Raw genomic sequence first — 72,089 nt, forward strand, 5'->3', positions numbered from 1 at the left:
GGAAAGAGCAGTTCCTGCCATACCACCCAAGAGCGCACCCACTTGTTTCCATGAAGCACCCGTGAGAATTGTTAGGAAGCTCATCAATAAGGACAAAATGTTTTGCCATTGCCTCTCTCCCTCCGTCTCACCTAGATCCCTTCTTGTGTCTATCTCAGGTGTGAAGCAGACAGGTCAGGGATAAATGGGTCTTTCTGAAGCAAGGTGTGGATGCCAGAAGCTTCCGTTACAACTGAGCTCAAAGAGACTTGGAAGGTTTCTGTGCCTGGAAATAGGACCTGGGCACTGACTCCCTGCCATTGTTTATTTTGAAAGAGGGCGAGATTTCTTCCTTTTTCCCCAACTCTGCCAATTTTGGTGGCAAGCAAATGGAGTCAGCAAATCCAAGGCACTTCTCCTTGGGATAGGTGGTGAAGGCCACAGCCCGCTCCCCTGGCTGCCCCGTCTGTCTGGGTGACAGCTCCCCGCCATGCTCTCTGCAGAGGTCAAGCTGGCCTGTCCTCCCCATGCTCTAAGGGGGCCTGGATCACTAGATTCGAGAAGGCAAGCCGAGGCCTCCATGGTGATTCATGGTCTCAGGTTGTTTTCCCGGGAGTGGGGGAGGGTTTGCCATGGGCCACCCCCATCCTTTTAGTCAACAACAGTGCATTGTTTTGAGAAGTACTGTGGGCTTAAAGGACGTAAATGTGACCACAGAGGAGAGGTTCTTCTTTAATATCTTTAAGAAATTGAGTCAGTAAGCAAATCTGATATATGTGTATTAAACATGAAAAGAATAACAGAATAAGATAAATAGCTGGAGTTTATTGTTCTGGAGGTTCTTTCTCAATAAAAGAAACGACTACGTTTAAAAACAACATTGTGAATAACAATGTGTTGCTAAATGGGTTAGTAACCGGACCATTTGTGCGTCTGTGATTCAAGTTACTGCTCACCTTACGGTCATAGTGCACGAGAACAAAGGCATTTTTTGTTTTCTACAATATTATTCTGCTCTTGTCTATTGCATATTACTCAATAGTCCACGTGAATATGGGCATCTGAATAGTTGGCATGTCTAGTCATACCTCTATTTCTGGAAAAGCCACCTATGAATAAACTATTATTAGATAACCATGTAACTACCTACAGCTGACAGATTTATTGAGCTTTGACTTACCTGCAGGGAAATGCACAGATCTTCAGCGTACAGTTCCACGAGGCTGAACAAACGTGTGTACTCATTAACCCACGTTCCAGTCAAGAGAGAGAACATTTCCGACACCTCATAAAGTCCTCTCATGCCCCGTTGCCAGTCGATCCTTACGTTCACCTCCTTCTGACCTCACATCCACTGTTCTGGGTTCTATCTCCTTCGGATTTGTTTTGTCATTTCTAAAATTTCATATAAATGGGATCACAAAGTATGAACCCTTTTGTGTCTGGCTTTTTTCACTCGACACAGCATTTTTGAGATTAATTCATGTTGCGCGTGTCTGTTGTTCATTCTTCTTTGCTGTTGGGTTGTGTCCCATTGGATGAATAAACCGTGATTTCTTTATCCATTTTCCTGTTGCTAGACATTTGGATTATTTCCAGGTTGGAGAAGTAAAGCTTCTTATAATAATTGTAATAAATAATTTAAATAAATAAATAACAAATTTACAACTTAGAAATAAAGGAACTGACAGGTGTGTCTGAGCATGTGCCTGACCTAGCACAGAAACGTGCTGGTCGAAGACGGAGAGTTGGCTGAAGCTCAGAGGTGGCAAATGCACCACTGGAACCCCGCTTTGGGCGGATAAGGGGAGGAGGAAGGAATTTATAGAAGTTGGTAGGATGAAGCAAAAAATGACCAATTCACGTAGTTTTTAAACGCTGTGATTTACCAACTTCAGTCAAATGAAGAAAATAGGATTGGTTGAAAAAGCATGTTTGTCATTTAAAGATGAGTCACTCCCGATGGGTATTAAGTTCTGCACTTTACAGGGGAGAAAGTTCTTGGACTCATAGTTTCCTTATGCATAAAATGGAGGCACTAATTCCTATCTTGCCTACCTCATGGGGTTGTCGTGAGAAGCAAAGGAGAGAAGGCACGGAAAGCATCTGTCAGCGTAAAGCTCTGTGTGAGTGCAGGGTGGGCGCGTTATCTCTGACGAGTTTTCGCTTGCGAGACTGCAGTGAACCATTGCGCATGTCTTGCACGCTTTGCTTATTAACTCATTTACAGCCCTAAGAAGTCAGTAGTGTTGCTATCATTCCCATTTTACAGATGAAGAACTTGACGCCTGGACGGGTTTCCCTCCCAGAGGCCACACAGGTGTAAATGGCATACCTGGGATTGGAACCCAGGTAGAACTGACTTGAATCTGAGCTGTCACTCTTGTGCCATCTGCCTAAGAAGATGTCATTATACCTCCTCTTAGCAGCCCACTTTACAGGAACTGTCTTCACCCACAGCCTTTATTTCCCCGTGGGAGGGTTGCTGTATTCAAATTCTCTGGCATGTTATCTACTAGCCGTAACAGAAGGAAGCTGAAAGTTTGCCTAAAATCTGAGTGACTTCTCATTTTGCTTCTCCTGGAGGTTTGCAGGGAGGCTGCTGGGTCAGCCAGAATCTTAGTGCGAGCTTTGTATTTACGAGACAACAGAACCACCAACTGCTGGAGCAGACCCCAGGAGCTCCTAAGTCTGGTCGTCTTTCCCAGGACACATGGCACAGTGTCACCCCAACGTGGGAAAGCCCTGTGGCATTGAGTGCTAAGAAGGGTGCATCCCCATATCCAAGGCCATTTGGTCATTTACTTGAACGTCTCTGTCCTCCCCCCCGGACAGTTTGGCCTTGCTTCTTATAGACTCCCCCAGCACCTCGGGCTCCTCCTTCTGTCTGAGAGGCCTTGGATCACTGAATCGAGAGGCACCTTGTATGACTGGTGGGGCGGGTGGGTGCACAGCACAGCAGTTCTTTTTCTTTTCCATTTTAAAGTTACTATGGACCACTAATTCACGCCTGTAGATTGACCTGAAAGTAAAGCACAGTTTTTAAGCAAGATTATCGTGATTGTCAAAAAATTACGTGTCCCTAACACTGAGGTTTCAGAGCACAAGCTGTGGAAATTCTAAAGTTAGATGAAACTCAGCAACTCCTGAAACTACTGAATATTCAGCTCAAGAAGGACCCACTGAGAAAGCCACCTGCGCTACTATCTTTAGCATTTTCTAGAGAACAATTAGAAGTAGACGTCCCGGCCCCAAAGACCGCGTCACTGGAGACTGGCCAGCTCTGTCTCCAGTGGTGACTAAAACAGAACAGGAAATTACCAGTTTTACTTAAATGGAACCAATAAAAAGGAGAACCTCCTACGACGTGATAGCCACCTGGAAAAAACGCCCAGAACCAAGGAACCGATGCGGGTCTGTTTTCTGTTGGTGATGAGGTAGGTTAGCCTGGGGAGCCCAACGCTTCCCCAGATGGGACAGTCACGATTCTGTGAGATGCGTAAGACAAACCTGGGGTGCCGACGTTCGCGGACTGCCGTCCTCCACAAACCTGAGATTTATGTCCACAGCCCAGCTGCCCGCATGTTCTCCTGGTGGGATGGCAGGCTATGGAGAAAGATTCAGTGCAATTTCAGGAACCCCTGGGGAAAGCCTACCCCTAACCCTCAGAGGGCGGAAGGTGGACACAAATCTACAAAAATTATTAGTTTCACTGAGTCTTAAGCTCTCCAGGGTTTTCTCTCTCCTTAAAGCAAAGAACCAAGTCATTGAGAAAATGGAGATAAATAAATACACTCTGAGGCTTGCTGTTTTGTTTTTATTTTTTGACAGATTCAAAGAGAGAATAGGGGGTCGGCCCCGTGGCCTAGTGGTTAGGTTCACCTGCTCCGCTTCAGCAGCCTGGGTTTTCCTGGTTCAGATCCTGGGTGTGGACCTGTACACAGTTCATCAAGCCATGCTATGGCAGCGTCCCACAGCAAAGAACCAGAAGGACTCCCAAGTAGGATATACAACTACGTACTGGGGCTTTGGGGAGATTGGCAACAGATGTCAGCTCAGGGCCAGTCTTCCTCACCAAAAAAAAAGAAAGAAAGAGGGAGAGAAAGAATGGAATTTAAGTTAACTGATTTTAAGGAATTACATACAACCAAGGTTAATCTGTGAGTCAACAGTCACATGCTAAAAGAAGTAACATAGTCATACCTTAAATTGCACAATGGTATGTCCTTCTTTTCTGCTATACATTTACCCATGAGTTCAGTTTAAGCCTGCTGTTTATTTTATTGTAAAATTAAATTACATTTTTTCTTTTCTTTGAGAGTTCCACAGTTCCCAGTGTAGCTTCTCATTCAAAGAATTCATTCTTACCATTGCCAAAAAATCTCTATTTAATTCAAATGAATCTGTTCCTCTAATTAGCAGAAAATAATCTGGAATTAATTAACTAAAAAATCTGAGCTGTCATCAGAATGTCTTGGGCAACATATTAAGTAAGAGAACTGTGTGACAAAATCGTTTTACAGAGCAGCCATTTCAGGAGGGGGCGGAGTCTAGCATCAATGGAAGAACACGAACCCTGGGATCAAAAGCACAAATTTTCCTAATTATTAACCGCTTGACTTGGGAAAATAACTTAATGTCTTGGGCCTCAGCTTCCTCATCAACGAAGTGGCGGTAGTAACTTGCTATGCTGACTTCCAGGGCTGGTTCTTGGGGCCAAAAGGAATCACGGTGGGAAAAATGTGTTTTGTAAATGCCAAAGGACCATCCAATTGTGCACTGCAATTATTCAGCAGCTGGGCTGCTTTGGGGACAACAAGAGAAGTCCCTGCATTTTGTATTCAGCCCTCAGACCACATAATGCTGCCAAGGGCACCCCACAGCCACAGCTCTCTTCCCTGCCCGCAGATCCCACCAAGGGCTCCACACTGCGGAGCTCTGTGGTCACTGTGGCTTCAGGCCCAGATTGATCACGAGATATTTCCTCTTCTTCTCCACAAGGACTGCCCTGGAGCCATGACAAGCATATCAGACTCCAACAACAAGAAACGAGGGGACTCTTGGTGAAGTTATACTTGAACCCAGAAGCCTATGTGTTTCAGTTAAAAAGTAGACTTGGAGAGCCGCTGGTGGCGCAGTGGTTAAGTTCCCACGTTCCGCTTCGGTGGCCTGGGGTTGGCTGATTGGGATCTCAGGTGTGGACATGGCACCACTTGGCAAGCCATGCTGTGGTCGGCGTCCCACATATAAAGTAGAGGAAGATGGGCACAGATGTTAGCTCAGGGCCAGTCTTCCTTAGCAAAAAGAGGAGGATTGGCAGCAGATGTTAGCTCAGGGCTAATCTTCCTCAAAAAAAAAGACTTGGAAATGAATAGAAAGTTGCCTTATGATTCCAGCAGAGGGAGACAGGGCTGTGCTGACTCTCCTACAGAATCTGCAATTTAAGTCAACAGTTTCCAACACAAAGAGCTCTTCCTTCCTTCTTTCCTTTCTAATCAGATGATGGTGCTCATCACTATAACGTCTCTGCGTGGGGAATATGCACGACTAAAGGTATATTATGAATTCAGTTGCACTTCCAAAACGGGTTTGCATCTTATTGGTCACAGGAGTCCCTGCGCCAACTGGGAACAGCAGCAAAGGCTGTTCTCCAGAGGCTTTGTTATGCATTGTCTCCAGAGGCTTCCTGCTGGTGATGGGCACCATTAGTGGCTGAGCCAGCATCCGCTCTGTTTTTCCCCTTCCTGAATCAGAACCCCGGTGTTCTTCAAGCACCTGCCCCAGTCCCAGTCCAGAGGGGGATCCTGATTAGTCTAAGCCAATCAGAGCACGTTTTTCCCTGGGAAGGGTGACTGGTCCAGGGGTGGACTTCTGACCTCACTTGGCCCAGTCAGACTGAAGGCAGGGGCTTACCTCCATGCTCTGGGAAGAGGTTTCCCCTCTGTCTCTCCTACTGGATGTGAATGAGGAAACTTGCTGCTGTCGGTGGCCATATTGCAACCATGAGTAAGACAGCCAGAGGAAAAAGAGGACACATGAAAGAATGAGGGAAGGAAAGAACTTGTTGTTGTTTTTTTAAAAAATTTACTTATTATTATTTTTTAGGAAGACCAGCCCTGAGCTAACATCCACCACCAATCCTCCTCTTTTTGCTCAGGAAGACTGGCCCTGAGCTAACATCCATGCCCATCTTCCTCTACTTTATACGTGGGACGCCTGCCACAGCATGGCTTGATGAGTGATGCATAGGTCTGTGCCCTGGATCCAAACTAGCAAACCTGGGGCCACCAAAGCAGAGTGCACAAACTTAACCACTATGCCACCTGGCACCTGGGTTTTTGATGACACCACTATATCAAACAACCCTGTAGGCTGGACTTCTTGTTTTGTGAGATAATAGATTTCTGCTTAAGCCAGGTTAAGTCAACCTCTATTTTTTCACAGATACCGTACCCATATGGATTGGTGGACTCCCTTCAGTTTCCCTAAGGCCACACAGTGGTCTCCAGTCTGCTGGGTGGGCTGAAACAGTGGGTGAGAACCACTACTTTGTGTGTGTGTGTGTGTATGTGTGTGTGTGAGGAAGATTGGCCCTGAGCTAACCTCTGTGCCAATCTTCCTCTATTTTGTATGTGGGATGCTGACAGCACGGCTTGATGAGTGGTGTGTTGGTCCGTGCCCGGGGTCTGAACCCATGAACCCTGGGCTGCTGAAGCCGAGCACGTGAACTTAACCACCATGCCACCCGGCTGGCCCTGAGAACCACTGCTTTTGACTGCTTTTCATTTTAAACTATCTATTGGTTTTGTGTGGACGTTGTTGTGTATTATTTCTGTAATACTATTCTTTTCGTTGACACAGCACCTTATAGACATGTTTTATTTATCCCTAGCCCTTGGTAGATCTGAAACTTAGCGGGATTGTCTCCAAGTCAGAGACTGCAGTACAGCAAGTCATGCGTCCAAAGTCCCCCAAGATCTTGATGACCGAGTGGAAAATACCGTGTACTTTCATAACTACTTCTAGCCTGACAGAGGGAAAAATTCAAGTCATCTAAAAATAGAAAACCATGGTAGTTTTAAAAATTAGAAATCTTTAGTGCTGCCTGCCTTTGTTCTCTTTTTCAGTACACCACTGGGCCAGCCCCTAAAAGTCATATTTTAAGAATCAGTTGTGGGGGCCAGCCAGGTAGTGTAGTGGTTAAGTTCGTGCACTCCACTTTGGCCACCTGGGGTTTGCAGGTTTGGATCCAGGGCACAGACTTACACACCATTCATTAAGCCATGCTGTGGTGGCATCCCACATATAAAGACAGAGGAAGATTAGCACAGATGTTAGCTCAGAGCTGATCTTCCTTAAGCAAAAAGAGGAAGATTGGCAACAGATGTTAGCTCAGGGCCAATCTTCCTCACCAAAAAAAAAGCTCTTAAAAAATATAAAAACCAGTTATGGCTCCTGGTGGAAAGAGCTTGCCAAAGCAGGAAGTTGGGGTTGCCTCACAGGAAGGAGACCAAGGTGCCCAACGTCTCAAGGATTTTAACCAAATGTTTGAGCGATTGTTCAGAGAATCACCAGATAATTGGTCTAACATTCACAAAATATGTCTTATTTGACCATAATTATGAGAAATAAAGAATCAAAAAGGAATTTAATTTTTTAGCCGACAGTGCACAAAGTCTTGTGCTGGGTGCTGGTGTGATAAAAAGATGAGCAAGATACAGAGATGACATTTCTGTTGTCCTTAGAGAAAGAAGGCTAATACAGCATATGTGAAACCAGCAGCCAGTCATTTTAGGCAGCAGATAATTAAATGCTAAAACTGCGTGGTACAGAATAAGCGCTGTCAGTGCACGGAGAGATTGAGCTCCAGATGAGCTGCTGTGGCCAGGAGAGGTCATTTTATGCAGGAGACGAGCTACACAGAATGGTTTGGATTCGTATGAACTTTCAAGGAGAGAAAATTGGGGCAATTATGATACTGTGTTTAAAAATTAAATCAATGCTAATCAGAAATAATTTTTATTTCAAACGTTGTTGAAATTTTTCCTAAAATGTATTAATACATGAGTATCTGAAATTGTTTCCTATATTTTAGAATGCTTCAAAATTAGACAAAAGTTTAAAGGTGTTTGTACATTTTCTTCCTTAGGAAATAAAAGCATTGGGCATTTGATAGGTTCATCTATTCATTCACTAAACATTTATTGAGCACCGACTGTGAGCCAGCTAAGGTTCTAAGTAATAAGCAAAACAGATATGCCTCATTGATAGTTAAAATCCTAGTAGGGAAGATCAACAATAAACAAGTAGTCAGAAATGCTTTAAGGGAGAAGAACAGATACAAAATCAATTCAGGTAGAGTGCCAGGGAGGGCTTCCCTGAAAAGGTAGTGTTCAGTTAGACAAAGAATGAGAGGAGCCAGCCCCATGAGGTGGGGAGAGAGCTCCAGGAAGGGCCCCAGGCTGAGTGTGAGGAACCCAGGAGTACCAGCCAGGATTCTCCAGAAACAGAACCAGTAGGATACAGATCGATCGATCGATCTATCATCTATCTACTATCTATCTATCATCTATCTACCTATCTATCTATCTATCTATCTATCTATCTATCTATCTATCTATCTACTTATCTATCTATCTATCTATCTATCTGCTATCTATCTATCTATCATCCATCTCTGTCTATCTATCATCTATCTGTCTATCTATCTATCATCTATCTACTATCTATCTATCCATCCATCCGTCTAGCTAGCTATCATCTACCTATCTATCTAGCTATCTACCTATCTATCTACTATCTATCTATCTATCTATCTATCTATCTATCTATCTCTGTCTATCATCTATCTGTCTATCTATCTATCAATCATCTATCTACTATCTATCTATCCATCCATCCATCTAGCTAGCTATCATCTATCTCCTACTTTATTTCAAGGGACTACTTTATATGATCGTGGGAGCTGGAAAGCCCAAAATCTACAGGGCAGGCTGGTAAACTGGAACTCTCAGGCAGGAGCTGGTGCTGTAGACTTACGGCAGAATTTCTTCTTCTGGGAATCTTCGGTTTTGCTCCTAAGGCCTTTAACTGACTGGAGGAGGCCCACTCACATTATAGAAGGTCATCTCCTTTACTTAAAATCAACTGATTATAGAAGTGAACCACATCTACAAAGTACCTTCCCAGCAAGACCTAGATTAGTGTTTAATTAAATAAGTGGGTACTATGATCTTGCCAAAATGTCACGTAATACTGACCATCGTAGCAGGAAACCATCACATCTAGCAGAATGTCTGGAGCATGGTGAGAGGGGGAAGGAAACCAGGTAAACTTGGGAAGCTGGGCAGGGGTTTCAAGGTCAGGATACAGGGTTTAGCTTTATTGAAAGGGCACTGGGAAACTACAGAAGTGTATTAGCAGGGGTGGAGAGTTCATTCACCTTGTAGGCGAAAATCTGTATTTTATTCTGTTTTTTATACCCATTGACAAACAATGGGCCAAATTTAAAAAGTAAATCACTCTGGCTGTTCTCTGGAGAATAACACAGGGAGTGTGTCAGTCAGGGTCCAGTCAAGATGCAGAAACACACCAGCAATTTGAACAGGGAACATTTAATATGGGGAGTTGTTGACCAGGTGCCAGGTGGTTAACTGTTAAGAAGAGTAGAAGACTCTAAGGTGGACAGGGAGCAGCCCCTCGAGGCGGGGAAAGGTAAGCAAGGAAGGAACTTAGAAACTTGGAGGAGGTTCCGCAAGGTCTGACATTCAGGCTCTGGTGAGAAGGTGTGGCTGCTGCAGGAACAAGATGCCTGCCACCGTGGGCAAGAAGAAACTTGCTGGGGGCTGCTCACTGGAACTGTGAGAACCTCAACTATTTGGAGAACACTGCAGAGACCAGCTGCACACTGCACCCCTCACTGCCATCTTAAAAAACAAAAACAAGAAGAACATTCTCTTCTCCCTCCTCTAGTCTTGCAGACTCTGACCAGCACCCTCTTCTGGCAGAGCCTAGCATCATGTTGGCTGGCCAAGAAGAAATGTGGTTTGCAGAGTACAGCTCTAATGTCACAAAGCAGGTCAAAGAGAGGTGAGCTTGGGGCTGAGAGGCAGTAAATTGATAACTGGCAGGAGGACAAGGATGGACTGGGGGAGATGGTTAGGAAGCTGTTGCAGAGGTCCAGGGAAGAATTGATGGGGCCTAGACGAGGGCGGTGGCAGTGCAGTTGGAGAAGTGGACTTATTCAAGCTATCTGTTGGGCATAGGTATTCAAAACAATGTTAGCTTGCCTCCTGAATCATTCATAAGAAGAGAATATTGAAAATAAGAAAATTCTATGGTATAGATCAGGTTCTTGACATTCCAGAAATAATTCCAAACATGAAGTCTCAGTGGCAGTATTTATTAATCCATTTATTTATGTAGTGAAAGAAATCAAGAAGACATAATAAATGGAGAGATATTCCATGTTGATGGATAGGAAGGCTCAATATTGTTATGATGTCAGTTATTTCCAACTTGATCTGTAGATTCAATGTAATCTCAATCAAAATCTGAGCAATTATTATACGGATATTGACAAACTGATTCTAAAGCTTATATGGAAAGGCAAAAGACCAGAATATCCAACACAATATTGAAAGAGAACAAGAAAATTGGAGGACTGACACTACCTGACTTTAAAACTTACCGTAAAGTTACAGTAATGAAGACAGTATGGGATTGGTGAAAAAGTAGACAGTAGATGAATGGAACAGAATAGAGAGCCCAGAAATAGACCCACACAAATATAATCAACTGATCTTTGACAAAAGGGCAAAGGCTATTTAATGGAGAAAAGATAGTCTTTTCAACAAATGGTGCTGCGACAATTGGACATCCACGTGCAAAAAAAAGAAAAAAGAATCTAGACATGGACATCTATGCGTGCAGCAAATATTTACTGATTTCTACTACTCCATAAGTACAGCCAAGCTTTGTTCTTTAAAATGGCTTGTTATACCTAGTTAAATGAGCATCAGTCTCAACTCTGACATTCCAGACAAGGCCTTGGTTGCGTAATTGATTCTTCCAACTGAAGTGGAGCAGAATATGCCACTCTAAAATGTGGCACATTGGCATATTGATTATTTTGAAGTAAATTTACTTGAGAAACAGCCAGTGCAAGAAGGACACTCTGACCCTCTGTCCCACTTAAAGCAGGAAATGAATCTCTCATGTGAAAGGTACTCTCCCTGTTCTAGGAGCGTAGAAGGCACTCTTACCATGAGAGAGAGGGAATTTAGCACTGAGAAGACTGTGTAAACAAACCTTGTTATTTCTTCACTAATTTACTACCCTAAGCCAAAACCTCTTTGTCTTTTCAGTTCTTCACAAATTTATTGTTTCTTTGTCTAAACGATATAAAAGCCTCCTGCTTTGGTCACCTCTCTGAGTCTCATGTTTTTATGGGGATCCCATACATACAAAATTAAATTTATTTTTCTCCTGTTAATCTGTCTTATGTCAATTTAATTATTAGACCAGCCAAAGAATCTAGAAGGGAAGAAGGGAAATTGTTTCCACCCCTTTACAGGGGTCCTGTCGGGCAGATTGCCGAGCGAGTGCTGATTAGGCAACTTCTGATCGAGTGGTTTAAGATTCCATTTCTGGGATAGCCAAAACTATAAGTCTAGGTTTGGAGAAGTGAGGCTTAGCCTAAGTGGCTCCATTTGGGTCCTATTGTCTTCTTTTTAACAACGGATAACACAGACTTAATGGTTATTGTTATTTTATTACTGATATTTTTCAAACATGAAAAGTCTAATGAAGTTCATAATATGAATAACACAACTGACAAGGAAATTTAGCTCTTTCTGTGCACAAAGACAAAAATAGCCTGTTCCCCCAGCTCCCCCAACCTCAGCCATATAGACAACCCACCCAGGAACGAGGCCCTGAGGTTCCATGGATTCAGCCACAAGAAGGAGAGGGGGCGGGAAGATGTCCAAATCCAGCCCCCAGCTAAAGCAAATAATAATAGCTTGAAGCTTAAAACAGATCCAGGGAGGAGCTCATTAACGTGGCATTCGACACAGTTCAGCACCTCTGGCGTTTCTTATTTTGAAAATTGCTTTAGTCCATTTGTACTTCCTTCTATTCATCAGACAACAAAATGCAAACCTTTACTAATATATTTACATCTGACAATGAACTCATTTAGACTGGCCAAAATAATTGTTCGACAGGAACACAGGACTTCAACCTCAGTTCAGAAAATCCCTGCATCTGACGTAGGAGGATTTATAGGTTTAGTGGAAATTGCTTTCTCCTGCTCTCCAGATTACATACTGTGGGTTGATTTTTTTTGCACGAGTAAACATCCTTCTAATAATGAACAGTCCAATAATGGCTTAAGAGAGAAAAAGAACATCCTTTCCTCTTTGCTGTTTCTTGAGTGAACAGTTTGGGTTTGGAAACCCATGTTGGCTGTCCGGAATATGAAAGTTGGCATCTTCCTTTTGTGGTGGGGATGGGTTTCGGCCACTGAAAGCAGAGTGCACTGGAAAGAAAGAGAAGCACCCGAGATGCCTAAGAAAGGCAGGTGAGTGGACTCTTAGGGATGGAGGATTTAAGGAAAGAGGGTATGCAAGCAAGCTTGTGGTGGTGTTCTGGAATCATTTCCAGTGTGTGGTGTTTTCTGTGGATGCCTTTTTCCTCCTTTCCCTTTGTTCTCCTGGCTCTGCTCTTTTAGGAAGTTAAAACTATGTTTTCTTTTTAAATGATGCTACATCAGTTACAATGTTACCATTGCATATTCTTAAATCTCTTATGAATTGTCCTGGGTGAAAGATAGATTCTGGAAAACAGAATGTACGCACTTTTTAAAAATAATTAAGGGCATTTGTTTGATATCTGCATCCTAGTTTGGAACAAATCTGCGAATTCTCAAGCAATCAATGGGACCTTTAATGAGTGAGAATGATTCTGTTAGTTCTAATTATTTCTGCTTTATTTGTGGATCCCTTTTAAAATCTTTTAAAAGAAAACAAAGCAGCTTTCTTCAGGCTGTGTGGCTAGAAGGATCATTAGATTGTCCCCTACTAGTAAATCGGGAGGGGGCAGGGATGGCCCCGCCTGCAGACCAGCCACTTGCCCGTTGTCAATGCAGTACGTGCCGCCCTGGCCGTACCAGCCTGTAAAGAGGGGGCTTAGACAGAACCAGACTGTCCCTTCGGCACTCAGGCTCGCTCAGGCGGCTCTGATGACAGCACTGGTAATGTAAGTGCACACCTGCACCCTTGTTGCCCGACATTCATCAATAAAATAGGACATTTGGAGAAAACCTAATCCAGCTGTCCCTCTTCACTGACGAGGAAACGCAGGCAGTGAGGGCATTCTTGACTCTCTGTTCTTCATCAGTCCTAGGTCCCAACTGAGCTTCAGCTTTCTTTATCTGTGGATGTAAATATGAACAGAGGTCAGAAATATCAATTAATATGAAAAGAAATCCAGCTTTCTGGAGTTTGGGACTGGTGAGGGGGCTGGGTGTCTGGCTCCTCCATGCCCCCTCCTGGGTTTGAGAAAGCCCTCCCCACATAGGCTCCTGAACAGCCAGCTATGGCTCTCCGCACTCATTTCAAGCTTTTTTTGCAACATCAGAAAGCTGGGAGCTGAAATAGCCAGTGGCTGTGGTGAGTCCTGGGCACCGAGAGAGGCTGCTGTGCGCACGCCATATGCCCTGTTTCTGTCAGAATCACAAGTTGCTTGGGCAGACAATGGAATTCGGAGCTGTGCAGCCATAGAGATGATCTGAACCAAAGATGCTCATGAGGATTAAAAGCAACAACAGCAACAAACTCTATTGGTTTTCATCAAAAACTTCTCAGTTTCCCTCCTAAGCCAGAGTTAAGAGTGGCAACCTATAGGTAAACACGAATGATGAAGAGAAGTCCCAGGTAGCGGAATCGATTTTCCTTAAAAAAATTACTTAAAAGAATTTTCATTTTTTTGCTATGAAAGACATGTATGACCATTATTTAAACTTTTAAAAAATGGGAAAAAAGTTTAAAAAACACGCAAAAATCACCCATAATCCCCAAACCCAGAAATAACCTTATTAACATTTTCATGTATTTTCTTCCAGTCTTTTTTTTCTAAGCATATATTGAATATTAATGAGTTTGAGATTATTCTATGCGTATAGTTTTGTCACCTTATTGTATTTAATATGATTTTGTCTGCTTGTATACTTACTTAAAGTCTGTATCGTTGTCATTTGAATGGCTCTGTTATAGTGCATAATATGCATAATCATGCACAATGTACCACCAGTTATGTAGTTTCCTTTATTTTATGGACATTTAGTTGCTTCCTTTATTATTATAAACATTATGCATTAATATCTTTGTACATAAGAATAGTTGTCTAAATACACTATTATTTAATTGGGATACAGTCCTGGACATGTGCTGGGTCAAATGGCACAGGTGCACTTAAACCTCCAGATGTATTTGACCAAATCACTTTCCAGAATGGTGGACCCAACTTAGACCCCCATCAGCCACCTTGTTTCATTTTTATGTCACCTGAACTTTTAAAGTGCTCACTTAATTTCATTCAGACTCTAAAGTTATAAGCTGCTGGTGATTTGTATCCAGGCTTCTGTTCATGGTTTATACGCATAAAATGGGAAGCAAGGTGAATACATGCAGGCGGGGGGGCGAGGCACGAGCCTGAAGGTGAGCGCCTTCAAGTTTGCCCTTCACCTGCCTGCCTCTAGTCTCTGTCCTGGCAAGTAACTCATATGTTTCTCCCAAGATCTCCTTGGGGGGCACATCCAGGTGGGACCCCCCCTTCACAAATCATGCTGAGTAAAGATCAGAATGCCAGGGCATTCGGCAATGTCTCTAGAACGAATCAATATTTATGGTCTCTACCTCCACCCTAGAAGAATGGATTTATAACCTGTCTACACCACAGGCCCCTGGACAAATGCCAGCTCATGCTCTGGGATGGCAAACTGAACCTACCAGAAGCTGCAAGTGCCATTATCATGCTTGCTTTGTCATGCTAAAGAATTCAAATTTATTCTGAAAGCAAAGAGGATGTGAATAGTTTCATCTGATTTTCGCTTTGGGGAGATCACACTGGTGGCAGTATGGTGGAAGAATGGGAAGGGTGTAGAGGGGAGACAGAGAAGGTAATCCACAGTCGAAACCTTACACCAGATGAGAGACAGTGAGAGCCTGAACTGGGATGCTGGTGGCACGAACAGGGATAGCAGAAGTGGGTCTGAGAGCTTTAAGGAGATAGAATTGTCAGAACTAGATTGGGCGAAGTCTAGCAGGTGTTTGAATTGCACGACTGGGTGGAGGGTGGTGCCAGGGAAAGGAGAGCAGGAGGAGGAGCAGGTTTGGGGGAAAAGATAGTGAGTTGAGTATGAGCATGTGGACCTGGATGTGTTTGCAAGATACCAAGAGATACTAGTTGTCTGGTCAGCAGGAAGGCCTATAGGTCTGCAACTCAGGAGGGAAATTTGGCCTGGAGATGTAGCTTTAAAGGGAATCCTTATAGATGGTAGTGAATAAGATGACCCAAAGTCAGCAGGTAGCATGAAACAAGAATAGGATCAAGGACAGAAGCTTGCGGAAGAGCAACATTTAAGGAGAGGATAGAGGAAGAGAGTGGGGAGAGGGAAGCTAGAAATGAGAGACCAGAGTAATGGGTGTACAACTGGAATAGAGAAGTGTCAAAGATGCTAAGACAGCCTTTGTTGGACTGTTATCAAATGCATGTTATAGGGCCAGCACCACACTGGGCAACGAGTGCTTCATCAATGACTGAATCAGATACAGGCTCTGCCCTCAAGAGGCTCACAGAATAGAGAGGAACTCCAGTGAGGTTCAAGCGTTTCCAGAAGGAAGGAGTCATCAGTAGGGTCAGATCATACACAGGTCTAAATCACTTAGGCAGAGGGCTGAGAAGTGAGCCCTAGATACAGCAGAGAAGAGCCATTAACACGCTCAGCAAGAAGAGACAAGTGGCAGTGGGTTGAAGAGGAGAGGAGAAATGGAGTGACTATCGCTAACTCTTAAAAGAAACTTGGCAGTGAATTGAAAGACTGAGAGAGAGGGACAGGCAAGAGCTTTTAGGCTGGAGGAAACTTCAGCAGGTTCAAATGATGACAGCTGGAAGCCGGGAGAAAGGCAGTCATGATGCCTGAGACGTTGCTGTCGATCCTTGTCCTGACAAAGCGGGAGCTGTTGGATGATGGACTGGCTCTCTGCCTGCCCTCACCACCTTGGAATTAGATTTCCCCTTAAGTTAGTAGTTCTCTTTTCATCTTGTCCCTCATTCTCCAGCAGTTTCCTGGAACTTTCGAGTCTCCACTCTGTGCTTCTTGTTCTCGTCTAATTGTGACCTGCCACTCATCCTTATGATTTCCTGAGGTCTCTGCCTGTGCTGCTCCCTGTGCTCGTGACATCCTTCTCTTTTCTCTTTCTCTGGCTTAGTTCTTGTCCTCCTCCAATATGTAGCAGAGATGTCACCCTCTCTGAGGAGCATTCCTTGGCTCTCCTCCACTCCCTGCCTCTCAAGTCTCAAGCAGGCGACTTACCTCTGAGCTTCCACAGCCCAGCCCCGATCTATCCTTCCCAGAGGACAGCTCCTTCAGCATTATCTCCTCTTCCCCATCCATCTCAGCTTCTAGACCATGAGCCCCTTGAGGGCTGTTTAGTCTGCTTGGGCTGCCATGACAAAAAACTGGGTGGCTTAAACAAGAGATATTTATTTTCTCACAGGTCTGGAGACTAGAAGTCCGTGATGAAGGTGCTGGCAAATTTGGTTTTTGGTGAAGACTCTTTTCTTGGCTTGTAGGCAGCCCCCTTCTCACTGTGTCCTCAAATGGCCTTTCCTCTGTGCTCATGGGCAAGGGTGGGAGGGAGGTCTGATGTCTCATCTTCTTATGAGGACACTAGTCTTATTGGATCAGGGCCCCACCCTCATGACCTCATTTAACCTTATTACCTCCCTACAGGCCCTGTCTCCAAATATAGTAGCACTGGGGGTCAGGGCTTCAACACACCAATTCAGGGGGACATACTTCAGCCTAAAACAAGGGTTCAACATTTATCCTTATCTCCCCAAGTTCAAGTACAATATCTGATACATGGTAGATGCTCACTATGTGCCTATGAACATTTTAGACTCTCAATAAATGTCTTTTGAGTGGAATTCCCATTGCTAATTAAATATATCAGCTGTTACAAAAACAAAACTGAAACATATAAGCAAACAAAGCATATGTTCGTCCAGGAGACAGCCTGCAGTGCATTTGGAATGTGAAGTTGCCTAGTGAAGTTAAAGTTCCCCAGCTCCCACCTCTGGCCTCTCACCTGGGAAATGGAGCAGGAGACCAGGCCTGGAACAGGGGGTCGAAAGGCTCACAAGGGGATGGAATGTCACAGTAATCACCACTTACAGCCCCTTGTTTGCAGTAGATTTCTTTACTGAAGTGGTTTACGGGATTGGAGGGGGCTCAGATTGGGTGCCAGTCAGACCTCACTGTGAATCCCAGGGTGGCCACAAACCAGCTGTAAACCTTGGGTAGGCTTCTTGATCTTTCTGTGCTTCAGTTTCCTATAAAGTGAGGGAATAATACTAACTTTACAGGATCGCTATTAGGATTAAGCAAGAAGGTGTTAGTGTGAACCACATGAAATGACTGACCTTCAACAGTTTTTGACCTACAAAAACATCTTCATATGGTTCAGCCTGAATTTTGTATTCATCAATATGACTTTCTGTTTTCATTTTATGATGGTGAGAGGAGAGCACAGAAAGTCGAGAAATGAGGGATGTGGAACTCTGAGGGTATGTTGCATGACCCTGGCACAAGTTTTGTACCTTTTGGGGCCTTTCTCTTCTCATCTTTAAAATGAGAGGATCTCTGGGGCTGGCCCAGTGGTGTAGCAGTTAAGTTTGCACGCTCCATTTTGGTGGCCTGGGGTTCGCCGGTTCGGATCCCGGGTGTGGACCTATGCACTGCTTATCGAGCCCTGCTGTGGCAGGCGTCCCACATATAAAGTAGAGGAAGGTGGGCACGGATGTTAGCTCAGGGCCAGTCTTCTTCAGCAAAAAAAGAGGAGAATTGGCAGCAGATGTTAGCTCAGCGCTAATCTTCCTCAAAAACGAAAGAAAGAAAGACAATGAGAGGTTTCTAAGGTCCTTGAAATTCTGATATTCTGTAGAAATTATTTGATTAGCATCTGTCACCTGCACTGAACTGTCAGCATCTCAAGGGAAGGAGGGAGATCTACTCCCCTCACCATTGCCTTCCCAGCCCTGAGCACAGTGCCTGGAGCATAGCGTGGTCAATACATATTTGTTGGATGAAAGAATGAAGTACAGAAATAGCAAGGGTTAGGATTCACTCATTTATTCACGCCCAACATTTCTTGAGCATCTACCATCTGGTCGCTAAACAAAGGTTGCTCATAAAGGGGGTGGTGTTGGAATCAGAGACCGATAGATATCTACAAGTTAGAAAGGAATATGTTCTAATCATAAATGAGAAAGATACAACCGGAGAATTCTGATCAAAAGAATAGGTGGGGTTTAGGAGAACTTTAAATTTTAAAAAGTAACCCAGTGCCTACAAAAGAGAAGGCACGGGGAATTTATGCTCCGACAAATGCACAAGAAAAAACGAATGATCTGGGTGGAGATGTTACCTGAGATGCAGGAGGACAGATACGCTCTTGCTGTGCCCTTTTGTCCACCGGGGAGACGAGGAGCAGGCCAGGTCCGTGTGTTAGGGACCCACCAGGTTGGTGGGAACAGGAGTCAGTCATGGTGGCAAGAGGAAGCTTTGATCAGATGACCCTGAGGTAGGTCCCACCCACACCACACACAGCCCCTGCTGTCTTTTAGTTCAGGCATCTCGGGTCTCCCACAGGTGTACGGACCTCAGGCATTATGGAGTGTTCACACTCTGCGTTAGTCAGGGTTCTCCAGAGAGATAGAACCAATAAGATGTGTTTAATATGTGTCTGTCTACCTATATGATGCTACATGTATATGGCATAACATATCATAGTATAATAAACATTGTGCTTTTATACAGAGAGAGAAACAAGGAGAGAGTCGGAGATAAGGGGCTCACGGGAATTGGCTCATGTGATTATGGGGGCTACCAAGTCTGAAACCGACAGGACAGGACAGGCCTGCAGGCCAGAACTTCCAGCAGGAGCTGAGGTTGCCGCTCAGGTCTGAAGGCAGTCTGGGAGCAGAATTCCCTCTTGCTCAGAGGACTTCAGTCTTTTCTCTTAAGGCCTTCAACTGACTGGATGAGACTTACCCACATTATGAAGCGTAATCTGCTTTATTTAAAGTCTTCTGGTTTGTCAATCGCATTAAAAAAAAAATACCTTCACAGGGGTCCGGCCTGGTTGTGTAGTGGTTAAGTTTGCACACTGCTTTGGCGGACCAGGGCGTTCACACATTTGGATCTGGGGCGTGGACCTAGCACTGCTTGTCAAGCCATGCTGTGGTGGTGTCCCACATAAAATAGAGGAAGATTGGCACAGATGTTAGCCCAGGGCCAATCTTCCTCACATGCATGAAAATAAATTGAAAAAAAAAAAAAAACCTTCACAGCAACGTCTAGGCTGGTGTTTAACCAAAAATTGGGTACCATGGCCTAGTGAAGTTGACATATAAAATTATGCATCACACGTTCTTAGAAGCAGTAGTTTGAAAAGCAGATTATTGGTTACCCCAAAATGCACTTAGTAAGGAATCAAAGGTAATGAACTGTTTATTCCCGAGGAAAAATACAGAACACTTACTCATTATGTGGAAAAATGCACAGCCTCTATAGCAATTCAAGAAATGTAATATAAATAACATTATGGTAACATCCTTATGAAAAATTAAAATAAAAAGTAAGCACACACACACACTCACTCACACACCCCAGTGCTGGTGGATCTGTGTGGAAACCAAAACCATCTTTGTGGGGCTCTGTCAGTGGACTGACCCTTTCCACACCATCCGCCAACAGGACTGGAGCTATAAAGTACCTCCAGCATCTTAGGGATGATACCTTCTGGAATAGACTTGAAAGATCTCAAAGGTACCCCGTGGCCCAAACCTTTATTTCAAAGCAGAAGAAACAGACTTGGAGAGAGGAGAAATGTGCCCGGTTCTCTCATCTGTCAGGAAAGCTGGGGCTTGAGGCAGCGTGCCGGCTTCTTAAACCACTGGGGGTCTTCCCCGCTGCACCAGGTCATTGTCTGAAAGAACTGTACAGAAGAACAGTGTGCACAAATGCACAGCAGCATCACTCATGGCAGAAAACCTAGAGACTGGCCCGGTGTTCAGACTTAGGTAAGCAGCAGAGCAAACTCGGCTGGTCTGGCCCGGGCCTCCTCTCCAGCCTCCCTTCATTCATCTCACCCCCTCGGCCACACTGGCTCTTGCTGCTTGTTGAACACACTGAGCAAGTCCCACTTCATGGCCTTCGTCCTTGCAGTGCCTCTACCTGGAGCACTGTTTTCCGGCTTGTTCTCTCATTTTCTTCAGGCCTCTGCTTGACTGTCACCCTCTCAGGGAAGCGTTCCCTGGCCACCTATATAGAACAACAACCTCAGCACCCACTCCGTAATCCCTTACGCTGCTTGCCATCAACGCCCTGAATTTCTGTTCCCATAGGGTAAGATGGGGCCCTGATGTGTGTCCGTGAGGATTTCCTCTGGAGTTCTGGCTTGGGCACGAGCAGTTACAGGCATCACCAAGAATCCATCACCAAAGCTCCTAAGCCAGAGGGCACAGTGGTGGGAAGACAGGCTCCAAATAGCAAGAAGGCCTGGCTTTGGGACTGGGCATTACCACTTTCTCATTCCATGACTTTGGACAAGTCACTGGGCGTCCTCAAGTCTGTTTCTTCTGGAGGGTGGAGTCAACTATGTCTGTCGCCTCAGGGTTACTGTAAGAATTGTGTGAACAAGTGTGTGTCAAAGTGCTTTGACTACTGTAAAGCTCAGTAAACCCATAAAGATTCTGGGCCTCCCTTATGCCATTCTATGATGGGCACAGATAGGAAATGCCTGTGCAGACCCTCATCCACCAGGAGCCCCTTAGGGCTTGTCTCTGCTTTGAGGAAGCTACACAGGGCGCACCACCTGGCCACACTCCCCTGATCTGCCAACCTGGAGGCCCCACCCAGGGAGAGGAGATCAGTTGAGGACGTCTTGCTCCACCTCAGCTAACACTCGTTTAATGCTATTGACATGATGGGACGCGGTAATGTTCCTAAGTTGTCTTTGTAATGAAAGTTCTAGAACATGCCAGGAATCAACCTGGAGCTTAACTTCAGCAGTTTCCACGATACTCTTTTTTTTTCTTCTTTGTGAATATCAAGGAAGCGTTTTCCCATCTCCAGTTTTCTGGCCTCACTCCTATTGTCCAAGTTTTCTCTGCTGTGAGATCCTTAAGTTTCTTGAGCCATAATTCATCTGGGGCTGGAGGTTTGAGTTCCATTAAAAAAATGAAAACAGAGATTCTCAACATTGACTGAGAAAGGCTGAAAGCTGTTGACAGCTGGGTCCCACCCTTGGTCTGGGGTGTGGCCAGTGAGTTTTTAACCTCCTTGGGTGAGCCCAATGTGCAGTCAATGCTCAGAAACACAAGTAAGATTATCTCATGCTATCATTTTCACTATGCTGGGCAGCAACTAATTCTTTTCACTCTTCGCTTCCCAGTTTGAAGGCCATTCTCTCTAATGGAGAATATCAAAGTAAAATTGTATTCTGTTAGCAGAATCTCAGCCTTATTGTAACTGTTTGTTAACATTGCCCCGTGTTCTCCAGTATATTTCCTTCTACTGACTCTCCTGGCTCAGAGCACAACTTTAAAGAACTCTGCTTGTCTTGAGCACCTTTCCTGAGTCTCATCTCTTGGCATCTATGGCACATTTCCTATGGGCCCATTCAACTCTTGGGAATACACCCTTGGGTTTGTGCTTCTCCATCTGTATTTTGTACATGTTTTTGTAAAATCTGAGCTCTGCACGTTGCTAGGAGCTGGGGGTGCAGAGATGTACAAGATAGAGTCGCTCCTTCACAGAGCTAGCAGTGAAGTGAGAGAGATGGTCAGAAAGCTGCTGCTGCATAGGATGGTGCCCATTCTGATGAAGACATGTGAAGAAGAGAAGCATTGACTTCAGAGGGAAGGAGGGAAGCCCAGGACTTCTTCCAGGAGGGGTTGATATTTGATCTGGGAGTACAAGGTGTTGTCTGGGTAGGAAGGGGTGTGAAGGATGGTGGAAAGGACCTTCTACACAGATGAGACAGCTGGAGCAAAGGCATAGAGGTGTCATTGGCAGCTGCAAGAAGTAGGGGACAGAGTGGGAGGTGAGGCCGGGAGGAGCTTTACTGGGGGCCTCATGTGCCCAGCTTCTACGATTTTACTTTGAGGGGAAGGGGTTTCTGAGGAGAAGTGGCATGATTGTGGTTTTCATCCCAGGGTGTTGATGTGATGGTTGGATTGGAGAAGGGTGAGACCAGAGGCAAGGAAGCCTAGGGACCCCCTTGTGAGAAATGATGATACGTAAGGCAGCAGGAGTGGGGATGGAGGGGCCGGGATGGGGGGAGAAATTTAGAAGGGCAGGCTCATCCAGGACTGGCTGACTGACTGGTGTGGGCAGGGCCCCAGCTGGCCTATTCAGGGTCTTTCTGTGCGTTAGAAAAGTACACCCCAATGAGCAGGTACACTTCCAAGCAGCGGAGCGAGGGCTAGACACTGCCCCTGCTGACCATCGATTGTGATGGCCTGTAGCCCAAAGAGAAGCTCTCTCTCCAGTCTTAGCTCTTCCGCACTTCTGGGACCCACTCCTACAGAGCTCAAACCTGCCTCCACTCCACTTTGCTGCAGATGACATAATCCCTATGCATCAGTCCTGATGTGTCCCTGTGCATCAGTCAAGTTCCTGGTAGAAAATAGCATTGCACTCAAAAGGGCTTAACCAATAATTGAATAAAAGGCCTCCTTGCAGAGCAGGGTAGGATTCAGGGAACCAACCAGGCATGCTGATGCCCCCTAAAACTAGGCGGAACAGGAAGTCATGACTACCCATAGGGTTGAAGGGAAAATCGTGTTATTGGGGCTGATTGAAGATACTGGGATTATCCGTAATCACAGAGCAATGCAGGCATTGCTAGTCCCTGGCATCGAAGCAGGGAGAGAAGGATGATAAACACCTGCTCTTTCAGCTCCTGCCAGGGCCCATTTGGCTGAAGCCATAAGCCAGAGGGCAGGGATGCCCAAGTGATACAGTCTACCTGGCAGTGCATTACTCCACTAGCAACAATTTCACGGTAGATCCAAGGTAAGACTGGCACCAATTTCAGGCCTCGGTCGACTAGTAGGGGCGATATTTTAGGTCAGATCTCTTCAAAGCAGGCCTTCTAAGTAATTAATCCTCCAATCCCTGCTTCTGTGCGTAATGGGAGAATGCTCATCAAAGGGCTAAATTAATGCATTGAAGTTTCACAGATTTTCTTTTATTTCATAATTTTTCTTTCGCATTTTATTCTGGTTAGATTTGAAGCAAATCTGGCAGATGAGTTGCTTTGTTGATTTGAGTAGCTGGATCGTTAGTGCTGTGGAGCGGATTCTGACTCCTAGGACCCTGTGTACAGCAGAGCAGAACCCTGCCCATCTTTTTGAGCTATCCTCTTGCCTTCCGGCGCTGTATCAGACAATGCTCCACTGCTACTCATAGGGTTTTCTTGGACAATTTTTTCAGGAGTGGGTGGCCAGGTCCTTCTTCCCGGTCTGTCTAATCTGGAAGTTCCTCTGAAACCTGTCCACCACGGGTGACCCTGCTGGTATTTGAAATACCAGTGGCATAGCTTTCAGTATCACAGCAACAAGCAGCCACCACTGTTTGACAACTGACAGATGAGTGGTGGGGATCCCTGACCAGAAACGAACCTGGGCCAGGGTGGTGAGAGCACCGAATCTTAACCACTGGGCCACCAGGGCTGGTTAAATAGACTGTTTCTAGAACATCTTCAGTTTTAAAATTTTTTATTTTGGTGAGGAAGATTTGCCCTGAGCTAACATCTGTTGCCACTCCTCCTCTTCTTTTTGTTTGAGGAAGATTGTCCCTCAGCTAACATCTCTGCCAATCTTCCTCTTGCTTTTTGTGTGTGGGATGCCTCCACAGGATGGCTGATGAGTAGAGTATGTCTGTGCCTAGGATCCGAACCCATGAACCCGGGCCACCGAGCAGAGCATGAGAACTTTAACCACTTGGCCATGGAGCCGGCTGGAACATCTTCATTTTTAATTTTCAAAGTAGGTATCAAAGACAGACCAAAAGTACACAAAGATGTCCACCAGCAAGGCAAGCATGGCTATAGGCGCATGCACACCATTCTAAAGCTGGCTCTTCCCCACGACTCAGCTGTAGTGATTTTCACCAGTGCCCCCAGCCCTGGCCAAGGAGCAGGAAGCAAAGGGTTGGGGACAAGAGAAAGGAGGAGCTGAGAAGGAGAAGATGCAGGGGGCTCCCAGCTCCGCTCGATGAGACAGAGGATGCAGGCACCACCAGACCATCTTTCCTCCTCTTAAAGTCCCCGGCTTCTTCCTCACTTACATCCTAAGCGGCGCAGCTTGGTGCTGATTCAGGGTTCAAATTCTTTCTCTGGGCCGCTTCCTTTGTTGCCAGCACAGTAATTTTCTTCCTTTAGAAGGAAACTTCCTTGCCAGCTCAGTAACGAAATGGCTCTTTCCATTTGTGTACCACTTTAGAGGCTGAACAGTGTGTCCACGTACATTACCTCATTTACTGCTGGCACCTGTGCCAGGTCACAGAGCTTTACCTTCAATCAGGAAACTGAGTTGAGGAAACTGAGTCTCGGGGAAGCAAGATTCCCAAAGGCACAGCAGACAGTTTCCCGGTAGAGGTCAGAGCCCTGTCTTCCTGTCTCCCAGTCATGTTTTCTCCCCCAAAGACCAAGGGTTTCTTCAGGAAAAATGATAGCAAAGGACTTAAAGGTACACTGAGCTGGTGATAAGGGAGGGAAGTGTGCGTACTGAGGATAAAAGGTGTCAGGACAGTGGTTCTCAAAGTGCTGTGTCCAGACCAGTGGCATCAGTAGCATCTGGGAACTTGTTAGAGATGCGAATTCTTGGCCCTCAGCTCAGACCTACTGAATCGGAAACTTCAGGGGGAAAGGGAGGTTGAGGAATCTAGGTTTGATCAGCCCCCCAGGAGATGCTGAGGCACGCCAAAGTTTGGGAACCACTGCATCCAGGGGAAAGAAAGTGTGTGTGGTACCCTGGAGAGAACACATGGCTGGTGTTAGCATAAGGGGGAGCTGGGAAGGTAGGTAGTTGTTTCTGTGGATTCTAGAGATGGTGCTGACGGGTACATGAACTGTTCAAGTCCATTGCAGCACTGTTTACAATAGCTAAAGACTGGGAGCAACTCAATGGCCATCGTTATAGGACTGGTCACTTGAATTATGGTACATCCATGTGATGGAACACTGTGTAGTGTAAAAAAGAATAAGAGGCTTGGGATACTTTGATATGGTAAAAAAATCCAAGATATATTTAAATAAAGAAAAAAGAAAAAGTTCAAGAGTTTGTATGTTAATTTTGCATAGAAAAAATGAGACTGTCTATGACAACATGGATGAACCTTGAGGGCATTATGCTAAGTGAAATAAGTCAGACAGAGAAAGACAAATCCTGTATGAGCTCACTTATATGTGGAATCTAAAAAAACCCAAACACATGGAAAAAGAGAAGAGACTGGTGGTTCCAGATGTGTGGTGGGGGAGGGGTAAAATGGGTGCAGGGGTCAAAAAGTACAAACTTCCACTTATAAGTGAGTCCTGGGGATGTAATGTAGCTGACAATATCGTATTGTATGTTTGAAAGCTACTAAGAGCGTAGATCTTAAAAGTTGTCATCACAGAGAAAAATTTGTAACTATGTGTGGTGAAGGATGTTAACTAAACTTATTGTGGTGATCATTTCACAGTATATACATATATCAAAGCATCATAATGTACACCTCTAAACTAATACAATGCTATATAGTCAATAAAACCGGAAAAAATAGGAGAACTAAGAATATACACTCGTATTTACTTGGACTTACAAGAAACTCTACGTAGACCAGAAACCAGTAAGAGAGGTACCCGTGGATTGGGGATTGGAGTGGATGAGGCGAAGGTGGGAGGCCAACTTTTCACTGCTTTTCCTTTTTTTAAAATTGTTGAACCTTGAAAATATATTACCTATCTAGAAAAAGTAAAGATAAATAAAAATGGCCCTAGGTGCAATTCAGAAGCAGAAGCACAAGAGGCTGCCTTGCAGGCAGCCAGGAGGGTGGGCGTTTCCAGGGGCGAGTCCATCTTCACTCCACAGGATGGGCCAACAGCAGTCAAGGGCGCCAGGCTCAGGCCACACCCACCGCCCTCCTCTCCAGCTCAAACCCTCCCAGAACGGCTGAGCAGCTCTGAGGGAGTTTGGACTTATTAATAAGGCTGGGATCAGCAGTTCTCAGCCTTGGTTACACACTAAAATCATCTGGGAAAATGATCTTTAAAATACCAATTTCCAGGCCTCACTGTCAGACCACCCAAATCCGAATCTGTAGGTGGGGCCTCAGAGAAATGGTTTTTAAAGGTCCTCAGTGGTAGTTCTAAAGCGCAGTCTTGGACCTTCTGGGTCAGTTCACTTATCCAGGATGCTGGAGAAAGGGGGATGGATACCCAGTATCTTAAAAGAAGAAATAACACATCCCAACAACCCTGTCCAGATCAAGTCTGAACACAAGTAGTTTTCAACTGGTTTAGTTGGAATATGCGATCCACCTGTTTTTTCCTCCTCGGCAGCCCAATTCTGAAACGAAGCCCTGACATCACCAAATCGCCACTGACAAAGTCAGAGCAGCTTCTGAGGATAGATGACCACGATTTCAGCATGAGGCCTGGCTTTGGAGGTACGAGACGTGCACTCTCGGGGATTGTCTTCTTTCTTCGGGTCCATCTGTCTGTCTGCAGGCAGAAATAAAGCCCAGGGCCCTCCCAGCTTTGCTCTCCCCTGATCAAGTCGGCCCCAGTTGTGCTTGGTGGATGAGACACTGAACTGGCACCATCCTCCCAGCATCTGCCCTGCCCAGCCCTGCCCCGCACTCTGCTGAACACATACACAGGCGGGGCGTGCTGGGCGGGGGCCAGGCTAGGCCAGCTGAGCCGTCCTCGGGCCACTGCTCCCGACAAGGAGGGCTCACAGTCAGTGAGGCCAGCAGCTGGCTGTGGGAAGGGCGAGGGGAGGATGGGGCAGCTGCGGCCCCAAGCTGCCTCCTGCAAACGCTCTGAAATAACAACCTTGGACTAAATTTCTTCTCCTCTGGGAGCTGGCAGACGGAACTCTGGGTTCATATCTGAGGGCAGAGTGTGGTCTGCTGTGTTTAATTCAATGGAAATAGCTTGAGAAAATAATGATTTCTCAGAGAGGGATGCCAAAGCCCTTTGAAGCTTAGCCTGTAGCTGCTGGATTTCAGTCATCTTACTGTCAAATAGGGTTTTTGTCCTTATGGGATTGTTTTTTTCCTGGAAAAAAATATTTATTTTAGACATCATTCTTATGCCTTTTATTTCTTCCAGTCATGCTTGCCCAAAGAATAAACAGGTTCTAGGAGTGGGTCTCTGTGCAGTCCATAATCTGCTGCTATTGGATCCAAACCTACCTTTTCACTCCCTGATGGTCCAAGTGTGTTCCGTGCCTGCCCCAAATGCCTGAAGGCAAAGAGGAAAAGGGCCGCCATTTACTCCTTTTCTGGTGCTCTTTTTTCTCTTTATGAATATTAACTATTTATGGCCTAGAAATGCCCAAAGAATCTAATGTTTTCAAGGCCCCCCCTGGTGCGTCACATCCCCCCGGAAGCTACTCCATCACCCAGCAAAGATGCAGATCTGTGGGTCTGGAAAACGCTCTGAATACGACTTTGGTTCTGGGTGCCTATCTGCCGAGCGAAGCCTTTCTCACAGCCAGACAGAGACACTGGCTCCCAAGATGCCAGGTGCAAAATTAGGAGGTAAACATAAAAAATAAACTGTGACCTCTGCTAAGGAGCACCTCCTTAGATCAGACCCAGCTCGGCCCTAGGTCTTCATCGTGTCTTTAGATGAGCCTGTGTAGCCGAAGAGGAACACTCTATCTTAACCTGACTGTTTCAGAACCACCTGGATGACCCAGACCCTCAATTTTTTTTTTCTTTACCTTTGCTGGAATATTCCATGGAGCCAGCCCATGATTCCACCCTGTTATCTCTGGTTTGACTTCAGCTTGGCATGTGGGAATCCCAAACCTTAAATGAAAAGACACTGAGGTTCCGGGGGAAACGTCCCTTGTGCCTGTCTCTCCCATGGTAAAAGTTCAAGTAAAAGAAATCAATGCTCTTGCCATGCGCTGTCCCCAGGCCCGGCCATTCCTGTGGGTGTGGACGTGCAGGTGGAGAGCTTGGACAGCATCTCAGAGGTCGACATGGTAAGTGCTGCTCTGACCAGGGGGATTCACACTGGGCCTGCGCCAGGCCAGGAGGGCTGCACACCCGAATTCACTGGGCCTCACAACTCCCCGGCGGTGGGAATGCCCATCCCCTTTTCACAGACGGCTCAGGGAGGTTGGGACCCTTGCCGAAAGCTATGCAATTGGTATGAATCAGAGCCAGATGACAAACTTGGTCTCCCCCCTCCAGCGACCAGGCTCTGACCGCTGGGATGTGTCCTCTGCACGAAGGCTCTCAAACATAAACAGCAGGGTCCAAGGTGACAGCTGACAGGGAGCCAGACACTTCCTACTGCTGAAGATTCAGTGTCTGCTTGTGGAAATGCAGAAGAAGCAGAAGTGTCCGGTTTTTTTCTGTTAGTGGCTTCAGATAAAAAATGGACTATTCTACAACTTGATTTACAGTACTTTTTAGGGGCTTCCCTTAGTTTAGGGTCCCCAGGAAGCAGACCTGAGACGAGCATTTCAGCACAAGCAGTTTATTTGGGAGATGATCCCAGGAAACACAAGAAGAAAGTGGGAGGTGGGACAGGGAGGAAAGGAAGCTAAAGGGTCATGCCACCAAAACCAGTTCTACACGACACTCAGTCCCTTTGGGGTACTCCAGGAGGCAGCGAAGAGCATGCTGCAGGGTTACCCCAGTGGGGAGGCAAGGGAGCCGGGGGGCTCATCCACCCGCCGCCAGCCCTCCCCACCCTGACTCTGGTTGAGGGCTGCTTCCAGAGGCGTTGTCTCTCTGGCATTTCTGGCTTGCCCTGTGTGTGTGTGTGTGTGTGTGTGTGTGTGTGTGTGCGCGCGCGCTGGGGAGCCCTCAGGCGGAGGGTGACAAGTGCTGGCGGTAGCAGCCTTCTCAGTGCGGGGGCGAATGCCAGGGGCCAGGGTGGGGCCCAGGGCCACCTCTCTGTGGAGGCCTCTGCTGTGCTCCTCCCTTGCAGGGTCCTCTTCCTCTTACCTCAGCAAACCTCAGGGACTAGAAGCAACACCTCCCTTGGCTCAGTTCCGTTCCCAACCAGGTGATGGCTCCACACGTGTCCAGAATGTCCTGCTGTCACCCAGTGGGTTCAGCGTGTGGGGTTTCCCTCTCTGTCCTCCGCCCCCAGGACTTCACGATGACCCTCTACCTGAGGCACTACTGGAAGGACGAGAGGCTGTCCTTCCCGAGCACCAACAACCTCAGCATGACATTTGACGGACGGCTGGTGAAGAAGATTTGGGTCCCCGACATGTTTTTTGTGCACTCCAAGCGCTCCTTCATCCACGACACCACCACGGACAACGTCATGCTGCGGGTGCAGCCCGACGGGAAGGTGCTGTACAGCCTCAGGTGAGGCCCTTCTCGGCCCCTGCTGGGCCTGTTTCCTCAGAGTTCTCTTGCCCGAAGCCTGGGAAGAAAGGTAAATTGTTTGTCTCAATTGAGAATATCCTTGGTTCCACAGCAGCAATTTTGCTGAAGCTTCTAACTTTTCAGGAGCTGCCAACTTTTCAACATAAAGGAAAACTAACTTGACACATGAGCAAGAACTTTTAAAGAATTACTCAGTCTTGAAAATACATCTGGGGAAATTTCTCATGCTGATATTGATTATTTATGCCCTATCCTGTAGGTTATATTTCAATTTTAAAAGTTTTATTTCTCTAGTAGGAGTCAGAGAAAGAGACAATGTATTCTCAAAGACTTGCCTCCCTCGACCTCTCTGATTCCCATTTTAGAACTTGGGTTAAAAAAAGATTCTTTGACTTCATCTGGCCAGCCACAGACGTGTTTTCTCTGTCTTCTCACCATAGGGTCCTACTTGAGAAACTATGGGGACTATGGGCTACTTGACAATTTTAACTGGTATTTTGAGCATCACTTTTAAAACATGAAGGATTAAATCGTCTCTTCTCACGAGCTCATATGCCTTAGAAATGTCTAATTGCTTATTACACACTGACCTGGAGAAGGTTTCCTTCTCCAGGCCCCACACAGGCACCGCAGCGTGGCTCTCACTGCACGCCCACTTTAGAGACTTGAGGGGCCCGCCTCCCCCTGGGAGGGCGTGTGGAGATGAGCTACAGGCTTTCACAGAGAGGGAACTCAGCCACTCGCTGTGACTGACTCCTCCTGTGCTGTGCTCATGGTTCACTTCAGTTTTACAGACTTTGTTTTGTCGAAGATGAATCCACACACCGATGTTCAAGTAGGGGTGCTGGTATGGTGGCACAGTGTGTCTTTAGAGTCAGAGATGGTGGTGTTGAAGCTGAATTTCTGTCCCCATACCCCAAAGGAATATTTATAATGATCCCTCACTACTCACCTTGGCTTGGAACCTAAGCAATTAGGTACAAGACTCAGAGTGGGGTTGTGGGGTTTTCCTCTCCTTGGCTTGAAGTGCCTCCTCTCATGGAGGCACGCAGGTGGGTCAGGATGTGCAATCTCTTCCCCAGGCCATGTTGGGTTGGTTCTCCCGGGAGTACTCCCATCTGAGGTAGGCTGTCAAGGCATCTTAAGTCTCAAAAACCACCAACAAAACAGCACAATCCGACAGCATGGCCAGGAATGCAGAAGGCTAGACCGTAACGTACCTGAACATGGTGTGCTAGTAAATGTTTAACAACTTGTTGTCTGGGGGAAAATTATGCCTGCGTAGGGGTACATAAGTTTATTATAAACATTACTGATGCAAATAGAGTACATGGCTTACAAATCAAATAAAATATACAATACTTTTTATCATAAATTCCATACACATGTAACTTCAGCATGATTTTCTATTTCTTGTAAAATCCCACTATTATTTTTCCCAGTTTTATTGAGATATAATTGACATATAACTCATTATGTTTTATAATCCTATTGCCAACAATAGTTATACAAAATCAGACTATGAGTAAATGTTTGCAAGCCTTTGCTTGCTTACATGATTGACAAATGAGTGCAGAGCTAATAAATGTTGGTTGATATTTTTGTTTACGTTAATAAGACAAAAAAGCGAAATAACAAAGAACTAGGTAGGAACTTCATTCATCCATCAAAGACATAGCAATGTCTTTGCTGAATTGGATAATGGCTTTCAAATACTGGAAGACTATTTCCTCAATTTTTTGTACTATTTGCATATAATGACGGTAGACATAACACACTTTTAGGTTTAATCTGCCTCCATAAGTCTAGGCAATAGACAAAACAGTAAATCAAGCCCTGGTTTGTAGCATTTGATGATTTCTGTAGTGTAAATACTCCTAATCATGGCTGATTTTAAGCCACCAACCTGATGTCGCTGGAAGTGGAGCTGGGAAGACATGTGGCAGCGCACCGTTGTTCGGTGCACTTCTGTGTTGCTTGACAACAGGACTATGTTCTGAGAACTGCGTCGTTAGGCAATTTCATCAGTGTACGAACATCATAGACTGTTCTGTAAGGGAACAAAATCTGCCACCCCAAAATGTGTCTCTTTAACATGAGAATCATTTTAGGCTGATGGTTTTTAAGAAACAAAACACGCAAAAAGTTTTTCTTATTAGCTTCCCCTTAAGGGCCTAAAAGAATTCAGATGAAAGAAGCTGTCTTGGGAAGCGAGCTATCACCTTAGCATAACATGAATGAGGTGGGAGACAGGCGAGAACCTAGTGCTTTTGCCTGTTTGCTTGGCTCCCCTCTGTGTGGCCAAACAAACACCTGTTTTCCAAACATTTGCTCCTTTTCACTACCTGTGAATTGCCTTCCTTCCCTTTGACGTCCCTGACTCTCCCCCACCCAACATCTTCTTTTGTCTTTAGCCGAGACGGTATTTAAGCTGAGAGCTTCAGCCATTGTGGTGAGTTACTTGGTTTTCCTGGGTTTCTTCCATGTATACATGTTACTAAGCATTTGTTTATTTTTCTCCTGTTAATCTGTCTCATGTCAAATTAATTCTTGGACCAGCTAGAAGAAACTAGAAGGGTAGAGGAAAATTTCTCCCTCCCCTACAGTGCTTACACAAACCTAGATGGTACAGCCTACTACACACCTAGGCTGTATGATACTAATCTTATGGGACCACCATTGTATATGCATTCCATCTTTGATCGAAACTTTCTTAGGCAGTGCATGACTGTATTTCCACCATATAAATATAATAGATGTAAATAACTTCAGGAGTACAGATAATGGTGAAATAATTAGGAAGTGATGAATTTTGAGCATTTATTACTTTTGTTCTTAATGTAATTTAATTTTAAGTTTATATACAATCCTGCATTGCCTAAGAGAAAGGATGTGTTCTGAGAAATGCGTTGTTAGAGGATTTCATTGTTGTATGAACATCATAGAGTGTTCTTAAGCAAACCTAAATGGTATAGCCTACTACACACCTAGCCTATATGGTACTGATCTCATGGGACCACCGTGATATATGTGGTCTGTCATTGTTATGGGGTGCATGACTGTAATTTAATTTTTTAATTTTTATTTTTTTCTGAGGAAGATTAGCCCTGAGCTAACATCCATGCCAATCTTCCTCTATTTTGTATGTGGGTGGCCACCACAGCATGCCCACCAATGAGTGTTGTAGGTCTGCGCCCAGGAACTGAACATGGGCCACCGAAGCAGAGTGTGCCAAACTTAACCACTAGGCCACGGGGTTGGCCCCTGTAATTTGATTTTTAATAATGACTGTGTTTAACAATCGGTTTGCAAACTTCCTGGAAATCCAGCAATCAGTTCTCAGGAGCCAGTAGGTCTACTCCAGGAAGCCAGTGGATATGACCACAAGAGGCAGAACAGAGGAAACAAGAGAGCGGAAAACCTCCTGTGTGTTCAGAGTCAAAGTCATCAGTGAGCCTCCTTGTGCCTAAAAACATGATTTTATTTTTCATTGCAAATAAAATCACGGGTTTGTTTGATTTAAGAGAAAAAAAAGAGGCCTAGGTTACTGAGGACTATCACTCTGAGATTTATTTTGGGGAAAACGTGGAATAGCTGGGTATCATCAACCCTGTCAACAACAGGTTAATTCCTAAGTACATGCTAATATACGTCCTCCTACCTCGTCCACGCTCATTGATTCACTGAACAGAATGAATTTTTATTAAGAGCTTTCTGAGTGGCCCCAGAGTTGTGCAGATGAAAGCCCTGCCAGGTCCTGTCTTAAGCTCTGGGGACATCAAGATGAATGATATAAGGTCACTGCCCTTGGAATGATTGCAGGCTAGTTGAGGAGACAGACACGGAACCAAGTGATTAGAACGCAAATAGAGGGATGGACGTCATGCAGTGGGTTGAGGAGCAGGGAGCGACGGTAACAGGATGGTTAGATCGAAGTTTCCTAGACACCAACCTACGATAAAAAGTGAAATTCACAAATGAGATGCTCCATCACGCTAGGTAGATTTTATGAAGGAAATGTTGAAAAACCAATTTCATGGTTCTTAAACTCCCAGACCACTTCAAGATATGAAAGAATCAATGATTGTGGGGGGAAGAAAAGATTTGTGAGATTTTTGTTGGGAGGGAATTGTGGGCCTGCCATAAGTGGGCCTTCACTGGCACCATTTGGAGAGCTTGGTATGTGTGTTTTGGGGCCTACAGTTTGGGGACACTGTGCAGTTGGAGGTTGAGAGAAGAGCTATCTAACTGCCTAGGGGCAGAGCCAGGAGAAGTTTTGGCTGTGGTGGGATCAGCCTGCATGCCCAGGATTGTTGGGAATAGTTAAGAGTGTGTGGAATGGAGGTGGGTAACCAAGAGCTGGGGTGAGGAGTTGCTGCTGGAGAAGGGAGATGCCCAGCAGTGGTTATGAAGAACCCAGGAAAGAAAGCATCAGCTTCACCCACGTGGCAAGACCAGAGAGCGTGAAGCCACCTACCAGACAACTGTCCTGCCCCAGCCCAACCCCCCTCACCGCCCCCACCCACCCACATCCACCATGCAAGAGGTAATCAGAGACGGGCAGAAACTGAGGACTCAAATGCCAACTCTGTACCTTAGTTGGGGAGGGGGAGCAGAAGTCTTAATTTAAATGAAGTTTGAAGTGTTGATTAATATCTCAGACCAAAATTATTTTAATTTCTGAATTGAGATATGTTTTGTTACTTATGAGGGTTTTGACTGTCTATAACATGACAGTAGGGAGAAAAATCATAGGACCTGCCAAGTTTTTCTGTTCAAGACGAGGGAAGATCCTCCCAATGAAGCATTTTAAAGGGACTTGGGGGAACAAACATAAACATGGGCCAGATTACACGACAAACTGTGGTGTTCAATGTGCCGGTCACAGTGTAATAGTATTGACAGGGTGCAAACACCAGTCTGATGATGTCTAGGATTCTAGAAACATCTGTTCCTGTACCAACTGATACAAGGAGAAGAGCTATTCAATTTTTTGGTCCACAGCAAAAACTTCCTGCATTTGACATTTCATGTTCCCAAAGTTATCTCCAAGTGTCCCCAAACTTAGTTCCTAGTTTCTTTCTTGCTGGTGATGTACTCATAGAAATGGACACCCACCCAATAGATGTCAAGTCAGCTGCCAGCCTGACCTCCTCCCCCACCCACACACACCCTGTTTATCAGGATTTCCAGGGCAGATAAGACCCCCAGCTGCTAACGACACAGAGTCCCTCCCAGAACACCGCCATTGCACAGTCAAATGGAATGGGGAAAATAAGGCAAATATTTGCATAATTCAGTTTTAAGAAAGCTCTTTTCCTTGAAATTTCTATTTAAATTAAAAGCGATTTTTTTCTTTTTGGCCATGAATTATCCGGATAATTTCCACAACTTACACATGGCCAGTTTTCTGTGGTTGAAGGAAAAATAGTATGTTCAACACCAGCCAATGACTGTTAATCATGTTCTGCCATGAGATTCCCCACTGGATGGGAGATCTTTCATCTATGACTAGTGATCTGTATTTGTTGATTCTTTGATGCAGAAGCCTATTTTCCTGTGTAAACTCTGAAACAAAACCATTAGATGCCAGCAAGTGCTTGCATGTTTGTAAGATAAGATCTGTCAGTGTTTTTCTATTACTATGATCTCCATGGAATTATCCAGTAAAACACCTGTGCCTGTTACCGCCAAAAAAAGGGGGTTCTTCTACTTGTCGCAAGACAAGCCAATAGTCAAGAGGGAAGGTGGTAGGAGAGAAAGGTCATTTATTATGCAATAAGCTAGCAAATTGGAAGATGGGCTAATGTCCATAAGATCCATCTCACAGAACAAAGACTACAGGCCAGTTATATAGGGAGTGGTCTCTGGGTGGGGCAGACATCTGGTCTTAGTTCCTGATAATCTTTTACTGAATATGCATCAGAGAGTGGAGCAACACCCTATACCCTGATTTAGTTTAAAGATAATAAGAACAAGATCTTTAATATGTATAGTAAAGATTACTGCTTATGTTAGTGGCACCAACAACTCCCCGCTGTCAGTTGTAACCCAGCATGATCACATGCCAGTAATGGGAACAGAGTTGTTGTCTGTCTGGCTACTTCCTGCTGAATGGGGTTGGTGTAGGGGGATCATCAAATGAAACTGTGTCACTCGTGTATTGCCACCGTTGCTCTTGAGAGGGAGATGTTGAGTCACTGATGCAGACAGTTTAGAGATTAGTTTAGAAACACATTTTTTTTTTTTGAGGAAGATTAGCCCTGAGCTAACTACTGCCAATCCTCCTCTTTTTGCTAAGGAAGACTGGCCCTGAGCTAACCATCCATGCCTATCTTCCTCTACGTTATACGTGGAACGCCTACTACAGCATGGCTTTTGCCAAGCGGTGCCATGTATGCACCCGGGATCCGAACTGGCGAGCCCCAGGCCACCGAGAAGTGGAACATGCGAACTTAACCACTGTGCCACTGGGCCGACCCCTAGAAACACATTTAATCTCCAATTTAATTATAATGAATAGCCAGAGTCGTCACACCAGATCTTTCAGTTGTCATTGATGTGGCTATCAGCATAGACTCTCTGCCCAGGGGTCATCACATTCCAAAGGAACTCAAAAGAGCAAAGTTATGGACTTATTGCAGCTGGGAGGGGCCATAAAATCTACACAGCAGATGGATCCCCTGGAGGGTGCATATCCAACTGGGTCAGTTAATCAGAGGTCATTCAAAGTTACAGCATGGTTTCTTTTCTACAATATGGCTTCCCTTATGTCAACTTTGTGTTGAGCCGGTATCATACCCACTAGTAGACATTATCAATATACAAATATCAACGTTGTAAAAAGAGAAAAGTGCTGAGTTTGGCAACTGGCCTAAGTGCTTCATTAATATTATTTCTGAAACATTGTACACAAACACTGAATATCAATAATATCAATAAAAATAGAAGAACTTGAATTTATCCAAAACTGGAGCACAATATACGCTCCTACGGTTTCTTTTAAGAAGCCATATTGTATGAGTTTTTATTTCGCATTGTTATATCAATTGAGACCATTACTTCTTTAAAATGCTTGAATGTGGCAGGGGTTGGGGAGACATTCTGTTCACCTCACACTGACCCTGGAGTTAAACATGAAACTAAGAGGACTCCCAACGGTATCACTCACTAGCTACTTATCCAGTCCTGACATATTGAGTATGAATTACAAGAAGGAGGCCATTATATTGGAAGGAAGCAGAGACCTTTTCTGCTTGTTTTATCATTTTGCACTTGTCTTCTGCAGCCTCTGAAAGCTTGGATTTTGTCTGTTTCTAGGGTGACAGTGACTGCGATGTGCAACATGGACTTCAGCCGATTTCCCCTGGACACACAAACGTGCTCGCTTGAAATTGAAAGCTGTGAGTAGGCTTGTGCCCGGACATGAGCACACAGCTCCTATGTGATTCTAAACACCGCTAAGTCTCGGGAGCAGGAACAGATGTGCTCCTCATTCATGACTATGCTTTTAAAGTGACTTTTTGTTTATTTATTTTTTATTTTATTTATTTATTTGGTGGGGAAGATTGGCCCTGAGCTAACATCTGTTGCCAATCTTCCTCTTCTTGCTTGAGGAAGACTGTTGCTGAGCTAACATCTGTGCCAATCTTCCTCTATTATGTATGTGGGATGCCACCACAGCATGGCTTGATGAGTGGTGCATAGGTCGGCACCTGGGATCCAAACCTGTGAACCCTGAGCCACCAAGGTGGAGCAAGTGCAAAGTGGCACTGTGCCACTGGGCCGGCCCCATAAAGTGACTTTTTAGGTTGAAGCTAAGTCTAGGGTAATTTTTAAAATCAGGAACAAATTTGGGACTAGAACCTTCTGTTTCCATAAGCCCCTTTTAATGCTCTATGGCAATAGTTTTCAACTTCGTTCTGTGGAAGCTGGAGATTCAGGGAAACTGCTTGGGAGTAGAGGGCTCGGCAAATCTGGGTCTCCTTCTGAGTCCCTGGGCCACCACTCACACACAGTCCATCCATTTTTAATCTGTTTCATTGCTCTTTGGAATAACATTTCTGTTGAAGAAAAGATTTCCTGGCAAAAACAAGCTTGGCAACAATTGCTTGGGGGGACTATTGACTGTGAGCGCTGGAGGTGGCTGAGATGCTCAGGCACAGTGGAGGGACCTCAGGAACCTTAACACACGAAGTCCTGGAAGAGTTACAGGCCAGGCTCCAGGAAACCTAAGACAGAGGCAGCATCAAGGACCAGCTGCTTCTATCTCTAACTCTCTAAGCACCTGCTTCATTCTTTAATCTCTGCCAAAATGCTTCCTCTGATGGGCGTAGTCTGGACTCCCCCATAACTTTGGCTCATACACTCCTCCTGAACCAGCACGCGCCCGCTGGCCAGCGCCAAAGTCCTAGTGAGGAATCTCATTGGCTCAGGGCACCTCTGTAAGCCCGTCTGGGCTTATGCGATGGGTCAGGCGTCCCCTGGCTCCAACTATCCAGGGTGGAGGAGTGCAATGTTGATCCCACACATAGCAGGGGCCAAACGGACAGCTCCATGGGGACTGAATGTGGGAAAAGAGTGTCCTAAAACCCAAGACCAAGGGAGTGACCACCACTGCACAGTGGCTTTGCACCTGCTCTGTCATTTAATCCTCATGAGATCCCTGTGAGAAGGTTGTTATCTCCATTATACAAAGAAGGGATGGAACTTGCCTGAGTACATGGCACTAAGAAGGACTAAGCTTTGTTGGCTCCAGAACCTTGTTTTCCCCACCACACCCAGGCAGCTCCACCCAGAATGTAGCTTCTTGCAGGTTGTGTCCGTCACGGTGCCACCAGAAAAGCAGAACCATAGGAGATATATAGTAAGAGATTTAGTGCCAGGAACTGGCTTATGAGAGCGTCCGAGTTGGTGAGGCAAGTCCAACATCAGCAGGGCAGGCCATCAGGAAGGGCAGACTGGGAACTCCTGGGCAGGGGCTGACTCCGCTGTCCACAGGCAGAAGTTCTGCCTGGGGGAGACATCAGGTCTGATCTTAAGGTCTTTCAATTGGATCTGGCCCACTCAGATTATCCTGGATCTTACTTAAAGTGATCTACTTAAAGTGAACTAGTTGTAGATGTCACGTCTACACAGCAACAGCTAGATTAGTGTTTGATTGAATAACTGAGTACTATCGCCTAGCCAAGTGCACACATGAAACCGACCATCACACAGGTCAAGGGTTCGAAATAGAATAAAAGAAAGGAATAGAATAGAGCATCAGGGAGCCCCAGAAAGAACTGTTCACACAGGAGCAGATGGGACCAGCAACCCGTTAGGTGTTACTTCAGCTCTGCCCAGGCCGCTGTAGGTTTGCTCAGCTGGAGGAAGCAGTGTGCACCTAAAATGGGAGGGAGTGGGGAGATGGTAGCTCCAGAGGGAGCAATCCTCGCAGCGAATGACTTTCATTTTACCCTAGATAGGAGCAACAGAAGGCCAACAGAGGAGGGACCTGTTCTACTCCGCCCTTTATGGGTCCTTTCTTGCTGGAATGCAGCCTTATTACCTGAGTGGTTTAAAGGTATTTGCCATCAATGATGTGTCAGTACACTTTGAAAGAAGAAAGGAAAGGGTTAAATTACTCCCATTTAGAAGGCTGAACCATATAAAATTTTGCAGCTGTTTAACCATTTCTAATCTACAAAAATGGCCATTTCGCTTGGTTTACCCTAATAAATGGCAGGCAAAACGGTGAGCCCTTTTGCAGAAATTATGAGCATTTAGTCTTGAGAGCTTTGCTCTGATGACTTCTGGAAGACTGGGGAGAATTCGATTTGTCTTTGTGAATTTTGTTTTGCTTTGTTTCCACTGTGGTTTGTTTATTCCAGCTATCTTATTACAATCCCAGTAGTGTGTGTGGGAGATTGGGGGCAGCGTCCACAGACAGGCCTGTCTTCCCACCGCTGCATGCCTGATGCTGCTGTCTCCTGTCTTTGCAGATGCCTACACAGAAGATGACCTCATGCTGTACTGGAAAAAAGGCAACGACTCCTTAAAGACAGATGAGCGGATCTCGCTCTCCCAGTTCCTCATTCAAGAGTTCCACACCACCACTAAACTCGCTTTCTACAGCAGCACAGGTGGGCGTCGGGGGGCTCTGGCCCGCTGGGGTGGGTCACATCTATTTTAGGAAAGGTGTGAATTGGTTGTCGAGTGAGCAGAGCCTGTGCCACTTACATTTGAAACCAAAGATGGAAATCTTAAATCAGGTCTAGGGGTGACGAGCGCTGGGTGGAGGTTTTTTTGATACCGCCAAAGCATCAGAAGTGATAACCTAGAAAATATTAGTAAGGACTCAAACATAAGCCATGTGAGGAGGTTTATTTGAGACAATCACAGTACTAGTTTAGCAGCTGGCTTCTCACCCTCGACATGATTACCAGAGCCTCGTCTACAGGTGAGAAACAATCCAATGTCAGGTCGGCTGTTTTCCATTAGCATTCTCTGCTTCAGCCGGCTCCTCTGGGGGCGCTCCATTCTTCAGCAGTCCCCTCTTGCTATACAGCTTGCACAGACCCTTCTTATGACCTCAGTGCAGGAACTATGGGTCATCTTCCCGTGGGCAGTGATGTTGCTTTTTGAACCAAGCTTCTGGACAGGGTTGCCACCTCCCGCTGCCTGAGGGCATCTCTGTGGTCTTCCTCTTGGCACCTGCTTGTACTACTTAAACAGCTGAGGTTCGCTCTCTCTCTCCCTTGCCTCTTTCTTGACTGATCACCTTTCAGGATGATTTTGCTCAAATCCATATGCATTTTTTATGGCTAAAATATTGCATGTTGCACAGGAAAGTGCAACCTTTTAAGTACACCGTGGTCTTTCTAATCTATAACAGAGGGCAATTGTTTTACTTCCAACATATTATGGCAATCTAGCACATCTTGTCTTCTGTATACATCACTCGTGAGTCTTGGTTCTTTGGGGGACTCACATTCCTTTGATCCTAGCATTCTGATACTCCCTCTTCTTTTGGCCTGCTCAAGCTGCTAAATAACATAGACTGGGTGGCTTCTAAACAACAGAAATTTATTTCTCGCAGTTCTGAAGGCTGGGAAGACCGAGATCCAGGTGCTGGCAGATTTGGTATCTGGTGAGGGCCCACTTCCTAGTTCATAGATGGCTGTCTTCTCGCTGTGTTCTCACGTGGTGGAAGGGGCAAGGGAGCTCTCTGGGGCCTTTTCTGTAAGGGCACGAATCTCAGTCATGAGGGCTCTACCCGCATGGCATAATCACCTCCCAAAGGCCCCACCTCCTAATACACATGGGGGATTAGGTTTCAACACAGGACTTTTGGAGGGACACACCCATTCCATCTATAGCACCTCCATGATCACTTTCTGGACTGTTATCGTCATAATCACAACCTTTGCATTCTAATAGTCCAGATGTCAAGTCTCCAAGTTAATATGGCCAAGTCCCCGTTTTATTTTCGATCCTCATCATCTCCAGCTTATTCTGCCTTTTCCTTTTCCTTCCAACATTCTCCTATTCCTTTCAACTCCTGCATGTGTATTTTTCCCTTGTCAAGAACAAAGGCCTGAGCTAAAGCATAACTGGACTTGTGATGGTTCACTCTGTTCCTAAATGCAACGTTGTGGTTAGCTTGGTGTTTTAACTGAAAATACATTTTCCTCCACAAAGAAATCCGAAGGGATTGTTTAAATCTGTGCTTCTCAAACTTTAAATAATGTGCATATGAATCTTGTGGGGAGTATTGTTTAAAGGAGCTTCTGATTCAGTTGATTTGGGGTAGAGCTTCAGAGTCTGCATTTCTGTTTTTTTTAAAGATTGGCACCTGACCTAACATCTGTTATCAATATTATTTTCTTTCTTTCTTTCTTCTTCTTCTCCCCAAAGCACCCCAGTACATAGCTGTATATTTTTAGCTGTGGGTCCTTCTAGCTGTGGTATGCAGGACGCCGCCTCAGCATGGCCTGATGAGTGCTGCCATGTCTGCGCCCAGGATCCAAACCAGCGAAACCCTGGGCCGCTGAAGCAAACTTAACCGCTCAGCCACGGGGCCGGCCCCCAGAGTCTGCATTTCCAACAAGCCACCAAGTGGTGGTGATGCTGCTGGGTGCTCTCCCGTGGTTTGACTAACCCGAGTCTTAAATGGCCTTCTCAAGGGGTTCCCTTTATGTATAGGACAGGGGCCAAAGATTTCTTGAGATGGACTCACCCATGCGGAGTGGGTTATCATATGATCACTGCATTCCATGGTTTTTCTCACTTCCACTTTATAAAGATATGGTAAGGTTCCAGAGAAGTGTCTGAGGCATTTGTGATTCCCAGAATAAAATGTGTTTTATGAAGGAGCTGAGCATCTATGGTGCATGCTCTTTTCTTCCCATGTCCCGCAGGCTGGTACAACCGTCTGTACATTAACTTCACGTTGCGTCGCCATATCTTCTTCTTCTTGCTCCAAACTTACTTTCCTGCTACCTTGATGGTCATGCTGTCCTGGGTGTCCTTCTGGATCGACCGCAGAGCAGTGCCTGCCAGAGTCCCCTTAGGTAAGGAACATCTCGAGGGCACATTCCAGGCATCTGAAAATACAAGTAATTCCTTCCAGACAAAGGCATTCATTTCAAATTGGTCCTAAACCCCTAAAGGTATTATAACTTGGAAAAACTTGAAGTTATTCGTTCACAGGTAAAATGCCATTATTAAGATTCTATGTTGCAAAGCTGTTTCCAGGTCCCCACAGGCGCCCATGTGAACAGCCCACCTTCAGCCTTGTTAGAGCTGCATTGGGGGGTGGGGGAGGGGGGCGGTCCTGGTCTGAGGGTGCTTTCTGTGCCCACCTGCATAAGGAAATCACATTCTATAACAGAGTTTCTCTGAAGCTAGCCCAAGGGATCTTTGTGACAGAATCTCTGGGGGAAATTGTTAAAAATGAAGAATCCTGGGTCCCGTCTACATGTATAGAATCAGAATCTCTGAGAGGACCAGGAAACTGCATTTGGAATAAGCTCTCCCAATATTCTTATACATACTCAAGTCTGAGAATCCCTACTATACACATTCCATCAATAGCTATTTGCCATGACCTCTCTTCCCCACTGTAAATATTGCACCCACTCAGTCACACATACCACCGTGGCTTGGACGATTCAGGGGCTTCAAGGGAGACGGTGACCCACCAGGTTGTAGTGAAACTGGATTGGAGCTGGCCCTTAAGATGACCCCAATTCCCTGTGATTTGGTGTCTGCCAAGCAAATGTTCTGAGCTTAATTTGAAATCCTGGGCAAATTTCCACTGACAGATGCCCTGTTCTTTAACAGTTGTTCTGTGGCTTGAACGCTTACTATGCTAAATAAATAAACATTCTAGTTTTAAAAATCTGCCTCCCATAAAGGAGGTTAACATCATTCTTGGTAAAATTGACCTAAGTCCTCAAGTCGACATTGCTGAACGGACAGCCAGGTCCAGCGTGGGGGTGGCTGCCACAGGCACCCCCACAGCTGACAATACAGGCCCAGGACCACAAGATTCTGCACCAGCATCAAGGACACAAAGATTAAAATAAATCCTGTGCACTTTTTTTCCTTTTTGGAGAAGTAGTTACAAGAAACATATGTACCTGCTCATATATGTAATCTTTGTTTTAAACAATTGAATGGAAATATTGTACTGCCAAGATGTCTGGGGCTGTCTGCAGAAGGACAAGTGATACTGGTGCCATGATGAATATGCAGGAATACAAAGGGGGCCAGGGTGAGTGAAGGGGAGGACGAACAGGAGAAGTTTCGTAACAGCCAAATCTTGGAAGATGAATAGGTGTTTACAAGACAGAGGGACGGGGTGGAGACATGCTAGGCGGAAGGAGCAGGAGGCATGAGGAAGGGAGCATGAAGCTGTACAGTGTGTTTAGAGAAAGACAAGCACGTGCTCATTTCTCACTGTGTGTGCAGGTATCACCACGGTGCTGACCATGTCCACCATCATCACGGGCGTGAACGCCTCCATGCCCCGCGTGTCCTACATCAAGGCCGTGGACATCTACCTGTGGGTCAGCTTTGTGTTCGTGTTCCTCTCCGTGCTGGAGTACGCGGCTGTCAACTACCTGACCACGGTGCAGGAGCGGAAGGAACGGAAGCTGCGAGAGAAGGTGACTTTACCATGAGCTGAAGTGTCTGCTGGGGGATGGAGTGCAGTCTGGCTCTGGCCCTTGGGCAGGTCAGACCTCTGTAAAATGTGGGAATGACACCCCCCCCCCCCACCTCCTTCATGGGTTAGTCTGAAGAGCAAACAAAATAATATGTTAAAATAGTGTGAAATTTACTCTGAGCTACATTTTTCATCCATTCAAACATTTATTTAGCACCTACTACATACCAAGAGCTGCTAAGCAAAGTTAACTAAGACATGGGTCCCTTTAATCTTGGTGGTGTTCACAGTTTTAGTGCTATAAATGACAATTCAACATGGAACAAATTATTTATGAACATAGAGGTGTAATAAAAGAAACTTCCAGGAAAGCACATCCTTCATTCTAGGAAATTTTCCTTCATACGTGACCTCATATATCTCCCATCATTTCCCAGAACTTTTCCCTCCCACCTGTCTTTCCTTTCTTCCTTCTGTCTGCAGTTCAATGATTATCTGCTCCAGAAAACCTGAACTATTTAGGAGTAAACTATCCTCATAATGCCACATCTTTCAAATTCCCACCCCTTCACACACACACACACACACACACACACACACAAAGTAATAATGTTAGCTGTAAACATTTTTATCAGAGCTCATATCAGTTTAAGATCTCATGGAGAACACGGCGATTATGAACATTTTTTTTTTTGTACTGAAGCATTTCTGTTGTGTTTATTACTAAAAATTTTTTTTTATTGCAGTAACGTTGGTTTATAACATTATATAACTTTCAGGTGTACATCATTGTATTTCGATTTCTGTGTAGATTACATCATGTTCACCACCCAAAGACTAACTACAATCCATCACCACACACGTGTGCCTAATCACCCCTTTTGCTCTCCTCCCTCCCCCTTCTCCTTTGGTGATGATCAATCCAATCTCTCTCTCTACGCATTTGTCATTGTTTTTATCTTCCACTTATGAGTGAGATCATACGGTGTTTGACTTTCTCCCTCTGACTTATTTTGCTTAGCATAATACCCTCAAGGTCCATCCATGCTGCTACAAATGGCCGGATTTTGTCGTTTCTTACAGCTGAGTAGTATTCCATTGTGTATAAATGCCACATCTTCTTTATCCATTTGTCCCTTGATGGGCACCTAGGTTGCTTCCAAGTCCTCGCTATTGTGAATAATGCTGCAATGAACACAGGGGTGCACATATCTTTATGCATTCGTGTTTTCACGTTCTTTGGATAAATACCCAGCAGTGGAATAGCTGGATCACGTGGTAGTGTTATTCTTAATTTTTTTTTGAGGAATCTCCATACTGTTTTCCATAGTGGCTGCACCAGTTTGCACTCCCACCAGCAGTGTACGAGGGTTCCCTTCTCTCCACTTCCTCTCCAAAACTTGTTGGTTCCAGTCTTGTTAATTACAGCCATTCTGATGGGAGTGAGGTGATAATCTCATTGTAGTTTTGATTTGCATTTCCCTGATAGTTAATGATGTTGATGAGCATCTTTTCATGTGTCTGTTGGCAATCTGTATATCTTCTTTGGAAAAATGTCTGCTCAGATCTTTTGCCCATTTTTTAATTGGGTTATTAGATTTTTTGTTGTTGAGATGTATGAGTTCTTTATATATTTTAGATATTAACCCCTTATCAGATACATGGTTTGAAATGTCTTCTCCCAATTGTTAGGTTGTCTTTTCGTTTTGCTGATGGTTTCCTTTGCTGTGCAGAATCTTTTTAGTTTGATGTAGTCCCATTTGTTTATTTTCCTTTTTTTTCCCTTGCCCGGTCAGACATGGTTCTTGAAAATATGCTGCTAAGATTGATGTCCAAGAGCGTGTGGCCTATGTTTTCTTCTAGAAGTTTCACGGTTTTAGGTCTTACATTCAAGTCTTTAATCTGTTTTGAGTTAATTTTTATATATGGTGTAAGATAATGGTCTATTTTCATTCTTTGGCATGTGGCTGTCCAGTTTTCCCAACACCTTTTATTGAGGAGACTTTCCTTTCTCCGTTGTATGTTCTTGGCTCCCTTGTTAAAAATTAGCTGTCTTGGGGCTGGCCCCGTGGCCCAGTGGTTAAGTTCCCGCGCTCTGCTGCAGGTGGCCCAGTGTTTCGTTGGTTCGATTCCTGGGTGCGGACATGGCACTGCTCAACAGGCCACGCTGAGGCAGCGTCCCACGTGCCACAACTAGAAGGACTCACAATGAAGAATATACAACTATGTACCGGGGGGGCTTTGGGGAGAAAAAGGAAAAAAAAAAAAATCTTAAAAAAAAAAAATTAGCTGTCCACAGATGTGTGGGTTTATTTCTGGGCTCTTGATTCTGTTCCATTGGTCTGTGTGTCTGTTTTTGTGCCAGTACCATGCTGTTTGGTTACTATAGCTTTGCAGTATATTTTGAAATCAGGGAGTGTGATATCTCCAGCTTTGTTCTTTTTTTCCCAGGATTCCTTTGGCTATTTGGGGTCTATTGTTGTTCCATGTAAATTTTAGGATTCTTTGTTCTATTTCCATGAACAAATGTTGTTGGAACTTTGATAGGGATTGCATTGAATCTATAGATTGCTTTAGGAAGTATGGACATTTAAACTATGTTTATTCTTCCAATCCAAGAGCACAGAATATCTTTCCATTTCTTTGTGTCTTCTTCAATTTCTCTCAACAATGTTTTATAGTTTTCAGTGTACAGATCTTTCACCTCTTTGGTTAAGTTTAATAATTCTAGGCATTTTTTTCTTTTCTTTTTTTTTTAAAGATTGGCACCTGGGCTAACAACTGTTGCCAATCTTTTTTGTTTTTCCCTGTTTTATCTCCACAACCCCCCCCCCCCCACCACCTTGTACATAGTTGTATATCTTAGTTGCAGGTCCTTCTAGTTGTGGGATGTGGGATGCCGCCTCAACGTGGCCTGACAAGCAGTGCCATGTCCGTGCCCAGGATCTGAACCCTGGGCCGCCGCAGCAGAGCGCGTGAACTTAACCACTCGGCCACAGAGCCGGCCCCATATTTTTTTCTTTTTGTTGCAATTGTAAATGTGTTTGCACTCTTAATTTCTCTTTCTACTATTTTGTTATTAGCAAACATTCTCGTTGGTCTCTGATATTACATGATGTTTCCTGAGAGTTGATATGTAGATGTCAGTCAAACAAAGATGGATTCCTGCATTTTAGAAGGTTTCCGGTGCCACTACCATTATTTTCCCATACCCCACCCCTAACAGGGAACAAAAGAAACTAGAAAAAGGCAACACTATCCACAATGAAGTCTCTTTTGAACGGCTTCTGAGAGATGGAGCTGAGCTCCCATCCCAACATGTATTTGCTGTGTTTGCAGCTCCCCTGCACCTGTGGATTACCGCAGCCGCGTGCTGTCATGCTGGATGGCAGCTACAGCGATGGGGAGGTGAATGACCTGGGCAACTACATGCCTGAGAATGGAGAGAAGCCAGACAGGATGATGGTGCAGCTGACCCTAGCTGCAGAGAGGAGCTCCCCGCAGAGGAAAAATCAGAGGAGCAGCTACGTGAGCATGAGGATCGACACCCATGCCATCGATAAATACTCCAGGATAATTTTTCCAGCGGCATACATTTTATTCAATTTAATATACTGGTCTATTTTCTCATAAATGCCTGTAATTCTATACATTTCACATTCTTCTGTATGTACTACAGAAATACCTGATGAAAAATAATTTAAGGTTATGATGAAAAGTTCCCAGTACCCACCCTTCTCCAGCTTTCCAAAAATACATTGACAAGACACTTACTGGTTTAATTTGCACTTATTAACCACCTATTGTATACACAGCATTGTACTTAGTACTGATGACAGTTGTTACTGGGATCCCCTGGAAAAGCACACTGCCAGTGTTGTGGCCACACTGTAGTTCAATCTTAAACTCTAGATGCTCATTCACATGAATAATGTCCTTTATGTGAGCGTCATTATATTCTCCAGACTAGGTGGAATTTGGAAGCACCTAAAGTTCATTTGCATGGAATATATATGCACTAAATTCCCACTTTGACCAAAATTCATGCTTCAGTTTATAGCCTATTACGTATTTTTTATGCATCTCCTGTTTACTTTAATGTGAGTCAAAAATAATACTCTTATTTTTATTTATATCCTGTGCTTCATGGTTTCACCTCTTCACAAGAAAAGCTCTTCAGGTTGGTGCAATGGCTTATGATTTTGGTAGGAATGTCCCTGGTAGGGGAACTTTGAGGAGTGTGTATGCATGCATTTTGTGAGTTTTGTCAGAGAGATAACCTGCCTAGGAAACGTGTGTATAAGTGTTCCCTGTGTCATAATCACTGCTTCACGTAGCTCCACCTTGGAGCATGTCCTAGTTTAAGGCGAAGGCCCTTCTCAGTAATGTGACATCTTCACTGAGGAAGTTGGGAATAAACTGATTTTTTTTCCTGTATAAACATTTCAAGAAAATGCATAACTTGGGACTACTTGTAACTTGATAGGAGGAGAAATACTCACATGGTTTCTGAAGAAAAAAAAACCACCACAAAGAAAAAGAAATGGGAAGATATCGCTGGACACCTCCATTCACACTCAGTGAATACCAGTATTTTCTATGAACCAGAAAACAATGGTCACTGCTGCCAGGGCATAGGATCAAGAAGAGGGTTCTAATTTGATGTATTACTTAAAAACATACAATTACTCATACTATATATCTACAGGATCAACCCTCACCAAACTTAACCAAACCACATTTGTTTGAAACTCACTTTAATGAAGTGAATTCTATACACAATAATGTCATTTTCATTCCAAAGTTAATTAGACTGATCATCCATACTAAATAATATCATGATATGTCTTCATATTAGGCTTTATTCTAATCTGAAAAAAAAAAACGTATTTGCACAAATCCTAATTACAAGGCAATCTCCCATTTTCCCCAATAAAAGCTCATCAAAAGAAAGTTTTTGGGCAAACTTAAGTAGATAAAGAGAGATGGGTGAAATAAATGCTAACTTTTAATATATAAAAAAATTATTTTTAAAATAGTACCTTTTTCATGCTCATTTTATGAAATAAATTCAGTCAAACTCTTCACAACCATCTTTGCCACTTGCTTCTTCCTCACGACCGGGCCTCTCTGAGTCGTCCAGCAGGTTTCCAGGGCACATCATCTGAACTTCCATCTACCTCATTCCGGAAACTCCACTATCTGAACCAGCATATAGGATGCTGTATTAGTCTGCTTGGGCCACCCCAGCAAAATACCAGACTGGGGGCTTAAACAACAAATTTATTTTCTCTCAGTTCTGGAGGCTGGAAGTCCAAGACCAAGGTGTTGGCAGGTTTGGCTTCTCCTGAGGCCTCTCTCCTTGGCTTGCAGACGGCCACATTCTTGCTGTGTCCTCACATGGCATTTTCTCTGAGCACACGCATCCCTAGTGTCTCTCTCTTTTCTTATAAGGACACTAGGCATATTGGATTAGAGCCCCACTCTTATGATCTCATTTAACCATAATGACCTCTTTAAAGGCCCTATCTCCAAAGAAGTCACATTGGGGGTGAGTGCTTCAACATATGAATTTTGGAGGGACACAATCCAGTCCATAACAGATGCCCATGGGAATTATTCATGTGCGTTAACAGTTCTTTGTAGATATTTAACCTTGATCTCTACAATATAATCACATAATGTTTTTAAAGTGATCTTTAAATGACTTGTTTACTTTGCTATCCACACTAGTAATTATAAAGAATAAGTGATTAAATTCATGTTAAATTTCTTTGCTACCTTTTCTAGCAATTCTCTCAAGTGACCTCTACAAGCATTTAAGACTAGCACTGATTAAGGTCATTTCCATGCTAATATTTTCTCAAGGCAGTACTCAGCTGTCAGGGCTATATAATTGAGAAAGAACTCTGTAATAAGACTTTGTAAAGATCCAAATATAAAGCAATTCCCTCTTTTCTGATGGATAATTTTGGAGAAAACCTCACCATATATGTGAGCATCTAGAGTACTTTATAAACTTTTGCTGGCATGACTGGAGAGGAGGCAGATTTGGTTAGAAATATTGTCTGGTTAAGAGGCAAGTACCATATGCCATAGTGAATAATTTTTAAAGAGTTAAAATACTGTAAAATACACTTGACTAAAACTGTAACAAACATAATTTATTCTCTGCCTGGTGGTTCAGAAGGCTCTTGAGGATTTTGGGGGTTTCTTATCATTGTGGGTTTTTTTGGTGAGGAAGAGTGGCCCTGAGCTAACATCTGTTGCCAATCTTCCTTTTTTTTTTTTCCCTCCCCAAAGCCCCAGTACATAGTTGTAGGTCATTCTACTTCTTCTATGTGGGATGCTGCCACAGCGTGGCTTGATGAGCGGTGTGTAGGTCTGCACCCAGGATCTGAACAAGTGAAGCCTGGGCCACCAAAGTGGAGCGTGTGAACTTCACCACTCAGCCATGGGGCCGGCCCCCTTTATCACTGTTGTGATACAATGTGGACGTCATAAAGATGTGCAGTGTTAGCCAGGAAAGAACTGCTGTTAGTCAGACCGGCTTTTACCTAATGGCAATATTCTCTTCCTGTGTTACATATTCCTAACCAATGTTCTTTAGGTTTTTTCCTAATTCATATTTTATAGAGAAGAGTAGTGATGCTAGACTTTAGAGAATTAAAAATGGCTTGTCAGTAACAATGAAACTTGACAATTGTAAACCTCACATTTTGTAAAATCCAATTTTACAAAAAAAGTACTTCACAGCCACTATTTCATTTGAACCTGAAAGAGGAAACTAAAAGCAGAGAAAGGTTGACTGACTGGCATGCAGATAACATGGTCAACAAGCCAAAGACTCCTAACGCGGTTCCCATTCACATTATTACAGGTAATGGACGAATACTGAACAAGTAAACAAACGTCACACACAACACATAAACATCACTGTGAGGAAATATTTTATTTACCAGTCAATGGCACCTTGTTATTCATTCATTGAACAAATAATATTGAGCACCTATTATGTGGTATTCAACGTTCAAATCAGTGCTTCCCAAACCATCTGTGGCGAAGGACCAGTTTTGTTTTATTAAATTTCCAATCCGCAGGCTTCTTGTATGGTGAACTTTTTTAAAGTGGAGAATCCCTCACAAAACCCAGGCCTGCCCCTGCCTTCCACCCTCTAGGAGCATGCACTCATGGGTTTGACCACGGAGCCCGATACCATGTGTGGATGTCAATCATAACGACCACAATAAAGCATGTACAGAAAGAACAATTTCATTTTGATGTTATCCAGAACAACTGTGTTACAACAACTGAATTTCAGGGATTGCTATGTACTGGAAATTTCAGTACCTGCAGTAGCAAAGAGTGCATCATCCAATGCACACATCAACAACGTGAGAATATAGCTCACTTCAGTATTATCACAACTCTCAAAATAAATGGATGCTTTAACTTTTCAATTCCGTATTCTGAATTTAATTTTAATCTATTTTCTTTCAATCATTGTTAGTATTAGTACCTTTGTGTGGAAGGAGCTATCTTTATTTTCCTTGAGACCAGAGTATTTTATAAATGCTCTCTGGTTTACTTCAAAAACGATTCACATATTGCTGAGTTCAGTGGGTTTCTTCAAGTGGCTCTTACAGCTCTATAGACACTCAGTCCCTATTGTGACAAAACGTGTGCAGGGCGGCTGGCTACCACAGGCCTTGACCATGAGAACTGAACGAAGGCAACTGGGTCTCCCTGAGACTCAAATCCAGGCCTCCCTAAGCCAGGCTAACTTATGTGAGTACCCAACCATCCAACCACAGCTTCTATCTGTAATGGGAGGTGGAAAAGCTTTTTCATTTTTCATGACCTGCAAGTTTTCAATACTGTGTTCAAAACAACATAACACGTATTAAAGACTCCAAGTTTCAGGTAGGGAAACTTCTCGCTTTGTGATAACTCACTAAAGAACTCATACGGAGAGACACAGATCAAGAAGTTAATGAAGGGAAAGAATAAGTAAACTCTTGATGAAAATTTAGTATCTAGTTAGCAGGGGAAAAAACCAAGCACTTCCATTTTCAGGCCAAATAAACACAACCCTAACGACTGCACGATAAAATTCAATCTCTTTGTGGCCTATACAAGCCCGACAGTTTGACTAGTCTGATGAATTGAACAGTTAGTTGATTTGGCATTTTGTAGACTGAACCCTCCTATACCTATTGAAACTTTGTGGCTCTCCAACATATAAAAGCCCTGTAAACCTTTTACAGATCTAATTTATTCTGAAACCTGAAAATAACACAGGGCACCACAATGCTATATAAAGAGATGCAAAAAGTAAATCCTCCCAAACCCCCTACCATTTCCTTTGGCTTAAAAATTTAGTTGACATTTCTAAGAGGGGTATTAACAGGGGGAAAACCCATCGGAGCAAGAAGACAGGTTCTGGCAACAAACATAATCAATTTTTTTGCTGCAATGTAGAACCTAGATGAACATAATTCCAAAATCTTGTCCTTAAAAATGATGGATTCCGAGGAAACAGAAATTTTGCAGGCTGAGAGGTCAATGGAATTATTTGATAAGGATTAAATCAAGAAGCACAGAAGTTACTTTAGGAAATTTTACTGGCTGCAATAGCAAGATTTCCTTTTGAAGTTCTAAATCTCATTCAGGCATGTTTTAACAGGATTCCATTTGTAATTTTCCAGTAGATTTCTATTAGACCTTCTACTGGAAAGCAATCAACTTTAATATTGCGCAATTTGATGATATACCTAGAAAAATAATTCAAGCATGATCAGAGAAGAAAAAGTGATCTCTGAAAATTTCTCAATCTTCACCCCAAATTGCACCATTTTCTCATGTTGTGCACCCGCACGTAACCACCCTTACTTAAAAATCAATTTAAATGTTCTGGCTTCTCCCCAAAATACCATGACTACAATTTAATATGAACTGACATAGTTACTGGCTTCACCATTCCAAATAGTTAACAATCTTTGCAAAATCGTCTTTAGTTATGAAATACGGCATGCTTATACTCCAATATATCTGGTAGCTTTATCTAAAAACTAAAGATTTAAGGTACAGCATTACAACTATTTCCCCACTTTGTAATATTGTTCCATAACACGACTTAATTCCCATGGCATTCCTCAAGCTGGATTTCCATTTTTGCGTCTGTTTTTAATTAGGATGAATTCAATTCGGTTCTTGCAACGCCCTGTATCCCCAGAGCAGCACTGGCATGACCTAGGAAAGTGTCAGGAAAGCAGAATCTCAGGCTCTGCCCCGGACCCAGTCAATTAGAACCTGTATTTTAACAAGATCCCTAGGTGATTCCTATGTGCATTCACGTTAGCAAGGTACTGAGCTAGGTTCACAGAACCACATCTTTGAGTGTCATTCACAGAAAGTGACATGAGCTGTATTCACACATTCAGCGACTCAATACTGAGGGCTAACTGTATGTGCCAAGCACTGTGTTAGGAGCTACAGCGGACTTGATCTCAAACAAGTTGGTAAAGCACTCCCCTTTAGTCTACAGCCCTCAAACAGCAAACTCAGCTTCAAGGACAGAGACACCTCTACAAAATGGGAAGAAATGTCTGTCCAGGAATATTGTAAAAATATTCCACCACCACAAAGTGCAATTAAGTTCTTAAAAATTCTTCATTCTAAGGAAGTATGAATCTGAGTCACCCGAGATTTAAGTGCACATTTGGGAGGTAAATTTCCTTTCTTTGCCTCCTTTTTTTGGGGGGGGGGGTGGTAATTTGTAAAGTTCGTCAAGTTATAAAAAACAGAAAAACTTCATTCATAATCCTATTACCCAGAGGCAACTAGTATTATTTTCCTTTTTTCTATACATTTTTATATAGCTGCCATATTTTATACACAAATAAAACTTTGGTTCTTTTCCATAACACAGCATGACCATTTTCCTATTAAAAATTTCCTTTATTTTGCAGCCATTAAAACCATTCCATACCATGGATGTACAAGGCAATCTTTCCCCTAATACTGGAGAAAAAATAATACTGTGACGAATATTCTCGTCACACACTCAACTATTTCCCTACATTAACAATGAATGTTAGAATGGATGTTGACTTGAGACCAATATTCTTTACTATGTTACAGTAGTGTAATTCTAGGTTCCTGGCTTTCTGAGACTTTAAAAATGACAAATGGGATTAAACTATACCCTAGTGATATTTGATAGTAAGGAAGAGTAACCCACTCAAACTAGCTTAAGAAAGAATACAGGGGAATCCCACAGATAGGATGGAAACAGTGAAGCCCAGCTGAGCCTCATGAACACTGGGAAGATTTCAGACAGCTTCTCTTTCTAGGCAGTATAGTCTTTCTTCACTGTTTGCTGGGTGATTGCTTTATTCCCTATTAAGACTGTCCTTCTCTGCTCACACACGACATTCAGTTCCAGATTGATTGACCTTAAAATTCCACAGCTCATCATCATCAAATGACCCCGTCTCAATTCTAAATTCCCAGGAGAGCTAATTTAAGCACCTCCCCACTCCCTATTTAATTTGTACAGGCCTTCTAAGGAGCTGAAGGAGGGTAAACTGGTCCTTCAGGAGACATGGAAGGAATTACCAACCAGAGCCAGATTAAGATTTCCCCACTCAGCCTGCCTGGAGCTCAATGACGGCTGTCTGCAAACGAGCCCAGAACTAAAGGGATCCTTCAGACTGTTTAAAAAAAAAAATAAACCACCAAACTTTAGCAACTGGTTCAACATGAAGGATATGCTTTTGAATATGCAGCAAATATATTCCTTTGATAGGAATAAGGGAATAAAGGAATGGACAGATCACGTCATATATTAAAAGGTAATAAACATGGTTGTGACACATGGAGGTGAGGACAGAAAAGCACTGTTAGCCGACTTAGGTTATTCTCATCTTAGAGTAAGAAATCTGTGCTTTGTGAATTTCTAAACTTTTATAATTTTTTCCCATTGATTTCTAGATTCTTTTTTGTCCGACTTCGGGTCAATGGAACAAAAGAAATCCTTAGGCCAGGAGAACCTAAAAAGTGGCAGAAGGTAGGCAGGGTTAACGGCAACATCATTAGCTGGGAATAGGGACTAAAATCTGATGAGAGAGAGAGACCCCTAGAGATAAAAATCCCGGAGAACCATGGTTGCAATCTCTCTCTGCCTAAGGTTTTCTATTAAAAGTTCTTCTTTAATATATATTTTTACAAGAGACCCTCTCTTAAAAAAAACACAACCCACCCAAGTGGGTTTTGTGACTTGGGATGTATGGGCAGAGGCTAAATGCCTTCCAAAAACTATGGGAGGTCTGCCAAACAGCTGCTATGGGTAACCACTCCATCTTTGAAGAAACATTACGGTGGAATTATAATTTAGTACCCTCATCACTTTCAGAGATTAATGGGGCTTGGACAGTAATTTAAAGCTTCAGGTTTCAAACGCATCTAAGTCTACTTCTTCAAAGGTGGGATCCTCCCATCTATCAAGCATTAAACAAACTTGAACTCTACTCACAGTCAAGGGGTACTTAAGGTCATATCACTCTTTAGGGTTCTTGTACCACACACCTGATCTTCCTTCCAAGAATGTGTCAAGCCAGATGACCAGGCATGAAGCAATTGCTAATCCTGAATCCACATCATTTACAGGCAGCAGCAATGCTTGGATTTAGAAGGTTTGGTGTTCTTTGAATAAAATAAGCTCAAGCAGAAAAACATGAAGTTTTTCCATCCTCTCCACTCTCTTGAGCTAAATAAAATACCGTGTCAGGTATCAGTGACACAACAAATAGCTAAGAGTTCAAACTCTCTCAAATGTAATTCACTGGTCACCCAGTGGAGCAATGTCTACTTAGTTTTCGACCTAAACAAGATTCCTGTCTATTTAAGACTCTGATCTGACACTTTTCAATTTAAATGTCTAAGGTTTATTTTTTAAGGCGATTGGATGCTTTGATTCACTGAACTAACCAAAGCTAATCTTACACTTTAATCACTGGAAAAAAAGAACAGATTTGGACTCTTTTGGAAAGCCAGTTTAAACAAACAAACGTGGACACGACAATTTTTCTCATATGAGACACTTATTCTATTTAGCCATTGATAAGAATCTAAAAACCTCTTCTACTGCATTTGAGTTATTACATGGAATTACTTTGTACTCAAGTTGAAAAAAAATTCTTTTAAAGAAAATTCAATACTATAATTATGTATCTATCTAACTCTTATCACGTACAATTTGCATTGGCATTTTTCAGCTTCTGAGACTACTTTTAAACAAAAGTAGTTAACTGTCCTTTTTAAGTTCTCATTATATGAATAATATATTTAATGCTTAAGAGCAAATCAACATCTGTAATACTGATGAATTAATAAAAGTATAATATATCACCGTGTATTTGGGTAATTGTGCTTTATCGTCATATATTTTCGTATCTCCATATATCTGTTGAAAAAACCACAGGACAACTGCTAATAAATAAACATTTATTAACAATTTTAGTTTTTTCATACATACTTTAATATGTATTACTAAAATATTACAAAAAACGACTAAAGTCTGATGGTAGTAGAGACTGCGTACTTGAAAATATTAATTTCATAGTATCAAAATGCACCATCCTCAACTATGCAATTAGATTGCAAAATGCTTGAAGTATGTACAAAAATAAAATAAAGCAGTTTATCATACCTTACAGCCATATAGGTGTTGCTAGCTAGCACAAAGATAACCAATTTATTTTACAATGAAAATTTACTTTGATAGTCTGAAGGCGAGTACCACATAGAACGTTTTCCAGAAGACTAATGAGATGGTTCGGGTAAAAAGTAAGAAATGTATAAAAAACAACTATCAGAAAGATTTTTAGAAAAGATTGTATTATAAATTAGACAATAATTCTTTAAAAAAAGACTTTTCATATCAGTTTCTTTTTTTAATCATACCTTTTTTCTTTTAAGATCGGCGCTGAGCTAACATCTGTTGCCAATCTTTTTTTTTTACCCCTTCTCCCCAAAGCCCCCCAGTACATAGCTGTATATTCTAGTTGTGGGTCCTTCTAGTTCCTCTGTGTGGGACGCTGCCTCATGTGGCTTAATGAGCGGTTCTAGGTCTGCGCCCAGGATCCGAAACCAGCGAAACCCTGGGCCGCCGAAGCACAGTGTGCAAACTTAACCACTTGGCCACAGGACCAGCCCCTCAATTTCTTCTATTCAAACAGAATGATGTGACTCAGGTATTTTAAAATATTTTAGAAATACTTCCTCGAAACTTCCCAAGGCAGTAGCTTTCGGATGTTCCCCCAATACCAGCATTGCTCAGATTAAGTAAATCTTACGAGAACTTACCACCAACTACAAGCCTTTTTGGGCCTGGACCATGCCTTCCTTACTCTTCATCTTACCCCAGTGCTTAGAAGTAGGCACTCCTCAACAAATGTTCACTGACCTCAACTGCTGAAATCATAACAGTTAAAATATCAACGCAACGTATCAATAAATAAACAGTCCACAGGATTGTGGGAAATCAAAAGACTTCCAGTTTATACAAGTATTCATAAACACATGAAAATGTTCTAGTTTATTTTAAACGCCCCAGCCCTTGTGAGTACTATAGAAAGAAACAATTATAAGGGAAAAACTTCCTGAGTAGTTCATAAAATATGGATGGTTTTTAAAAGTGAAAAGCAGTCCAAAAGTTTTTAAAAGGCAAGCTAAGTATTAGCTGTACTCAATCTTATTATATGGTATATAGCAACTTAGTAACTAACAGAACCACATGATGGTTTTATACAGGCCCCATTCAGGCCTGCTTTTAAAATTAAGTCCCTAAAAAGGAAACATTTTTAATCTGTAATTAAATTTAAACCATTAATTCGGATTATACCTTTTAAAGTCTATTAATTTAACAGAGATAGCCAAAAGTTGATATTGAGGAAAAGGCTCTCAGTTCAGTGTGTGAACAATGAAAGATTGTAAAAGAGGCATGTAATAAAAGCATTCTCCATAAAAACAAAGACACCTCAGGCAGGTCCACTTATATTTCTAGTTTAGGTTAGAAACTAATTCAGTATTTTTTAAAGTCATACAATTTTAATTTTTACACTTATCTTGGCCTTTTTTTTCCAAAGGAGTCATTTACCTGAAGGAAATTAAACATATTGAAAAGACGCTGGCTTCAAAGAATATACAGTCTAGTGGAGGAATAACACACAATCACTGAATCTTAGTGATGATAAAGTGTCATCGTTTAAACTAATTCTGGGAGAAAAACTTAGTCGTCCCCTTCCAAAATAAGATACAAAATTATAAATTTTAAAAAGTCCTATGCATTTGTCAACCTCCTAAAAATAAATATTCATCTTTTAAAGTATAAAGAACTAAATATAACCTTTCTTTATCTAAAAGTGACACCGTTCACCTATTATCTGGAGCTTCCCTGTTTATCTTTCAAAATCTTTGGAGATTTAATCCAAAATGTGAGGACCAACCAACAACAGTAATTTAAGCTAAGTATAAATGTTTATGAAAATTTAGCACAATTATTTAGGAGACATGCTGTTGAAGTATGAGGGTAAAGAAAGAACTCAGTTCCAAAATGAAAAACTATAATTACAAAGAAAGCAATCTCCTAAATTCAATGAATTACAATGAAGATTAGCTATAGATGGTTCCTCTGGGTGTGAGAACTGACTCCTGCATTTATTTATGTATTTATTTACACTTTTTAGTGTAACATGGCTCAATTAACTCACTGGAATATAAAAAGTAAAAGATTTTAAAAATCTCAACTTTTAAAAAATCTAAATTATATTAAATAACTGTTGAAGTAAAATAATGTAAAATGTCAAGGTAGGATCTGAAAAAAAAACATACTTCTAGATAGACTGCAGAGCATCATTTCTCAATCTCTTTTCTGACACGATAAATCCATGACATATTCCAACGGGTAAACCAACATTTTGACCAAATTTTTCAAAAACTGAAAGGGCAGTATCACAGAAACTCAGAAGTGACGCGAGTCTTAGTGGCACATCAATATTAGTTCCTCCTACTGAGCTGGGGCAGACAGTGCTGGGTGCAGATTATATCCATTCTCTGCACGCCAGCTGGAATCCACACCCTGCTCTCTCACGCAAGCACACGTATCAGAATGCAAGTGAATCAGTAACAACAGGATGCTAACCTGACATGGTCTCTAGTTCGTTTTTTATAAAAGTAAATTAATCACAAGCAAAATACAAATACTCTGTATGAGTAACAACTAACTTGGGACACGTTACCGAAGACAGAGAATATTAGTGTGTGAGGATGCCAGTTAACAATCGCTGTTCTAGAATTTTATCAAAGCTTTAGAAAATAAAGTTACTTTGAGTGCAGAATTTACATGAGGAATTTAAAGCTCATAGTTCAGTCATTTATTAAACTGAAAATTAGGAAACTAATTCCATTTGTACGAACCAGAGGTCTCAGACATATGCAGTTCTCAGCCTGAAGTCTTTGCTGATTCCTCTCCTGTTTGTAAAATATTACCAACCACAACTATCTGAGATCATCAATAATCAGACACAGGGTGTCACAGAGGATCAAGTTCTAAAAGCTGAGGAGAGTTAGAAGACTGGCTGGCACCCGGGTCAGACTAAGGCATCAGGGTAGCTGTATTCCAGAGGGAAGTAAATGCTAACGGAAAACAAACCTGTACAGCGCTAAAACTCCCAATAAGGACAAAGCACATCTGATCACAACGGTCCACACCAGGACAGTGCCAGCTAAATCCCTTTCTCAATGTTCTCAATGCAGAGGCTTGAAGTTTTATCCTAGGAGAAGATGTGATTATACGAAGAACATCAGAGAAACAGGCTTATTTTGCTGTTATACAGAACAGGGGCTGGTGAACTTTTTTTCTCTTTTCCTCCCCAAAAGCCCAGTGCATGGTTGTATAGTCTAGTTCTAAGTCCTAGTTCTTCTATGTGAGCTGCCACCACAGCATGGCTACTGACAGACGGGTGGTGTGGTTCCATGACCGGGAAACGAACCCGGGCCACTGAAGCTGTGAGAGTGCTGAACTTTAACCACTAGGCCATCAGGCCTGGCTCCAAACTTTTCTTTATACAAGGCCAGCCAGTAAATATTTTAGGTTTTGCAGATCACATGATCTGGTTTCTGATTTTTTTTTCTACAACCCTTTAAAAAGATCATTTTTAGCTCACTATCCATATAAAATCAGGCTGCTTGCCAAATTCGGCCGTACACAGACCCCTGATATAGAAGAGGAGCAATTCTCATTCTAACTCTCCTAAAATAACACCCATCTTGTTCTTTCAACTTTAAATAATTTCAGATAGACTGGGAATTAGAATTCAAAGGACTACAGGAATAAGCGATCTAATCTAACTTTCCAAACGGGGAGCCGACAGCTCAGAGGCCCAAGTGATTGCTTACAGCAGAGAGGCCAAACACTCACTTTTCTCTCCTTCCCCTTCCATTTTTGGAATGCTTACACTCAAATTTGAGGACTTCCTTTACAATAAAGTATACTGGAGCTTTACTATATTCACAGCATAAAGTATTTGTTTTATCAGATACTTTTTTTACATTCTTTTATCATGTTCAAGAAATTCACACTAAAATAAGAAGCAAGAAAAACTTACAATACTTTTAAGTTAACATTGGGCTAGCACAGGGCTTAAGGAAGCTTAGAACTCTGTCCCCTACACTCGGTAAACTACACTATTGTCCAGACAGGCTGGACAGGCTGGCTTCTGGGTAGAAACCTAAACAGGGCTGCTAGGTAGAGGGAACCAGTTACATGACATTAACATTCAAGAAAGCAGGCATCGTCCTCTCTTGTTCAGTCTAGAACACTGTGCTACCAAGCACACACCTTACAGGAAGAGTCGAATCCCATCCATCTATAATTTTTCCTATTACGCTAATATGGAATTACGAATAGCACTTTAATGCCACTTCTCAGAGTTAATTATATAAAAAAAGAACATTTTCATTTTCCTTCAAATGGTAAAACTAAAGTGTATTCTTTGGACCTGGGTTTCTAGTTGTTTCCCACAGCATTTCTGATTAAAAACCTACTTTTATTATCAATGAAGAGATTCTCTAAACCAAAACAGATATAGTCAGATATCCAAAATGAACTTAAATTTTAAAAGTACTTTATAGAACAATTTTACCACCCTATACCAAAAAAATCTCTCATATGTCAATTCTGAATATAAGGTTTGAAATGTCTTGGATCTGTTAAAATACACTTATACAACATATGAATTTATAAAGTATCATCACTGATAAACCACGTATCACCCAGGTTGTTTAAGAAATGTCATCACATACGAGCTCCTGAAAGATTATGATTCCATCAAATACAGACTTGTGAAAATTTTCATTTTAGACATGAGGTAACGTGTTTTCTCCACATCATGTCCTCACTTTTCAGGTCAGAAGAATTTGACTCCTTTAAGACTGAAAAACAAGCATGTCCTCCTCCTTCGTTAAAAAAGATTAAAGAAAAAAACCATCACTTCTTCTTAACGATCCATTAGTGGTTCCTACATCTTCTTTTTATTCTACTGTATTGAAGAACTCTTCTTCTTGAAGTTTCAATTTAAAGTCCTCTTTAATTCTTTCTAGCAATTCTGGTTTAAAAATAACATCCAGTGCAGTCATTGCCAGAGCTTTGGCGGTACGCAAAGTGTAGAACTGAGCTTCTTGTGATCCTAAAAGGTAGAGAAAGTAAAGATAACTCCACACCTATCATAAACTAATTGACTAGTTTTCAGCTTAGCTCTCAATATCTAAATTGCCTCTCCAACGGCCCACCACAAGAGAGTATTTTCTGAGGTGATGTTAGGTACTGAAATAATAGTAGGTTAAACAGTTAGAAAGACAGCTACTACCACAAAAGGAGAGCACACACCAAAACACTGACTTCTAATAACACTTACCTGCAGCTTCAGTATATTGTTCTGTATGATTCAAGGCATTAGATCCAATGTAAAAATACGGATGAATCCCAGGAACCACAAAAGAAACATTTCCGAAATCAGTAGATCCTTGGAGAGGTAAGACAATCCATGAATTTCTAAATGCTGGTCCAACAGACACCAGACCATCCTCATCTTATTCAATCTCTATAGCACCTGACGTGATTTACTATTCCTTCCCTTCTAGAAATTCTCTACTTCTTTGGCTTCCATGCCTCCACGCTTTCCTGATTGTCTAGCTTTCTTTCTGAACGCTCTGTATCTCCTTCTCTAGATTGCTTCCTTTGCCTGTCTCCTAAGTGCTGGTGATCGCAGAGTTTCATCCTTGGGTTTCTTCTCCCTGTGTACTTATGCAACCTTATCAACTCCCGTGTTTTCAATTACCTTCCAGATATTGACAACTCCTAAATCTCCAACCCAGACATCTATTGTGGGTTCCATAGTCAACAGACTACTGGACAGCTCCCCTCAGAAATCCTCTAAGCACCTCAAATTAACATCCTAATAATTTATAGCAATCCGCCATACCCTAAACCTGCTATTCTCTTAATCTCCTTATCTCAACAAATGACATCAACACCCCACTGTTATCAAGTCCTTTTGAGTCTACTTCATCGACATCTATTATTATATTTTATGAGATACCTTTCTAACATGCAAATATATTAGTAATAATGTTTTTAAAAAGAAAAAATCTAAAATAACACCCAATACACTTACAATTCTAATAAATTAATTCTACAATTTATACAAAATACAAATAAATTCTAATAGTTGTTTATTACTCCTCAGAAACTGAAAATGTCCCCATATAACTAAGTACTTAGTAACCTGCTTAATTGATGACTTAGAATAAATTAAAAGTCTATTTTCCCTTTAAGTAGCTTATATAAAAATTAAAACTAAGCAAATTTAAACACTAGAAATATTTAGAATATAAAGCAAAAAGTATGTTGGCTAGTTCTAAAAACAAATCTGCTCACCTGACACCCTGCATTCACTGAAGAGTGCATTAGTTTCTTCCTCTCACCATTACGTTTGTGAGAAATGTCATTAAAAACACCAGCAATATCTCCCTGCCTCCAAAGCTATTAAATAAAACCATTTAACCAGACAGAATTTCCCTTCCTCAAATAGCACAATATAGATGAAAGGACTTAATTACCTGAAGGGCCTTTCAACATTGCATCTTCTGAAATGAATTCTATTCCCAGCTTTTTTCCATTTTCAACATAAGCTTTCCATAGACTCTTATTGGGAAGAACATTGTAATAATCATGTGTTCCACCTTTAATTTCTACCTAATAAAAAATTATACAACACATTTTGAAATAGAAAAACTCAAATTCACTAACTTTCAAACCAGCAATAGTTCTCTAGCAGAAAAGGTTTAAGAGGGGGCACTTTCCCTTCTGGATACAAACTCTCTCAGACCTTCTACCTTAAAAAAAAAAATCTGTATTTTCTACAATGAGAGTTCCCAGGACCTGATCTCCTTTATGTTATATATGCACCAAACCACACGATGTCACCTAGCTGTACTAGTTAGTGAGTCTCAACCTCAGTCACCTAAATAGGGTGTAGACGGAGCTCAGGAATCTCAGTGTTAACCACTAGCCCCAAGTAATTCTGATGCAGACGGTCCAAAAACCACCCAATGAGGAACACTGCTCTAGGCTGTAGACCCTGAGAGAAAGAAATTAAGCCTTGCTAATGTTCAATATACAAACTGGCACTGACACCACTGCCTTGTCTGAGAGGTACAAAGACATCCTGAGAGAAAGAAGATTCACAATGAGGAAGGGTTGACTATGCTTCTTATTTATTAATTTCAGTGTATGAAGATATGGAAGAAATTGATATGCGCCCAGGTAAAAGGATGTACAAATTTAGTTTTGCTTAAATTAAAATGAGCAATACTCCCACAAACCAAAGATAATACTTATCTATAACATTAGTGAAAGCCAATTATAAAATGGTAGAAATGACTTTTCTTATATTCTTAGTAACATCTAAGTCAGAAACAAGGACAAGCGAATCAGATCTTATAACTCAGCCAAAACATAAAAAATTATCAACAGCATCACGGCAGTGAGTTGTTCCCTTTGTCACTCCCCTCTAAGCCACAACCTGTAGACATTCACCGACCAACAAAGGATTCCCTGCGCAGCACAGCAGATGACCTGAGAGATCCACACATCTGCAGGTGGGTGGACTGGACTTGCAGAGGCAGTGGAGCTACAGGAGCAGTCCCTTCTCCCTCCCCAGGCAGCAGCGATCCAAAACACAGATCCTCACACTGGCGCGCACCAGCAACCAGAGGCTGCAGGGGGAGACATGGCACTCGCAGTTTAGCCCCTGCCCTCTGCTCCCTGTCAGTGGTGAGTGGTCCACAGGTCCTGAGGCTTCAGGACACAAGGCAGAGCTGCTGACTCAGTGCCTCCCTAGCCCCCCGGTAGTGGTGCTGGTCTTTCTAGAAGCATGGATAGCATCTAAAACATGGATTTCCCCAGCAGGGGTGGTGTGCCCTCACCTGAGGTTTCCAAGGACACCAGCGTGTGGCAGCCATGAGACGCTGGAAGATCAGCAACGACATTCCCAGCTTAGCCCCTGCCCCTCCCCCAGCAGTAGCAGGTGGCACCTGCAACTTGAGGCTTCAGGAACCACAACAGAACTCATGACCCAACCCCCAGAGACGTACCTCCAATACTGGCTCCACCAGCAGTGGGAGCTACATACAAGACACTGGGCCCCTAGCAGCAACAGTGACACCCATGAACCTAGGACCTCTGGCAGTGGTGCTGCTAGCACCCCCAATAACCCAGGAGCAGCAGCACAAGTGGTGCATGGGGAAGCAGAAATCAAGCTGTGGAGAGCCCATAGAGAGCCAGTGGAGGAACACAAGACACAAGACAAGGCAACCCTGGAAGTGCTCGCAGTTTGGTGACACTGATGGCAACATCTGAGACTGCAGCAACATCACAAACAGCAAGCCACCAGCAACCTCAGAGGCATAAGCAGCACAAGGAGGGCACTGACGATGCCTCCAGCAGAGGCAGTGGAAGTAGAAAGTGCAGGCTCTCAAATACAACCAGAAGCTGCTCAGATCAAAGTAACCAAAGCCTTATCCAAATAAGAAAGGTGGTTACCACCACAAATACGCCAGCAGAGGATCAACTCATCAAGCACCGTGAAGAAGTGCAGTAACACTGCAGAACAGAAAAAAAAACAACTTTCTAGAAGCCAAACTTGAAATCACAGAAGATTACAATCTGACTGACAGAGCATTTAAAATAGTTGTCATGAAAAAACACAGCGAATTACAAGAAAACTCAGAAAGACAGCTCAATGAGCTCAGGAATAAAATTAATGAACAGAAAGAGTACTTTACCAAAGAGATTTAAACTCTAAAAAAAAACCAAACAGAAATTCTGGAGATGAAGAACACAACTAATGAGGTGAAATACTTTCAAGTACTATGTCTGTCCAGGCAAGGGAAACAAAAGAAAGAATAAACAAATGGGACTACATCAAACTAAAAGATTCTGCATGGCAAAGGAAACCATCAACAAAACAAAAAGACAACCTAACAATTGGGAGAAGATATTTGCAAACCTTCTATCTGATAAGGGGTTAATATCCAAAATATATAAGGAACTCACACATCTCAACAACAAAAAAACTAAAATGCAATTAAAATTGGGCAAAAGATCTGAACAGACATTTTTCCAAAGAAGATATACAGATGGCCACCAGGCACATGAAAAGATGGTCAACATCACTAATTATAAGCAAAATGCAAATCAAAACTACAATGAGATATCACCACACCTGTCAGAATGGCTATAATTAATAAGACAAGACATAACAACTACTGGAGAGGATGTGGAGAAAAGGGAAGTCTCATATACTGGTGGTACGACTGCAAACTGTGCAGCCACTACGAAAAACAGTATGGAAATTCCTCAAAAAATTAAGACTAGAACTGCCATACGATCCAGTTATTCCACTGCTGGGTATTTATCCAAAGAACACGAAAACATGAATGCATAAAGATACATGCACCCATGTGTTCACTGCAGCATTATTCACAATAGCCAAGACTTGGAAGCAACCTAGGTGCCCATCAAGGGACAAATGGATAAAGAAGATGTGGTATATATACACAATGGGATACTACTCAGCCATAAGAAAAAGATGAAATCTTGCCATTTGCAGCAACATGGATGGACCTTGAGGGCATTAAGCTAAGCGAAATAAGTCAGAAGGAGAAAGTCAAATACCAAATGATCTTGCTCATAATAGAAGACAACAACAACAATAATCATATAGAGACAGAGACTGGATTGGTGGTTACCAGAGGGGAAGAGGGGAGTGAGGAGGGTGGAAGGGGTGATTTGCAGATGTGTATGGTGAGGGAATGGTAATTAGTCTTTGGGTTCACGTGACCACGATGTAATCTACACAGAAACTGAAATATAATGATGTACACATGAAATTTATATAATGTCATAAACCAATGTTATCTCAAAAAGAAAAAGGAACCAAAAAACAAAAAGTAAAAAAGTAAAGTAAAAGAACTGAAAATAGAGCAGACCATATGGAACAGAGAATTAGTGAGCTTGAAGATAGAAACCTAGAAATGATTCAGGTGGAAGAGGAGAGAGAACTAAGATTTTTTAAAAATTAAGAAATTCTATGAAAAATATCCAACTCAATTAGGATAATAGGTGTCCCAGAAGAAGAAGAGAGGGAGAAAGGAGCAGAGAGCTTATGCAAAGAAATAATAGCAGAGAACTTCCTTCTAGGGAAGGAACTGGATATACACGTGCATGAAGCTAACAGAATTCCTAATTATCTCAAAGCAAAAGACTTTCTCCAAGGCATATTACATTAAAACTGTCACAAGTCAACGACAAAGAAACAATATTAACGGCAGCCAGAGAGAAGAAAACAACTAACAACGGAACCCTCATCAGGCTTTCGGCAATTTCTCAGCAAGAACTCTACAGGCTAGGAGAGACTGGAATGATATATTCAAAATACTGAAAAACAAAAACTATCAGCCAAGAGTAATCTATCCAGTAAAGTTCTCCTTCAGATATGAAGGAGAAATAAAAGTTTTCCCAGAAAAACAAAAGCTGAGGGAGTTCATCACCACAGACCTGCCTTACAAGAAATGTTGAAAGGAACTCTCCTACCTGAAACAAAAAAGGCAAACGTTTACACAGCTTTGAGCAAGGTGACAAACTGACTAAATCAGAAAACTGCAGCTCTCTATCTGAACAGGTTAGCAAACAATAATAACACAAAGGCTAAAGGAAAAGAAAGCATCAAAAATAACTATAACCACTTCAGGGGCTGGCCTGGGCGTAGTGGTTAAGTTCGCGCGCTTTACTTTGGCAGTGTGGGGTTCGCAGGTTCACATCCCGGGTGCGGACCTAGCACCACTCATCACGCCATGCTGTGAAGGCATCCCACATAAAATGGAGGAAGACTGGCACAGATGTTCACTCTGCACTAATCTTCCTCACAAACAAAAACAAAAAAAACTATAACCACTTCAATTTGGTAACAAACTCACAATAAAAAAAAAATGGACAATTTGTGATAACAAAAACAGAAGTGAAAGAAGAAAAAGACAAAACCTGTATAGGGTAAAGGAGATAAGATGCTATCAACAGAAAAAGGAATATCGTATCTATGAGATCTTTTATACAAACCTCATGATAACCACAAAACAAAAAATCAGAGCAGAGTTACAAATCATAAATAAAGAGGAAACTGAGAAAAATATTACAGAAAACCACCAAACGGAAATGAGAGACAGAAATACAAGGAAAAGGAAACAATGGAAATATGCAGTATCCAGAAAAAAAAGATAAAATAGTAGTATTGAACCCTCAAATATCAATAATCACTCAATGTAAACGGATTGAATTCTCCAATCAAAAAACACAGAGTGGCTGGATGGATTAAAAAACAAGACCCAACAATATGCTGCCTCCAGGAGACTCATCTTAGCTCTAAAAACAAACAAAGGCTCAGAGTGAAGGGATGGAAGATAATACTCCAAGCAAATGGCAAGGAAAAGAAAGCAGGTCTTGCCACACGTATATTAGACAAAACACACTTCAAGTTGAAAAGATAATAGGAGACAAAGATGGACATTATATAATGATAAAAAGAACATTCCACCAAGAAGACATAACACTTAACAATATATATGCACCTAACATAGGAGCCCAAAGTATATAAAGTAACTATTAACAGACCTAAAAGGAGAAAATGACAGCAACACAATAATAGTAGGGAACTTTAACACCCCACTTACATCAATGGATAGATCATCCAGAAAGAAAGTAAACAAGGTAACGATGGCCTTAAATGAAACACCAGACCAGCTGGACCTTAAATAGATGTATATAGAACATTCCATCCAAAAGCAGCAGAATAGATATTCTTCCCAAGTGCACATGGAACATTCTCAAAGACAGACCATATGCTGGGAAACAAAACAAGCCTCAATAAATTTAAGAAGGTTGAAATCATATCAAGCATCTCTTCTGACCACAATGATATGAAACTAGAAATCAACTACAAGAAGAAAGCTGAAAAGTCACAAATATGTGGAGACTAAAAAACATGCTACTGAACAACTATTGGATCAAAAGAGAAATCAAAAAATACCTGGAGACAAATGAAAACAATATTCCAAAACTTATGCAGCAGAAGTGGTATTAAGAGGGAAGTTTATAGTAATACAGACCTACCTAAGAAACAAGAAAAATCCCAAATAATCTAAGACTATACTAAAAGAACTAGAAAAGAAGAACAAAGCTCAAAGTCCGAAGAAGGAAGAAAATAATAAAAATCAGAGAAGTAAATGAAATAGAAACTAAAAAAACAACAGAAAGGATCAATGAAACTAAGAGCTGGTTCTTTGAAAAGATAAACAGAATTGACAAACCATTAAGCCAGACTCACTAAGAAAAAGAGAGAAGGCTCAAATAAATAAAATCAGAAATGAGAGAGGAGAAATTACAATGGACACCACAGAAATAAGAAGGATTATAAGACAATACTATGAAAAGCTATATGAAACCTATATGCCAAGAAATTGGGTTATCTAGAAGAAACGGATAAATTCTCAGAATCATACAATTTCACAAAACTGAATCAAGAAGAAACAGAATCTAAACAGACCAGTCACAAGTAAAGAGACTAAACCAGTAATCAAAAATCTCCCAAAAAGTAAAAGTCCAGGACCAGATGGCTTCTCCGGTGAGTTCTACCAAACATTCAAAGAAGACCTAACACCTATCTTTCTCAAACTCTTCTAGGAAGGAATGCTCCCTAATTCATTTTACAAGGTTACAACATTACCCTTATACTGAAAGCAGAAAAGGACAAAACAAAAAAGGAAAATTACAGGTCACTATCACTGATGAACATAGATGCAAAAATCCTCAATAAAACATTAGCAAATTGAATGCAATACATTAAAAGGATCACACAGCAGAGTGAAGTGAGATTTATTCTAGGGATGCAGGAATGGTTCAACATCTCCAAATCAATCGATGCAATATACCACATTAACACAATGAGGAATAAAGATTACATGATCATCTCAATAGATGCAGAGAAAGCATTTGACAAGATCCAATATCCATTTACAATAAAAACTCAATAAAATGGGTATGGAAGGAAAGTACCTCAACATAACAAAGCCCATTTATGACAAACCCACAGCCAACATCATACTCAATGGTGAAAAACCGAAACTATCCCCCTAAGAACAGGAACAAGACAAGGACGCCCACTGTCACCACTCTTATTCAACATAGTATTGCAAGTCCTAGCCAAAGCGGTTAGGCAACAAAAAGACATTAAAGGAATCCAAATTGGAAAGGAAGAAGTAAAACTGTCACTATTTGCAGATGACATGATTTTATATATACAAAGCCTTAAATAATCTACCAAAAAACTATCAGAAATAATGAATACAGTAAAGTGGCAGAGTACACAATCAACATACAAAAATCAGTCGCATTTCTATACACTAACAACAAACTAGCAGAAAGAGAAGGCAAGAACACAATCCCATTTACAATTGCAACAAAAAGAATAAAATATCTAGGAATAAATTTAACCAAGGAGATAAAAGACCTATACACTGAAAATAAGACAGTATTGAAAGAAATCAAAGACATAAAGAATGGAAAGATATTCTGTGCTCATGAATTGGAACAATAAACATAGTTAAAATGTCCATATTACCTAATGCAATCTATAGATTTAATGAAATCCCAATCAGAAGCCCAATGACATTTTTCAAAGAAATAGAACAAAGAATCCTAAAACTTATATGGAATGACAAAAGAACCCAAACAGCCAAAGGAATCCTGAGAAAAAAAGAACAAAGCTGGAGGCATCACATGAATTCAAAATATACTACAAAGCTATAGTAACCAAAACAGCATGGTACTGGCACAAAAACAGACACACAGATCAGTGGAACAGAATTAAGAGCCCAGGAATAAAACCACATATCTATGGACAGTTAATCTGCGACAAAGGAGCCAAGATCATACACTGGAGAAAGGAAACCCTCTTGAATAAATGGTGTTGGGAAAACTAGGCAGCCATATACGAAAAAATGAAAGTAAATCATTATTTTATACCATACACAAAAATTAACTCAAAATGGATTAAAGACTTGAATGTAAGACCCGCAACCTTAAAACTCCTAGAAGAAAACATAGGGAGTACATTCTTTGACATCAGTCTTAGTAATATCTTTTTAAATACCACATCTCCTCAGGCAAGGGAAACAAAAGAAAAAATAAACAAATAAGACTATATCAAACTAAAAATCTTCTGCAAGGCAAAGGAAACCATCAACAAAATAAAAAGACAACCCACCAATGGGGAGAAAATTTTTGCAAATCATATATCGAATAAGGGGTTAAACTCCAAAATATATAAAGAACTCATACAACTCAATAACAAATAATGAACAACCTGATCAAAAAAATGGGCAGAGGATATGAACAGACATTTTTCCAAAGACGACATACAGATGGCAAACAGGCACATGAAAAGATGTTCAACATCATTAATTATTAGGGAAATGCAAATCAAAACTACAAGGAAATATCACCTCACACCTGTCAGAATGGCTATTATTAAAAGGACAAGAAATAAGAAGTGTTGGAGAGGATGTGGAGAAAAGGGAACCCTCATGCACTGCTGGTGGAAATGTAAACTGGGCAGTCACTATGGAAAACAGTAAGGAGAGTTCTCAAAAAATTAAAAATACATGATCCAGTTATTTCATTTCTAGGTATTTATCCAAAGATCATGAAAACTCTAATTGAAAATATATATACAGCCCTGTGTTCACTGCAGTCTTACTCACAACAGCCAAGATACGGAAACAATCCAAGCGCTCATCAACAGAAAAATGGATAAAGACGTGGTATACATATCAAATGAAATACTACTCTACCACAAAAAAGACAAAATCGTGCCATTTGCAATAATATGGATAGACCTTGAGAGTATTATGCTAAAGCAAAACAAGTCAGACAAACACAAATAAGAGAAAGACACATACCGTATGATTTCACTCATAGGTGGAAGATAAACACACAGATCATCAAGGAGAACAGACTGGTGGTTACCAGAAGGGAAGCGAGTAGGGGGAGGTAAGGGGTAAAGGGGCACATGTGTAAGGTGATGGACGGAAACTAGACTTTTGGTGGTGAACACAATGCAGTCTATACAGAAGTCGAAACATAATGATGTACAATGAAATTTACATAATGTTGTAAACCAATGTGACCTCAATAAAATAATAAAAGGTAAAAATATATATATATTATTAAAAGACTATTTAAAATATAGATTTAAATTCAATAACTATGAACTTTATCTTAGGGAATATTATACCCTGGGACATTAGTTAATGATAATAGTTTATGTATTTATCTTCCAAATATTTAAAGTATTTATGTTT

General features: G+C 42.4%; 2 protein-coding genes across 2 annotated transcripts in view; one reads left to right on the forward strand and one right to left on the reverse strand.

Annotated features, from left to right (window-relative positions):
• The first annotated feature begins 12,440 nt into the window (after positions 1–12,440).
• GABRR1 (gamma-aminobutyric acid type A receptor subunit rho1) lies at positions 12,441–47,684 on the forward strand. The gene is made up of 9 exons (XM_046677062.1): positions 12,441–12,562; positions 26,877–26,983; positions 28,466–28,533; positions 29,655–29,878; positions 37,220–37,302; positions 39,883–40,023; positions 42,301–42,453; positions 43,856–44,052; positions 47,391–47,684. The coding sequence occupies exons 1-9, from the start codon at positions 12,441–12,443 to the stop codon at positions 47,682–47,684; spliced, it is 1,389 nt and encodes a 462-aa protein (XP_046533018.1).
• A 9,461-nt stretch (positions 47,685–57,145) lies between these two features.
• PM20D2 (peptidase M20 domain containing 2) overlaps positions 57,146–72,089 on the reverse strand; it is a 21,933-nt gene continuing 6,989 nt past the window's right edge. Inside the window, exons 5-7 of the mRNA XM_046676242.1 lie at positions 63,234–63,369; positions 62,030–62,137; positions 57,146–61,801 (exon numbers count right to left, since the gene is read on the reverse strand). Coding sequence (XP_046532198.1) covers positions 61,647–61,801; positions 62,030–62,137; positions 63,234–63,369 — 399 coding nt within the window. The 3' untranslated portion in view covers positions 57,146–61,646. The remainder of the gene's footprint in view (positions 61,802–62,029; positions 62,138–63,233; positions 63,370–72,089) is intronic.

This window comes from Equus quagga, chromosome 11 (assembly GCF_021613505.1).
Source record: "Equus quagga isolate Etosha38 chromosome 11, UCLA_HA_Equagga_1.0, whole genome shotgun sequence".
NCBI lineage: Eukaryota > Metazoa > Chordata > Mammalia > Perissodactyla > Equidae > Equus > Equus quagga.

What these genes read in the sequence shown, in the direction of transcription:
- GABRR1 (XM_046677062.1), top strand. Translation starts at nt 12,441, where the DNA reads ATGTTGGCTGTCCGGAATATGAAAGTTGGCATCTTCCTTTTGTGGTGG. An exon ending in GCATCTCAGAGGTCGACATG is followed by an intron (nt 28,534 to 29,654) that starts GTAAGTGCTGCT and finishes CTCCGCCCCCAG; the next exon opens with GACTTCACGATGACCCTCTA. An exon ending in AAGGTGCTGTACAGCCTCAG is followed by an intron (nt 29,879 to 37,219) that starts GTGAGGCCCTTC and finishes GTCTGTTTCTAG; the next exon opens with GGTGACAGTGACTGCGATGT.